At 55.4% G+C, this 68267-nt stretch overlaps 4 protein-coding genes, 1 long non-coding RNA gene and 1 pseudogene across 27 annotated transcripts; 2 read left to right on the top strand and 4 right to left on the bottom strand.

Annotated features, from left to right (window-relative positions):
• Window positions 1-3081: 3081 nt before the first annotated feature.
• Window positions 3082-4975, bottom strand: LOC147344600 (uncharacterized). The gene is made up of 2 exons (XR_015155820.1): window positions 4750-4975; window positions 3082-3937 (listed from the first exon to the last, which is right to left on the bottom strand). It is a non-coding gene; the product is annotated as an uncharacterized LOC147344600 (long non-coding RNA).
• A 9180-nt stretch (window positions 4976-14155) lies between these two features.
• Window positions 14156-16034, bottom strand: LOC147344599 (olfactory receptor 287-like; annotated as a pseudogene). The gene is made up of 2 exons (XR_015155442.1): window positions 16014-16034; window positions 14156-15874 (listed from the first exon to the last, which is right to left on the bottom strand). The product of XR_015155442.1 is annotated as an olfactory receptor 287-like (transcript).
• A 14980-nt stretch (window positions 16035-31014) lies between these two features.
• Window positions 31015-32221, top strand: LOC147344598 (olfactory receptor 226-like). Its single transcript, XM_086377120.1, has one exon. The coding sequence runs from the start codon at window positions 31041-31043 to the stop codon at window positions 32085-32087; it is 1047 nt and encodes a 348-aa protein (XP_086233246.1). The 5' UTR covers window positions 31015-31040; the 3' UTR covers window positions 32088-32221.
• Window positions 32222-37963: 5742 nt separating this feature from the next.
• On the top strand, window positions 37964-50496 carry SPRN (shadow of prion protein). 2 transcript variants are annotated; one of them, XR_015155814.1, is made up of 3 exons: window positions 37964-38410; window positions 39136-41155; window positions 50203-50496. XR_015155814.1 is itself a non-coding variant. In XM_086379124.1 (2 exons), exons 1-2 carry the CDS (start codon window positions 38076-38078, stop codon window positions 39581-39583), a joined length of 783 nt encoding a protein of 260 aa, XP_086235250.1. In that variant the 5' UTR covers window positions 37964-38075; the 3' UTR covers window positions 39584-41599. The 2 variants fall into 2 exon arrangements, 1 of the variants encoding a protein (XP_086235250.1); XM_086379124.1 differs by lacking the exon at window positions 50203-50496 and having other exon boundaries at window positions 39136-41599.
• MTG1 (mitochondrial ribosome associated GTPase 1) lies at window positions 41946-56170 on the bottom strand. Of its 12 annotated transcripts, none has more exons than XR_015155807.1 (12): window positions 55986-56170; window positions 55470-55586; window positions 53001-53065; window positions 50026-50130; window positions 48319-48399; window positions 47788-47844; window positions 47504-47594; window positions 46303-46364; window positions 45949-46045; window positions 45644-45725; window positions 42675-45535; window positions 41946-42409 (listed from the first exon to the last, which is right to left on the bottom strand). XR_015155807.1 is itself a non-coding variant. In XM_086379109.1 (12 exons), exons 1-12 carry the CDS (start codon window positions 56146-56148, stop codon window positions 42276-42278), a joined length of 1167 nt encoding a protein of 388 aa, XP_086235235.1. In that variant the 5' UTR covers window positions 56149-56170; the 3' UTR covers window positions 41946-42275. The 12 variants fall into 12 exon arrangements, 9 of the variants coding, with proteins under 9 accessions (XP_086235235.1, XP_086235241.1, XP_086235236.1 ...); XM_086379109.1 differs by having other exon boundaries at window positions 42675-42787; XR_015155808.1 differs by lacking the exons at window positions 55470-55586; window positions 55986-56170 and adding an exon at window positions 53905-54070.
• PAOX (polyamine oxidase) lies at window positions 56166-64628 on the bottom strand. Of its 10 annotated transcripts, none has more exons than XM_086379094.1 (7): window positions 64365-64628; window positions 63362-63848; window positions 62518-62717; window positions 60230-60482; window positions 59471-59586; window positions 58865-59022; window positions 56166-56544 (listed from the first exon to the last, which is right to left on the bottom strand). In XM_086379094.1, the coding sequence occupies exons 1-7, from the start codon at window positions 64546-64548 to the stop codon at window positions 56401-56403; spliced, it is 1542 nt and encodes a 513-aa protein (XP_086235220.1). In that variant the 5' UTR covers window positions 64549-64628; the 3' UTR covers window positions 56166-56400. The 10 variants fall into 10 exon arrangements, with proteins under 10 accessions (XP_086235220.1, XP_086235219.1, XP_086235221.1 ...); XM_086379093.1 differs by having other exon boundaries at window positions 56166-58393; window positions 59471-59583; XM_086379095.1 differs by having other exon boundaries at window positions 59471-59583.
• Between the last annotated feature and the right edge of the window lie 3639 nt (window positions 64629-68267).

Here is a 68267-nt window from a genome sequence, read left to right as displayed (position 1 = left end):
AAAGATCAGAACAGAAATCAGTGAAATAAAACATGGGAGGGAAGGGAGAGAGAAAGAAAGTCAATGAAACCAAAAGCTGCTTCTTTGAGGGCATCGATAAAACTGATATATCTCTACTCAAGCTGATCAGGAAAAATAAGACACGAATTAAAAATATCAAGATTGAGAGTGGTGACATCACTACATAGTCTTCAAAGTGTAAGAAAACATTATAAACAACTTTGTGCCAATAAATTTAACAGCTTAGATTAAATAAATAGCTTGAAAAACACAAAGTACCAATGCACTAAGAAGAAACAGGGAACCTAAGTAGCCCATTATCAGTTAAATTTGCAAATAAAAACTTCTCCATACCCCCAAAAAACTTCAGGAGAGATGGCTTCACTGGTGAATTCCCCAAAGCATTTAAAGAAAAAAAATGCACAAAATTCTCCAGAAAATTGAAGAGAAGGGAATACTTCCCAGCTCATTCTATAAGGCCAATGTTACCTTGATTCAGAGGCAAAAGAGATATTACCCAAAAAAAACAAAAGCTACGGGACATATTTCTCCTGAATATACACACAGCCTTTCTAAACAAATTTAACCCATAGAATCCAACCATGTACACAAGGCATAATACATCAGGCCCAAGTGTGGTTGGTCTTAACATTTGAAAATCAATTAATGTGACTGATTACAGATCTTAAAATAACAACAGACTTTAAAACATCAACAATATAACGACATATTTTAAAAGACAAACCATATAATCATCTCAACAGATGCAGAAAGACGTGACAAAATTCATTCCTGAAAACCTTCATCCCTGGAAAAAACTCTCAGCAAACTACTGATGGCTTATGATGAATGTGATCAGTGCTGCCAGATTCGTGGTTCCAAAGGAGAAGATTTAACTCCGGGACCAAAGCCAGTCTCAGTCACTCAGAACTTTGTGTCGACTTTATTTAAAGTGGAAGTGACAGAAAGCGCTTCTGACACAGACCTCAGAAGGGGGCAGGAGAGTACCTGCCTCACTAGTGTAAGCGGGGTTTTGTATACTTCTCAACCAGCCGCTGAGAATAGATAGAAATACCTCAAGGCTGGAGCATTTTGCCCAGACCCCTTCCCATAACATACATCCCGGGATGACATCAGCACAAGAAGGAAGGTTAACCCAGAGCTCAAGGCTGTGGGAGTTTTACCAAGGCCTTCTTCCATAACATTCATCCAAAGTTCAAAAAGAGGCATGTCCTTGAACGAGAGATACTGGTGCCTGCAAGGCCTACATGTCTAAGGCAAAAGAATGAAATAGAAAGAATGTTTAGGGCCTCTTTAAAGGGGCCTTAGGCTTGGACTCCTTATCAACCTGCCTAAGTTAGCTCTCTCACCACCAACACGAGAACCTCTCCAGTCTGACAAGGCACATCTGCAGAGCACCTGCCTCAGCACCAAGAACAAGACGGGGGTCTGCGCTCACTGCCCCAGTCCACACTACTGGAGGGTCTCGCCAACCCAGCACTGTAGGAGAGAAATACAAGGAGTCCAGGCAGAAAAGGAACAAGCTGTTCACAGCTGACACATCCAGCAGAAGGGACAAGGTAATGGAATCCATAAAAAAGTGAGTAATAAGGTTGCAGATACAAGATCAATATTCAAAATCAACTCTATTTCTATATACTAGTAACAAGCAATAGGAAACTGAAATACTTTTCAAATATTTCAAAATAGGTAAGTGTAAATCTTACCAAAGATGAGAGCCATGCACTGAAAACCACAAAATGATATGGAGAAGATTAAAAACCCATAGTGATGGAGATGTAAACCACATTGTCTCTCTGAAAGACTCAATATTGTTAAGACAACAACCCCCTCAAACTCTTCTGTGGATTCAGTGTTATGTCAGCCAAAATGTAAGCAGGCTTATCTAGACACTACCAAGCTGATTCTAAAATTTAAAGCAAAGGCCCTAGGATAGTCAAAATAACTTTGCAAAAGAGCAACAAAGTTGGAAAAATACAGCCAGATTTCAGATCTTATTATAAGGTCACAGAGAGCAAGACAGTGTGGTGTCAGCATCGAGACAGAATAGCAGGTCGTGGAACCGAGCAGAAAGAGGGTGCGTGTGTGCGACCCCTGGCTGTACCCGCCAGGCTCCTCTGTGCACGGGATTCTCCAGGCAAGAATCCTGGAGCAGGGTGCCATTTCCTACTCCCGAGGATCTTCCTGACCCAGGCAGCAAGCCCACTACATTGGCAGGTGGATTCTTTACCACTGCCCTACCTGGGGAGCCTGTCTGTTACAGGAGAGAGAGGCTAGAAACAGACAAATGATTTTTGGCAAAGACGCAAAGGAGAAAGAAGAGTCTTTACAATAAACATTGCTGGATTCCTCAAAATGGGCTTTAATGACTCACACAATATAAAAATAAACTGAAATAGATCACAGACTTAAATATAAAACCTGAAACTTCTAGAAAAATAACTTGAAGAAAAATCTTGTTTACTCTGGGTTAAGCAAAAATTTCTTTGCTAAAAAGTAAAACCAAAATCCATTTTTAAAAAAATGTATCATTGGATTTCATCAAAATTAAAATCTGCTGTTCAAGAGGCACAGTTAAAAGCCAGCCTGACAGAGAAAATGGTTTACAACCTCAGACCCTTTACCTCAGCAACTTGTATCTGAAGCCCAAGAATAACACAAAGACCTCAGCCGTTAACGGGCAAACGGTCTGAACAGACTCCTTAGGAAGAGCAGACAGGCAGACCAGAAGGCACCGGGAAGACGGCGGCCCCCGCTCTTGGCGGAACTCGTCTCTGCTCGACCGTGGGGCTGAGGCCCATCTCCCTCCCGGCTGCTCCAGGAGGCCCCCACACGAGCCCCTCAGACGGCAGCAGGTTGGCCCAGAAAGCGTCCGTCGCTCTGCGTGGCTGAGGCTGGGACAGCCCCCGTCGTCGCTGCTCTCAGGGCCTCCCGTCGTCCTCCCAACATCAGCAAAGATGAGCTGGAGAGAAGCCAGGCGCTGGGCAGCCCGCAGCTCCTCCGCCCAGACGGCGCTGGCCGATGGCGCACCCTACCCCTCCCCTCTTACCTTGTAAAATGTGCTTTTAAAAGGATCTTTATTCAAATTACAGAAGAAGGGACTGTAAGGTGAATTCTAACAAAAGTAAACCTTGTTTACTGATAATAATGAAACCAGTGTTATCAGGAAGAAATTCCATGTCAGTGCAAGGTATAATGTTTTGCTTTAAAACATTGTCTTTAAAGAGAGTTTCTTGTAATACTGGCAACTGAGCCCAGGTTTTACTTGTGACCGTGGAGCAACTCCTGAGAAATGCCCGCACTGCGCGCTTCAGGTGGACAGGGGCTGTGTCTCCCACTCCCGTGTCAGCACCTAGCACGGCGTGCCTAGGACAGAGCCAGGTGCACTCGCCCAGGACCTGGCCGGGGACCTGGCCCTGGGTGCGCGGGGCGCGGGGAGGTTCCTGCCCTCCCTCAGGAAGCGCGCGGTTTGGGAGCAGGGGCCAGCCCAGGCCACATCACCACCTCGTTCTCCCCTTCTTTTTTTTTTTTTTTGAACAACAACAACATGCCTTTTTATATAAATTTGGATATTAACTTATCTGTATAAGTTCTCCCCTCGTTCTCCCCTTCTTGAAAAGGCAGGTGCAGTGTTGCTGACCATGAGCACGGTGTGTACGCGGGGCTCCAGCATCACTCACTTGCACAACAGAACTTTACAGCCGTTGACACAGACGCCTCTTCGCTCCCCAGCTCCTGGCACCTCCACTCTGCTCTGCTGCTGTGAGTTAGCCTCCTGCTGACGCCTCACGTGAGTGCAACCAGGCACCATCTGTCCTCTGCGTCCAGCTTATTTCACTGAGCACGATGTCCTCCAGGTTCATCCGTGTTGTCACATACAGCAGGATTTAGTTCTTTTTTAAGGATGAATAATAGTCTATTGAATGCACAGCAAAGAAAACCATCAAGTAAATGGAAAGACAACCTACAGAAATATTCTGCTAAATGACATCCACTGGGAAAAAGTATTGCATTTCCTCAAAAAATTAAACATAAAACTACCATGTGATCCAGAAACTCCACTCCTCAGTACATATCCAAAACAAAAACAGATACACGCACCCCAGTGTCCACACCAGCACTCTTCACAGTAGCCGAGACACGGAGACAACCCAAAGGTCCACTGACGAGACTGGGTAAGGACGACGTGGCTCATGCGCACAGTGGACACTGCCTGGCCACAAAGATGAAAGAACGCCACTTGCAGCAACATGGATGCCCGGGACCATCCCACTAAGTGAGCTAAGCCACACAGAGACAGGCGGCATCACATGATGTGACCCACATGTGGAGTCTAAAACATGACACAAAGAATGTATTTATAAAACAGAAACAGCCCCACAGACACGGAGGGGAAGCAGGGCTGAGAGATAAGTGAAGTTTGGGGTAACATACACTCCTTCTATAAATGAAACAAACAAGGTGGGCCTGCTGTGTGGCAGGGAACCACGTCTGATGTCTCGTGATGACCTGTGATGGGAAGCACCTGAGGAAGAGCGCGCGTGTGCGCACACACACGCGCACGCACACACACGCGCGCGCACACACACACGCACGCACACACACGCGCGCGCACACACACACGCACGTATAACTGAGCGCCTTTATTGTCCACCTGAGGTGTGAATCAACTATACTTGAATTAAAAATTAACTAATTTTTAAAAAGGAAAAAACAACACGTGTCTACCCGTTGCGCTGCCCCTTCCGGCCCGGCTGCCTCCCCGTGGCGGGACCGCGTCCTCTCATTCCCGAGCGAGGAAGCGGTGGACAGAGGCTCAGACTGGGCTCGGTGCTGTGCTCGTGATGCAGCCGCGAGCCTCCCCTGCAGAGGCTCTACCCCTGCTTCATCCTGCAAGACGTCAGCACGCCAAGCGCACTGTGCTGCGGGGCGGCCTGGTCACGCCCACATCGGGACTGAGCGCAGGGTCACGGGGCGTGTGGGAGGCGGAGCAAGACCCCGCCCCAGCTCCTGGCAACGGCGGTGTTGCCTCAGGTGGTCCCGCGAGCAGTGACTGCGTAAGCCATCACCTGCTCACGGCAACACTATGGCTGCACAGACTCATCTGTTTTGAAGCGAGCTTGTTAGCCAAGCACATGCATTTCAGATGGAGAGGCTGGGGCGCATATTGAGGACATGGCTGGTCCACGGTCTCCAAGGCGACCCTCAGACCAGGTCAATGCTGAACATCAGCAGGACCACCCCAGTTCCATCCTTTGGGCCACTGGAATGAACAGAAAGCTGCATTCTGCTCTCCTGAACCCAAGATCAAGGGAGGTCTGACTTATATCCTAATGGCAAACAAGCAAGAAGACAGACCCACTTCCTTAGTCATCAGTTCAGTTCAGTTCAGTTGCTTAGTCGTGTCCGACTTTTTGCGACACCATGAATCGCAGCACGCCAGGCCTCCCTGTCAATCACCAACTCCCGGAGTTCACTCAGACTCATGTCCATCGAGTCAGTGATGCCATCCAGCCATCTCATCCTCTTTCGTCCCCTTCTCCTCTTGCCCCCAATCCCTCCCAGCATCAAACTCTTTTCCAATGAGTCAACTCTTCCCATGAGGTGGCCAAAGGACTGGAGTTTCAGCTTTATCATCATTCCTTCCAAAGAAATCCCAGGGCTGATCTCCTTCAGAATGGACTGGTTGGATCTCCTTGCAGTCCAAGGGACTCTCAAGAGTCTTCTCCAACACCACAGTTCAAAAGCATCGATTCTTCAGCACTCAGCCTTCTTCACAGTCCAACTCTCATATCGCATACATGACCACAGGAAAAACCATAGCCTTGACTAGAGGAACCTTTGTTGGCAAAGTAATGTCTCTGCTTTTGAATATGCTATCTAGGTTGGTCATAACTTTCCTTCCAAGGAGTAAGCACCTTTTAATTTCAGGGCTGCAATCTCCATCTGCAGTGATTTTGGAGCCCCCAAAAATAAAGTCTGACACTGTTTCCACCGTTTTCCCATCTATTTGCCATGAAGTGATGGGACCAGATGCCATGATCTTAGTTTTCTGAATGTTGAGCTTTAAGCCAACTTTTTCACTCTCCTCTTTCACTTTGATCAAGAGGCTTTTGAGTTCCTCTTCACTTTCTGCCATAAGGGTGGTGTCACCTGCATACCTGAAGTTATTGATTTTCTCCTGGCAATCTTGATTCCAGCTTGTGCTTCTTCCAGCCCAGCGTTTCTCATAATGTACTCAGCGTATAAGTTAAATAAGCACAGTATGATACACACACTCCACGATGGTCAAAATGAAGACAGACGGTACTACGTGTCAGCGAGGATGCGGGACACGACTACAGCCCTGAAGGGACTGGAAAGTGCAGCACTCGCCGGGGAAGACAGTGATCTGTAAAGGCGGACACACACTGACCTGGGACCCAGCAGCTTCAGTCCTGCATATACACCCAACAGAACTGCACGAGTGTTCTCCCCAAAGACATTATTATCAAAGCAACATACTTTATAATAACCTAAAGACAGAGACAACCTCAACGACGGAGCAGGTGAACCGTGGTCTGTGCGGTGGAGGACAACCAGCAGTGAGGACTAGCGAACAACAGCCACACACACGTGACATCAAGCGAAAACGGCACAAAAGACCACATTCTGTGTGATCCCACTTATATAAAAATGAAAAAAAAAAGGCAAAATGAATCTGCTAGGTGGTTGAGATTGTGGCTGCCCTTGGGGACCCCCAGGGGAAGGAGGCGCTGGGATCGGGGGCTCCAGCCCCATCAGGTTCTCGGTCCGGTGTATACAGGCAGAAGAAGGGTGACCTGCACACACTGAGGCCGGCTGGTCTTCCTCCCGGGTGTGCCCCGGGGCCGCCAGCAGACCCGCCAGAAGGACTCCACAGGGAGACTCCACGGGGACTGGGAGAGCAGGCGGCCGCCAAGGCCTGGACACTCTCCACGCCCCAGCCCTGTGGCCTGGGAAGTGGGAGGAGGAAACGGTCTAGGTCTCACTCACCTTCCCCTCCCACGGCCCTGCCTCCCAGCAGACACCCCCCGCTCTCAGGAGGGGCATCGCCTGCCTGGGAGAAATTGCTTGTTTAAAATTAATTGTCTCCTCCGAGCTGAACCCCAGAAGGATGCGATGTCATTGTTAATTGGGAAGGTCCTCACCGTCCTCAGCGTGACATCCTGGCATGTCGCCCGGGCCTAATGAGCCAGAACAGCCCCCACCTGCTGACCTTGGGCCTTCACCTGCATTCTTTTTAATGATGCCCCAGGGCAGGCAGCCCCTCAGCGCGTAGCTCCAAAAACTTTTCCCATTATTCTAGACCAGAATGCTCATCAACTGTGAGTTGATTGGGCACCAAGGGGATTCTGAAGGATTCCCCAGCTGCCTGAGGAACACAAACTTTTCTCAGAAACAGAACTCAGCAGACATTCCCTCGGGTGCAGCAGGTCAGGGAAGAGGCAACTGATGAGCAGCCGCCCCAGACTCCACTGTACAGGCTGCTGAGATGGGCAGGGACAGCCTGCCCTCAGCTCTTGGCCCTTGAGCAGGACACCTGCTGCCCAGAGAAGCCTGTGGGGCCAGACACCCTGGACACACGTCTGTCTGCAGGAAGATGGGAAACAAGGCCTGAAAACCCAAAACAGGCAAAAACCCAGACACCGTCAGGGCCTGCTGCCAGCAAGGAGCTGGCACCTCCCGGCCCAGCAGGTGTCCCCCAGCAGGTGTCTCCTGGCTCAGCAGACGTGTCCTGGCCAGTACCTACCTGGGAGAAAGCTGCAGCTGAGTTCAAGTGTGTGCGCTTGAAGCTGCTCATTCCAAGTCCCTCTGAGGGTGGGCACAGGAATTCCATGTCTGTAGGTTTTTCCTAGGCCCTGGGGGAATTACTGCAATTGTCCAGAACTCTCACACATCTCTCTCAGCCTGGTGCAGGGACTCCCACTCTCCTTCTCACAAGCCCCAGCCCCAGCACCTCACCAAACCACTCTGTCTCAGCCATGTGAGCCCCACCGCCTCAGCCAGGCTGAGCAGAGGCAGAGCTGTTGCAGGGAGCACCTCCCCTCTCAGCCCTGTCCAACCCCTCCCTGGGACCACTCCTCCCAAGCTGCTATTGCCTCACAGTCCCAACCTCTTAGCATCAGGGGCCCAGGCCACTCATCCAAGGTCTCTCTCCTCCGTACCCTTCTGTGGGGTCTCAGTCAGTCCTGTGGTTTTCTCTGTGACATTCTCCAATGCCCCTGAAGACCAGAACCGTGTCCAGCTGCTCCATCACCATCTCCACTTGGATTATTCGGACATCTGCTGACCTCATGGACCTGATGTGTCCATGTGTGTGCTCAGTCGTGTCTGACTCTTGTGACCCCATAGACTGCAGCCCACCAGGCTCCTCTGTCCATGGGATTCTCTAGGCAAGAATACTGGAGTGGATAGCCATTTCCTTCTCCAGGGGATCTTCCTGACCCAGGAATCAAACCTGGGTCTCCTGCATTGCAGGCAGATTCTTTAGCGACTGAGCTATGACGGCATGGAACTCCTGAAATGCCCCAAACCTGCTCTATCCCCAGCTGTCTCCTCCTCTATAAATGGAGTCCATCCCTCTAGCTGCTCAGAATCCACATCACCCTTGGCTCTTGGTTCTGTCTCATATCCCACCGTCAGCCAGCAGCAGTCCCGGCGGGTCTACTTTCGGAGCATTCGGCGCCCTGCGGCTTCTCCCCCGTCACTGCTATCCTGCCCCATCATCATTGCTGCTTATTTGAATTTTCACCACGGCTGCCGCCATTCAAGTGTCTTCTCAGTGTAGCTGCCAGAGGGAGCCTTACCAGCACAGATAGATCGCATCACCCCTCCACTCACTTTGGAAGCCACCAAAGTCTCCCAGCCCAGTCAGAGCACAGCTAAGGCCTCATCACAGCCTGCAAGATCCCACATAACCTGAGTCCCCTCTGACTTCACCTCCTCCTGCTGGACCCCTGAGTCACCTCGTTTCAGACAGAGACTTCACAGCTACTGCTGTTCCTCACACATTCTGGAAATACTCCTGCCCTGTGTGGAGGGGAAAGAGGAGAGGGTAAGGCACGGGAAATAAATAGAAAGAAGAGGAGGAGAGAATGAATGCCTGGGTGGACGGATGGACAGATGGATGAACAGTGGATGGTGGATGGATGGATGGATGGTAGATGGATGGACAGATAGATTAGAGGATGGATGGAGGGATGGATAAATGGTAGATGGACGAAGAGACAGATTAGTGGATGGATGGATGGATGGTAGATGGATGGACAGATACATTAGTGGAAGGATGGATGGATGGATGGATGGGTGAATGGTGGATGGGTGGACACACAGAACAGTGGATGCATGGATGGATGGACGATAAAGAGTGGACAGGTGGACGGATGGATGGACGGGTGGGTGACTGGGCCTGTGGGGGGTGGACGACAGTGCTGAGTGTGGGACATGGATGAATGCCACTGACTCCTGCCCTCAAGAGACTCACAGTCTGGGGAAATTGACACTTGCCAGGAAGACCCTGTGTGTTGCTTCCCATCCCATAGGTGACCTAGGATAGAGTCAGGAGTCACCCAACACAGCTTAGGGGATGGAGGGCCCTATTCACAGTCTCAGAGACACCCTCAGACCAGATGGTCCAAACAGAAACCAAGGCCAGACACAGCCACGTCCACAAAAGCCACAGAGCCCAAGTGAAGACCTGGGGCACCAACCTGCACTCAGGGGAGAGTGTCAGGCAGGCGTGTCCAGCTCTCTGTGACCCCATGGACTGTAGCCTGCCAGGCCCCTCTGTCCATGGAATTCTCCAGACAAGAATACTGGAGTGGGTTGCTATTCCCTTCTGCAGGGGATCTTTCCAACCCAGGGATCAAACCCTGGTCTCCTGAATTGCAGGCAGATTCTTTACTGTTTAAGAAACCAGGGAAGCCCATTTTAGGACGAAGGTGTGCCTCAAAGGCCAGTGGAGTCCTTCAGTCACAGGCTATCCACTGGGGAGGCAGTGGGCAGGTCATGAGCATGACTGACCCTGTGGCTCTGCAGGGGCTTCAGTTGCCCCAAGAATGGATGTGGGGCCCCTGGGAGCACAGGGTGGAGGAGGAAAGCCAAGAACTGAGGTTTAAGAAAGAACGTGGTGTCAGTAGAAGAGGGAAGGATGCTCCCAAGAGTGGGGCCAGACTGCAGTCAGCTGCATCATGGTACGAGTGTGTCCTGATGTGGCCAAGGTGATGAGATACTCGAGGCTCCACCATCCCCTAGACAGCAACCAGAGAGTGTCCCACCCTCCGCTCCTCACCCCATATCTGGGTGTCACCACCCTCAGGTCTCCTCCCCACCTTTGCAGCCACCATCTCATCATGTCCCTGTTGCTTCTTACCTCAGTCTACAAGGCCAGCATCACCCTAACACCAAAACCAGACAAAGACATCATGAGAAAGCAAAACTGTAGATCAGTCTCACTCATGATCATAGATGCAAATATCATAAACAAAATATTAGCAAATCAAACCCAACAATGCCTTTTAAAAAATTTATACCACAACCAAGTGAAATTTATTCTAGGTTGGACATCTGAAAATCAACTAATGTAATCTATCATATAAAGTCTAAAGATGAAAAATCATCTGATTATACCACTAGATGGAAAAAAAGAGCATTTGACAAAATCCAATAACCATTCAAATTTTGTTCTACAAATGCTCAGCAAACTAGGAATGGAAGAGAACCTCCTCAACTTGATAAACAACATCTGCAAAAAAAGTCATGTTTTACTGTGAAACCTAAATACCCTCCACCCTGAGACTGGAAAAAGGCAAAAATGTGCCACCTCAGCAATTCTAATCAGTGTCGTATGGGAAGTCCCAGCTAGTGTAATAAGACAAGAAAAGGAAATAAAAGGATATCAACTGAAAAGAAAGAAACAAAATTCTTTTCCAAATAAAATTTAGAAAAGCAAGTTTAAAGATGTATGTAACTAATAATTACAGCAAGGTTGCAGGATACAAGGTTAATATATAATATCCATTGCTTTTATATATGCCTATATAACAGCAATAAGCAATCAGAATGTGAAACTGAAAACAATACCATTTACATAAACATGAACAACTGAAATACTCAGGTATAAATCTAACATGATGTGTACAAGACCTATATGAGAGGAAACTAGAAAACTCTGATGAATAAAATCAAAGAAAATCGAAATAAATGGAGAGATAGTCTATGTTCATGGATAAAAGACTCAAGTTGTTAAGATGCCAGTTCTTCTCAGTCTTATTTATAAATTCTGTGTAGTTCTAATCAGAACTCTAGCAAGTTAATTTGTAGATATCAACAAACTGGTTCTGCGGTTCAGCATCACCACAGCAAAGGCAGCAAAGGGGGAGGATTGACACTAGCCAACTTCAGGGTGTGTTATAAGGCTTCGGAAATCAAGACGGTGTGGATTTTGGTAAAGAGGAGACAAGTAGATCGATGGAACAGAAATACAGAGCCTAGAAGCAGACCCACACGAATGTAGTCACCTGCTCTTTGACGCAGGGGCAAAGGAAACACAGTGAAGTAAAGACAGTCTCTTCACAGACGGCCCTGGAACAATAGGGGATCCACATACAAAAAGGAAAAGAAAGAATCTAGACAGTGGCTTTACACATTCCAACCAAAAAGTTAATTCAGAATAGATCTCAGAACTAAATTTAAAATGCAAAACTATGAAACTTCCAGATGGTAACAAGAGAAAATCAAGGTGACCTTGGGTTTGGTGGTAACTTTCTAAGATACATCAAGCCATGAAATAAAGCCATGAAATAAAAAATTGATACGTCAAACATTATGAAAAATAAATATTTCTTCCCTGCAAAATACACAGCCAAGAGAGGGGAAAAGACAAGCTACAGGCTAGAAAATGTTTTCAAAAGATATCTGACGAAGGGCTTGTATCCAAAATATACAAACTTCAACAATAAGAAAACAACTCAGTTTTAAAATGTGCAAGAAAAAAAAAAAGAGAAAAAAAAAATGTGCAAGAGATCTGAATGACACCCCACCAAAGATGTTATGTAGAAGGCAAATAAGCATGTGAAAAGATGCTTATTAAGGACTATCAATTAAAGCAACCAGGAGATACCACTAAACACTCAGCAGAATGTCTAAAATCCAAAACATTGCCAATGTGGTGTGACCACCACCCCACATGCAGGCAGGAGGGGCTGGGGAGGGAGGCAGTTCCCAGAGAGGCCAGCCCAGGGCCCCGCTCCCTGGTCCCCAGACCACACTCCCCAGGGAGGGGAATCTCTAAAGTGTCTCCCACTCCCAGACTTTGTGACAGCAAAGGCGTGGCTCTCAGCATGCCTTTAGGCTTTCAAATACCACCTAATTCCCAAACCTGAGAAGGCGCCCAGGATGGCGCCTCCAGGACGCGCAGTCCTCCCCAGGGACTCACGGCCCTTGGGATAAAAGCAGCCAAGGGCTTCGCCTGGCCCCTCCCCTCCTCTGCCCAGGAACGGCCTCAGGGCCTGGGAGCATCTGGAGGCTGGCTCAGATCGGGCCTTCATAGGCAAGGACCTCTGCCTTCCCCCAGGCGGGAAGATAGAGGCAGCAGTCCACGTTCTGACCTGCACCAGGAGGGCCGGAGCCCACGGCCCTGAGCACAGAAATCCTCCACGACTGGCTGAGAATGAGGGCCAAAGGGCAGGGATGGGGCAGAGGGCGGGGCTGTGGGCTGGAGACGAGGAGGGCAGGAGCAGAACGGATCTCGCAGGGAAGGGTGCCAATCTAACTTGGGGTGTTCCGAACTTATCCCATCAGCTTAACAAACATGGGAACCGATTACATTACAGTTCAGTCGCTCAGTCGTGTCCGACTCTTTGCAACCCCAAGAATCGCAGCACACTTTAATTCATTATTTGTAAAATAACTTCACAAAGCACAAAGACTACAGAAGCATCATTACCCACAGATGACAGACAAATGTGTCCTTCTGCTCTGGCCTCCAGGGAAGGGGCCTCCAGGAACCCTGACTTCTCTTCTGCAGTGAGAGAGGTTCTTCAGCTGGGCAGACGCCACCCACTCCTGCAGGGACCCTCCTGCTGTGGGCCTGGGTCACAGCAAGGAGAAGCCATCGGAGCCCTCCCCCCCACCACCTGCACTTCCTTCTAGGGGGAGACCAGATGGTGAACAAGTAAAGAGGGGCAGGGGCACCGATTGGCACCCTCAGGTGAGGTGAGTGGCCAGGAGCAGTTTTAAGTGGGTGGAGGGTCTTCAATGAGCTCCAGAGGTCATGCTCCAGCGGAGGCTGAGGGGTCAGAAGACCCACCAGAAAGCCCAGGCCCGGTGCGCTCCAGCTGCGGGGGCTCCAGCACCCCCAGAGGCCCCCGAGCACACCAGCAGCACCAGGCAGGCCTGGGGTGCCCTGCACAGTGGCCCTGGGCCCATGCCCATCCCTGAGGGACAGCTGTGCAGCCCTTGGCCCTGGGCAGCTCAGGGCTGGGGCTCCCTCACTCTCCACCCAGCTGGCAGGAATCCAGCCCTCTCGGGGGCCCTGAGGCTGGATGACCAGGGTGGACACTGGTGGAGGGCACCAGTGCATCATGTGTGTGTGTGTGTGAGTGTGTGTGTAAGTGTGTGTGTGTGAGAGAGTGTGTGTGTGTCTGTGTGTGAGTTTGAGTGTGTGAGAGTGTGTGTGTGTGAGTGTGTGTTGTCACTTCAGTTGTGTCCAACTCTGTGACCCCATGGGCTGCAGCCCACCAGGCTCCTCTGCCCATAGGATTTCCCAGGCATGAATACTGGAGTGGGTTGCCATTTTCTTCTGCAGGGGATCTTCCCAACCCAGGGATCTAACCCGCGTCTCTTACGTCTCCCACATTGCCAGCCAGGTCCTTTACCACTAGAGCCACCTGGGGAGCCCAGTCCATCACGCTGCCTGAATGAAAAGAAACAATAGCCTCCCTGTCAGGCCCTATTTTCAGCACTGGAGACACACCAACTCCTTTAGTACTCAAAGGGCTCCATGGGATCACACTCTCACAATCCCCACATAGTGATGAAGACACAGAGGTTCAGAGTGGCCACATGACCTGCATAAGTCACTCTGACAGACAGTTGCATCCAGACTCCCAGCTTCAGAGTCAGCTTTAATTCCACGCATGCTCCCAGGATACATCCTGATGAGCTGCCAGGCCAGACCAGGCCCCTCACTGAGCCTCTGGGCCCCGGAGGATCTTGTGCAGCTTATCCACTCAGAGGCCTCACCAAGCCCCCTCCGTCTGAGGCCCGCAGTTTCCACCACCTGGCCCCCAGGAGGGTGTGAGACCTGGTGGTGCGCGCTGAGGCTCCCCAAAGTGAGGCACACCCGCACACTGACCCAAACAGCCCCTACAGGCTGCCAGGCTTCCGCAGAGATTTGCACCCTGTTTCTCTGGGTTCTCCCCTTCCTGGACAACCTCCCCAGCCTCCACTGAGGGACAGCTCACCGGCTGCAGGCATTAGCAGCAGAGAGAAATCCAAAGTGCGAGACGGCCCGCTCCTTCCTGACAAGGGCCGTCAGCCCCAAGGCCCAGACCAAGCAGGGGCTCAAGCCCCAGAGGAGCTCCTGAGGCCGGGGTGGGCGCTGCCTCCCTGGCCTGCCCAAGGGCCCTACACACGGTGAGATCGGGGTGCCATTTCCAGGGCAGAGAGGCCCCAGGGCCTCATGTCCGCCACACCCCCTTCCGCAGAGCCTCCTTGACATCCTCGTTCCTCAAGGTGTAGATGAAGGGGTTCAGCACCGGGGTGACGGTGGTGCTGAGCACGGTGACAGCCTTGGTCAGGTCCAGCGAGCTCTCCACCAAGGTCCTCACGTGCAGGAAGACAGTTGGGCCATACCAGATGAGGACCACCGCGAGGTGGGAGGAGCAGGCGGAGAAGGCCCGGGGCCGGCCCTGCAGCGAGGGCGTCCTGACGACGGCGACCACGATGTGGGCGTAGGAGACCAGCGTGATGACGCCCAGCGTGATGACATGACAGACCAGCGTGATGACGCCCAGCGTGGTGACGTCGTAGACCAGCGTGATGACGCGAAAGCCCAGGATGACGCAGAAGGCAGCACGATCCAGGGCGGGATGTCCCAGAAGTGGTTGAGGACCCGTGAGCCACAGAAGAAAAGGTGGCTGATGAGGGCCGTGGGCACGATGATGGCCGAGAAGCCGCAGAGCCAGGAGCCCAGGGCCAGGTGGCCAGAGAACCCGGGCGTCATGAAGCTGCCGTAGCGCAGCGGCAGGCAGACGGCTAGGTAGCAGTCATAGGCCATGGCGGCCAGCAGGAAGTCCTCGGTGCAGCCCAGAGAGAAGATGAAGTGCATCTGCACAGCGCAGCCTGAGAAGGAGATGGCTCCGCTGCGTGAGGTAAAGACGGCCAGCGTCTTGGGCATGCAGGCCGTGGTGAACCAGATCTCCAGGAAGGAGAGGTTGCAGAGGAAAAAGTACATGGGCGTCTGCAGGCGCCGGTGTGCCCCGACCAGCGAGAGGATGGCCAGGTTCCCGGCCACCGTGAGCACGTACGTGAGCAGGAAGAGCTCCACGTGGAGGCCCCGGGCCCCGGGAAGCCCAGCAAGATGAACGGGCCCCCAGCGGACAGGTTCTAGCTGCGGCCCCAGGCCATGACACCCATCAGGACACAGGCCCCGTGAGGCCAGCAAGAGGGACCGGCAGCCAGAAGCCCTCCGGGGGGCTTTGGAGAAGAGGCCCCCTCCCCGCTCTCTGGCTCTCCTCACATTGCCCTCTAACCCCAGGGCCCCAGACTGGCCTGGGACAGTGGACGGGAAGCACCCGCTGCAGCGGAGCAGCCCAGAGCGCTGCGTGGACTCGGGTCCGGCCGTTTGTCACCTGCTGGCCGAGGAGGATCCTGGTCTAGATCCCTTCCTTGGGGCTGTCCTTATTCTAGACTCCTCGTGGGGGTGGGGGGTATTTCCTTATTCTAGAGCTTTTCACAAATGAAATTACGTATGGCCCAATTTGGGACATTTTTATCCAACAAAGCGGATTATTCCTAGTAAAGCATTCCTATCGCGATGTGCCATGAAACCGCCCCGGTCCCCGAGGATGACCACCTCAGAGGCACCCCGGGGGAGCTGCTCTACCCACCAGAGGGGGAAAGCCAGGAGGCAGATGGCTGCCACCAGCGCTGCTCTGGCCGCAGCCGAGGTCGCTGGGTGGGGCAGGAGACCCACTGGAGAAGCTCTCAGTCCCTCGGTGCCGCCCACCACTTCTCGGAACCCTTGGTGGGCTTCGACCCCACCGACAAGAGCCCAGAGTCCAGAACCGGCGGCCACCGCACGGCAGGCAGGGCGGGGCAGGTTGAGGTCTACGCGTCCACGTGCTGGACCACTGGGCACGGGGCTCCCGAGGTGGTGCCCACCGTCCTTGCCCCTGCACGTCACACACTTGCCCCACACACACGTGGGCACCACGTACTCTCAGAAGCCTGGTCCTGGACCAGCTTTCTGCTCCTGGAGCACTGGAGTTCCTGGAGCACTAGTCCCGTTCCTGATGGACTTGGGGTCCCTTGGTGTTTCACAGTGACTGCCCTGCTCACACCAGAGTCTGGGCATAGATCAGGAACCGGTCTAGGAGTCCTGCCCAAGTCCCCTTTTAATAACCTTTAAATAACCCCTTGGAGTTGAGCAGGGAAAGGGCGTCCACCCCAGCCACCTTATAAATAGCAGGTTCTGGCTCCCTGCTCTCTGTCTACTGTCACTGGTGACCTGGGCAGGAAGGCGCTCACTGCCTCTGTTCTGGGATCTGAGAGCAAGAAACCCTGTGCCACAGCCCTGACACGCTTGGCTGTGACCCACTCCCAGCCCCACAGTGAAGCCAGGGCAGCTGACCTTAATCAGAGCCCAGCAAGATGGCCCACATTCCAGACACATCCAGAGATATGCCCTAGAGCCCTGTGGTGGTGTCCAGACAAAAGCAAACCTCAGAGGCTCTGCATCTGTGTGGACGAGGCCGGCACACCCACCAGGTCCCAGGAGGGGACCCCTTGGGCCATGTCCTGGCAAGACAGCGACCCCATCCCAGACGCCAACTCCTGGGGGCCAGAGTGCTCCTTGCGGCTGTCTGCTGGACCCCTGGGTGGGCACAGACCCCTGTGGGCTGCAGCAGGGCCTGTACCCCCTGCACTGCTCACAAGCCCAGGCCCCGCAACCCGCAGGGAGCACAGAACTGCACAGAATTGGCAAGCCTGCCCTGCCTGGAGCTCTAAGAATCCTCCAGCCTGAATTTCTGAATGTCCCATGACTTGTGGGTGGCTACTGCTGTGCCCTGGAGGTGAAGACACAGGGCTGCTCTCCCGTGTGTGCACATGCGCACATGCGTGTGTGTGTGTGCCTGGGAGTGTGCGTGCACACGGTGAGGACACCCAGAGCCTTCAGAGTCCGCCTCGTTTCAAGGGTCTCCTGAAGCTGAGAAGGTGGGACTAAATGAGAGTCTCACTCTGAGTCCACCACAGGGGAGGGGGACTAAATGGGGGCTGCACTATGAGCCCACCATGGGGAAGGGGGGCGTCTCCCTGCAGATCAGCTCATGGGGACATGGCATGATGAGGGGTCACTCACCTGGGGTCTGAGCAGGCTCCAGGACACATCCCCCTGAAGCCACCTGGAGACCAGAAGGCTAAGCATGGGCCCCCGAGAACTTTCCAGGTGGGGCCATGCCCACGGGGGCTGCCTCTTGCTGGCTGAAGACCCCCTGTTGGCTGAGCCACCTGCCTCTGCTGCCCACCTCCTCTGTAGATGTGGCCAGAGGAATGGGGTCACAGGCTACTCTGGGCCCCCAGGGAGCAGCCAAACCATTCATGCTGCCCCAGCAGGTTCACGGCAGTGGCCAGAAGGAGATCTCAGGTGCTAGGGAAGGTGCCCTGGCCTGCCACCCACACTGGACGCTCACACCCCTGACTCTGGTCACTCAGGGTGGCCAGCACTGGCTCAGCCTTGGGGGAAGGAAGCAGAGGCGCCCCTGCCATCATGCTGCTCCTCAGGCTGCCGGACTCGACTCATCGCAGCCGCAGGCACCTGCCGCCCCAGCTCTTCCAGGGCAGCATCTCCCCTGCACCCCGCTGGGCATCAGCAGGGCCGCTGGTACTCTGGCACACGGCCCAGGAAGCGGAGGCACCCGGGTGAGAAGGGTGTCCTCCATGGCGCCCTGGCTGCCACCACCAGCAGGGAGAGCCAAGCCCAGAGGCAGCCCTCTCGCTCTCAGATGCTTCTGCCCTCCCTCTGGCCTCCCTGGGGCTCAGGCCTGCAAGGACCCTCTTGCCAATTACTCAGGAGCAAGATCCTGGCCCCGGGCGCTGGGGCGGCCTGGGAGTGGTCCGCGGGGCTCTGGGGGGGCCTGGGGGTGGTCCCCGGTGGCACCCAGCGTCCTGAGGGGCCTCCTGCCCTTGGGGTCCTCCCGGGAGCCGCTTCCTGCCTGGAGCCCCACCGTGTCTGCTGCAGGGCCAGCACCCTGAGGGGCACAGTAGACCCTGGTGCTCTTGGCAGATGCTCGGTATCTCAGTTTCCTCTCTGGAAATGGGTGAGGACACCCCACAGTTTGATAGGCAACCCACAGGCAGCCCCACCTCCACCACTGCCCAAGCCTTCCAGGAAGAGCCGCTCCAACAAGACCCCAGCTGGAGACTGCTTCATGCTCCCCGAGGCAGGGACCCCAGCCCAGCGAGGACAGGAGGAAGCTGTGGCTGGAAGGAGGAACCGCCGTGGACCAGGCGGGAGAGCCCACCCTGGGGCTCTGTGAGCACGTGCGGGGTGCACCTGGGGTGTGTGGGGTCGGCCACAGGCAGGCTGTGTGCTGTTAGTCACCAGGGGCCTGAGCCCCAGAGGCGGGGACACTGCTTCCAGGGGCAGTGTGCTCCCACCCCCAGTATGCCCCCCTGCCGTCGGCACCTGGCAGGTGGGCAGCAGCCAGAGGGGCTCTGATGGGACCACTGACCTCAGCCACCCATGCTCAGCCTCAAGTGTCATCCGCCCTGGGGACTCCAGCAGCACCATGTCTGTCACAAAGATGTCTGTCTGTCCCTAATTGGAAGCTCATTAAAAGCTGGCAGCAGGCTCCCCGGGTGGGAGCGTGGCCTCGTCAACTGGCACCACGCAGGGCTGCCACCTTGTCTAACAGAACAAGAGGGCCACTTTCCGTTTGCTTCAATAAACCAAACTTTCCCCAAGCCTACCCAACTCGAGGAGTTTGGAAGGTGCAGAAGAAAGGCTTCTCAAAGCACAGGTGAGTGTGAAGATGAGGTGTGTCACGCGTGCCCACCCTTGTGTTTTTGTTTTCCCCCGTCCACTTTCAGGGCTCATGTTAGAGAAACACTGCTGAATTCTCATTCTTTCTTTTTTTTTTATTTTTTAAATTGAGGTATATGATTGACAAACAAAGCAGCCATACATGTGTGACGGACACATCTTGATGAGTCTGGAGATGACCGTCCACCTGTGAAACATTCCCCATTGCCTCTAAAAGTCCCCGCGCTGTTTGTGTGATGAAACATTCGACATAAGATGCACCTCCTGCGTCACAACTTACACCACACACGGCCCACGTTTCGCGAGCTCACTGCCCTCTCTTCCCTCAACTACTCCAGGTCCGAAGATCGGACTTCCCATTCCTCTTATTGTAACTAAAGCCCTTGGAAACACACGTCGACCAGAAGTATTTGCCTATATTTCTGAATAACTTCCTTATGATGAAGAAGTGTACTTCAAATCCATAATCTCCACTGACAAGACCACTCAAGAGGTGACAAGGCCCAGCAGGATTATCTCCAGAAAGGCCGCCCCTGATGCTGGGCTGGGTGCCCCCAGGTCCTCTGCAGGTCTGGCCCCCACTGTGGTCTGGTGACCAGCGCCGCCTTCTCCATGATGGGGCCCTGGTCTGGCCCAGCCGCCCCTGCACTGGGAGTGAATGTGAGGCGGTGCGGAAGAAGCTGAGGGCCCGTGAGCGTGGCTCATCCTAGTGGCCTGTAATAATGAAGCATGTCCTGCAGCAGCGTGTTTAGAAGAAGAAAAGTGAGAGCGCTGACTGAGGGTTAGAATGGGGCTTGTCCTGACCGCGTTCCGCTGCGTCGCTGACGTGACGGCAACCGGACGCCACGCGGGCACCGGGAGACACGCGGCCTCTCACGGTGTCAGGGCTTGTCCTGACCGCATCCGCTGTGTCGCTGACGTGATGACAATCGGACGCCACGCGGGCACCGGAAGACACGCGGGTCTCTCACGGTGTCAGAGCCCGGTCTGGGGTCTGGACCTCTCACCCAGTGAGGGTGGAGGGGGTGGCCATGGTTAGTAAAGAGCCGAGAGAGGAGGAGTTTGTGCAGACACTCTGCTTTTGTGGGGGGAGGGGTCTGCCAGTCTGGTTGGAACTCTGGAGTGGGGGGCAGGGAGAGCCTTGGAGCAGGGAGCTGGGGGGAGGAGTGGCCTCGAGTTCACCAGGGAAGGGGGGTGGCAGCTCTTCTGGGCTGATGTACCCCCGGAGGGCACCAGAACCCCCAAGAAGACACCCCAGGACATCCTGGGGACGCATCAGGGTCCATAGAGGAGCCTGGGAAGACCAGGAAGGGGCCCAAGGGCCCCAACCCACTGCCAGACCCAAAAGCAGCACAAAGCTGGCTCCCAGGTGCCCCCGCAACATGTCCCCACCCCTCACTGCACCCTGAACTGAGGAAGAAGAAATCAGGTCATGCGTGAGGTTCCTGTGGCTGCTGCAAAAAACTGCCACTGAGCGTGGTCTAGAGGCGGAGCAGCGGCAAAGAGACCGCCTGCCCGTGCGGGAGGTGCAGGAGACGTGCGCTCCATCCCCAGGTCCGGAAGAGCCCTGCAGGAGGGCACGGCGACCCACGCCAGTATTCTTGCCTGGAGAGTCCCATGGACAGAGGAGCCTGGAGGGCTACAGTCCATGGGGTCGCAAAGAGTCAGACACGCTGAAGTGACTTAGCACACGTATACCCGCAAGTGGACGAGAACAACACAAATTTGTTTTCTTACGCTCTACACCTTAGACGTTCCAGGCAGGTCTCTCTGGGCTAAATTCCAGGGACCAGAATATCTGGTTCCTTCTGGAGGCTCTGGGGGAGAGTGCTTTCCTCACCTCTTCCCTGAAGGCTGCTGCATTCCTGGGCTTGTGGCCCCTCCTCCTTTCCAAAGCCAGTCCGTCAGCATCTCACTGACACTCTCCTATGGTCGTGTCTCCCCCAGCCCCCTTCCACCTTTAAGGGCCCTGTGATGACACAGAGCCCACTCGGGCCGTCCAGGGACTCGCGGCTCCAGCTGCCCTCGTCCGAGTGCCGCAGCACTCTCACAGGTTCCGGGAGGATGATGTGGACGCTGTCGGGGAGGGGGTGCGCTTCTGTGCTGACCACAGAACGCCCACCTGCCCCACACCCCCCGTGGCTGTCCTGTCCAGACAGTCTGCCTCCCAGGACAGTCTGCTCTGCAGCCCAAAGTGACAGGAGGCCGCCCCTTACCTGACAGTCGTCTGCAAAGTCAGCGATTTGGAAACGTCTCCGTCTGAATGCATTTTAAGGAACAGTTGGAGACAAAGGACAGCCATGTTTTACTTGTGACAGGCAGTTGTAATGAAAATCTTTAAGCAGTCATCCAAAAAATAATTCTGCATCATAATTGCTATTACGTGTTTCCACATTACTGTATGATCATTGGTTTTATTTTTCAAAGTGATACATAAGTTTATGCTTTTTAGGGAATTTTAACTGCAAAGAAGTATATACAGAGTCTAAGTCCCACTGTACCCCCAGACGTCACTGCTTAAGATAGTCTCGTGAGGAACTCGCCTGACATTCTTCATGGATGTTTTGTTTTATCACGATGTGCTCACACCGCCTAGGACATGCTTCCAGGCCCTGCTCGTGACTTGCCTCTGTCTGCATCCCTGCCCAGGCAAGCGCCCTCCACCTGGATCCCATCATCGGGTGTGGGGGCTGCTTCCAATTTGTCTGATTGCAAACGTGAAGTCCTGTGTGTGTCTCCTTGTAAAGTCATGTAAGACATGGACTCCCGGGTCAAAAATAATGATGCCACCACCTGCCCTTTTAAAGATTCTGCAGCACAGCATTTCTTTCCAATGCTGACATCCTGGTAAAGTTGATGGATAAACCACATTTCAGTCAAGCCCCTGTTCTGTCAGACTCATTCTCCTTCTCTAAGAGGAGTCACTGCTGAGTGCGCAGTGTGAGAGCAAAGCGCGACTCAGTGGGAGGGGCAACGGGGCGGGGGAGGTGGCGGTCGCCTGTGACAGGTGTGCCCACCCCTGGAGGTGCTGGAAAGTAGATAAAACTGGAAAGTGGCTGTTAAAAAGATGCCAGAAATAATGTCACTCACCAGACACATGAACTTTAGATAGAACTTCCTCCATGGAAATGGAAAGTCCCTGAATGTGCCCTGAAGAGGCAAAATGTGAAAACACACAATAGAAGTTTTAAACTCAAAGGTGCTGAAACCATATGTAACTTGTGATAATATTGCTTTTAACTGTGTCTTTTAGGTTATTAATCATTGGGAATATTGATCACTAGAGTAACTGGTATGAATCTAGTGTGGGCAGATATCATCCACGTGAGTATGTTTATGTATGTGCTTCAGCTTTAGTTTAGTTTGGGGGAAATTCATTTTAAGTGAAGTAATTTATGGTGCATCGGGGCAGACCTGCACGTGTGTGAGACGGTCCATCCGTAACCGTGTCTGGTCCAGCCCACCCCGACTGCAGACGGTGTGCGTGTGTCATGACTGCCCCCACACGGCGCTTGAGTCACAGGTGTGAGTGTCTGTGTGTGGCAGTGCGTGTGCACATCTCACAGCATCAGTCGTCGGGATCTGCCCTCTCCCTGGCCACTCAGGGCCCCGCCAGGAAAACCCTCTCAGCAGGCAGAGTGACGCTGTCCGTGGTGCTGGCCACTCTGCTAACCAGCGCTGACCGAGCACCTCCCAGCCACCTTCGAGGCCCCACGGCCCCCTCAGGGCCCAGGACAACCAGGCTTCCATCTCGCCTCAGGGTACACCTGGGCTCCTGTGGGTTGGCTCACACCTGGGAACCCACATATGGTTGTCCCACACCCAGATTCCTCCTCAGTTTCTGAGCCTGGTTCTGACAGAACCAAACTCTGGTCCAGCCCCATCTTACTCTGCTGATCTTCTGCCTGAAAACCTCAAAAAATATGAACCTCATTCTGTGACCTCCAGCTGCCTAAAGCCAGACGTCTCCCTCAAGATGCTGTGTGGCTTAGCAAGCAATGGCCAGGGGTGAGGAGGCTGGGTTTCTTCCAGACTGGGTGGTCCTGGGCCTCCCCTCCCTGAGCCCAGCCTCTCCCCTGGGACTTCCAGGTAGGGATGGGGAGGAAGGGACAGAGGGAGAAGGACAGGAGGGAGGCCCATTGCCTTTATGGACAGCAGTGTATTAAAGACAAAATCTGGGGTCAGGCAGGCTCCAGCTGTGGAGAAGATGGGGCCTGGAAACTGCAAGTTTTACAAAGAAGTGAAAGACTCGAAACAGAAACTGACTAGACTCAGCACAAAAGATGTGCCCGGGCATAGAGGGTGTCCACGCCTTAACTACCTGGGCATGGAGGGCGTCACACCTCAGCTACCTGGGCATGGAGGGCGTCCGCGCCTCAGCTACCTGGGCATGGAGGGCGTCCGTGCCTCAGCTACCTGGGCATGGAGGGCGTCCGCGCCTCAGCTACCTGGGCATGGAGGGCGTCCGTGCCTTAACTACTCATTCACAAGTATGATTCAAACACAGAACCTGAGAAACACAGTCAGGCATTCAGAGAATGTTACGTAGAACAGAGGCAGCTGCGCAGATAACAGGGAACAGAAAGCACTCTTCAAATACTAGAAAACTGATGTGGGATGAGTGCCTACCTCCAACCATGCCCAACGATAAAGTCCAGATACAAAATTTTGTGAAAGATGGAAATCTTTGAAAATGAAAACACAGCATGCCAGTTTATGGGATGTACAGAAGCAGTGTGCCTAAAGGGAAGTACACAGGAGTGAACACCTACATTTTTAACAGAAGAAAAATCTCAAACCAATAAAATTAAAACACTAAGGAACCAGAAAAAGAAGAGCAAACCTAACTCAAAGTCAGTGGAAAGGAGAAAATAACGAACCTCAAGGTGGTAAGTGAAACAGAGAGCAGAGAACAACAGAGAGAATCGATAAAACCAGAAGTCAGTTCTCAAAATCAGCAAAGTCAACAAACCTTTAAACCTTTCCCTAAGGTTTAAACTCAATAAGAAATGGGTGTGGCGACATCACTGCTGACTCCACAGAGCAAACAGGAAGCAGGGGGCACTGAGCAGTGCTGTGCCAGGGGGCAGAGGACCTAGAAGACAGGGGCAGGTTCCTGGACACACAGATGCCAACCCCGACTCAAAAAGAAATACAAAAGTTGAACAGACCTACACTAGGCACAGAAATTGAATCGGTAACTCCTCCTCCTAACAGAGGAAAGCCCGGGACTAGGTAGATGGCTTCACCAAGTCTACCAGATGGCTACCGAAGAGTCAACACCAGCCCTTCTCAAAATTCTCCAAAAAGCAGAAAGGGGGGACACTTCCTAATGTGTTCTGGGAGGCCAGCATGACCATGATAAGACGGTCAGACAAAAACACCACAGGAAAACTCCACACCAATACCTACAAATACAGATGCAAAATCCTCAACTCAATACAAGAAAACCAAATCCAATGGCATATTAAAAGGTTACCACTGTGACCAGCGGGATTTGACCTTGCATCCCAGGAATGCAAGAATGATTCAATATAAAAATCAATATTTATACCACATTAATAGAATGAAGGGGTAAGGACACATAATCAACTCAATGCAGGAAAATATTTGACAAGATTCAACATCTTTTCATGATAAAAATACTCAGAAAACCAGTGATAGGAAAGACCTTCATCAACATGATAAAGGACACTTACACCCACGGCTGACATCAGCACTGCCAGGAGACGCTGCGAGGGCCAAGGGGTGAGACAGCAGCGCTCCCCCCAGAGCAACGGGGCAAGTAGACAGAGAGAGGCGCCCGACCCGGAAGGAGGAGCTGACAGTACCCTTGTCTCCAGACAGCCAGACTCGTTATTAGAAAATCCCAGAGTCTATACCCCAACACTTACCACGATTAATAAAGAAATTCAGCAAAGTTTCAGAGTGAAAAATCAACATGCAGAATCGGCTGTGTTCCTGAAACAGCAATGAACAATTCAAAGTGGAAATTAGGAAAACAATTCCATTTGTAACAGCACCCAAAAGAATAAAATATCTAGAAATAAATTTAACCAGGGAGGGAAAGGCTCACTGAAGACTGCAAAACACTGTGGGAAAACTAACGGAAACCTGAATAAATGGAAAAACAGCCTATGTTCACGGGTTAAGTGACTTAATATTGTTAACATAGCAACACTGCATCAGGTGAGCTATAGACTCAGTGAAACACCTATCAAAATCTTAACGGCCTTTCTTTCAAAATTGGAAAAACTGATTCTAAATTAATATGGAATAGCAAGGGGCCCCAAAAGCCAAGACAACCTTGAAAAAGAACAAAATTACATGACTCACTTTCTGATTTCAAAACTTACAAAGCTATTACCCAAAACTCTGGGATTCACATAAGACAGACTATAGACCAATAGAATAGGCTTGATAGTTGAGAAGTAAACCCATACATCTATGGTCAATTGATTTTTGACAAGGGTACCAAGACCACTCAATGAGGAAAGAGTAGCCTCTCAACAAATCTCCATCTGCAGGAGAATGCAGTCCAACTCCCACCTCTCACAAGATACAAAAATGAACTCAAAATGGATCAAGAATGAAAATAGGAGAGTTAAAACTATAAAACCCTCAAAAGAAAACATACAAGTAAATCTTTAGGACCTTGGATTTGGCAAAGGATTCTTAGATAAAACACGAAAAGCAAGAACAACAAAAGAAAAGACAGATGAACTGGAATTCATAAAGATCAAGAGCTTTGTGCACCAAAGAACACTATCAAGAAAGCAAAACATACAAAATGGGATAAACATTGCAAATCATATATCTAATAGGGGCCTTGTATGTAAACTACATAAAAAACTCTTACAACTCAAAAACTAAAAGACAAACAATCCAATCCAAAATGAGCCAGGACTTGAATAGACATTTCTCCAAAGAAGATGTACAGAGGGCCAACGTGGAAAGATGTTTCGTGTCATCAGTCATCAAGGAAATGCAAATAAAAACCACAATGAGATACCACTTCACACCCACTAGGGTAGCTATATATTTTTTAAAAACAGAAAATATCAAGTGTTGGTGAGAATGTAGAGAAATTGGAATGCTTGTACCTTTCTGATAAGAACATAAAATGGCGCAGCCTCTATGGACAATAATTCGGCGTTTCTCAAAAAGTTAAACATAAAATTCTCACGTGACCCAGCCATCCCACTCGTAGATATATGTCCAAGAGAACTGAAGACTGGTACTCAAGCAAGTGTTTGTCCACAAGCGTCCACAGCAGCACTGTTTACAACAGCCGGAAGGTACAAATAACCCTAAGAGGTGTACCGAGAAGGAGAAGGCGGCACACACTTACAACAGCATATGATTCAGCCACAAAAAGGAGTGAAGCACTGATTCGGGCCACAGTGTGGATGACCCTGAGAACATCAGGCTAGACGAAAGAAGCCAGACTCAAAACGCTACCTATCATATTTCAAGCAACAGATAATCAGAATAGTATCAGAGTATAAACCAAAATATGAAACAAATGCCCGTGAGTCTATACTGATATAAACGAATGATTGGATAAAGAAAGAAAAGGGTAGAAAAGACAAATTTTCCATGCAGAAGAACTGCAAGTCATTTACCTCTGTATCTGTCTCAAGGAGGGAGAGTATGACCCTTAAATGTGGGCTGATGTGACGGCCTCCTTCCAGAGAGGACACTGTGCATGCAGGAGGGCGCCGTGGCAGGAAAGGACTCGCGGCCTGAGCCCCGTGCTCAGGGTCAACAGCAGTGACGGCCCTGCTGATGCTGGGGGTCTAGACACAACATGATGAGAAGGGCACTTTATCTCCACAGTCTTCCTCCCAAAGACCCATAACCTCGGTTTAATCATGAGAACAACATGAGACAAGCCCCAGTTTGTGGACATCCTATCAAATAGATTACCAAACTCCTCAAAATTGTCAAAAAAAAAAAGTATGCGAAGCCCACAGCCAAGCGGAACTAAGGGAACATGACAACTGAATGCGATGCGATCCTGGACGGGAGCCGGGCACGGAAAGAAAGACATGGGCGCAAACTCAGGAGAGCCGAGTAAGGTGCGCACTGTAGGTGACAATAATGTGTCACATTGGTTCGTAAATTGTAACAAATGCACCCCCACACTAATGTAAGACCTCAGCGTCAGGAGAAGCTCTGCGTGGGATGTATGGGAACTGTCTTACTATCTTTGCAACTTTTCTATAAATCTAAACTGTTCTAAAATAATTTTGAAAAACCAAGGACTTCTGTTCATCAAAAGTCATCTTAAAGAAACGAGAAAAGACATAAACTGGGAAAAATATGTTTGCAAAACATCATAAAAATGATAACATACTGATGAAAGGAATCAAAGATGAACCAAGAAATGAAGAGATAGACCACATTCATGGATTGGAAGACTCGATATTGTAAAGATGTTAATTTCCCCAAACTGATCTAGATTATGGTCAACTCCAATAAAAATCACAACAGAACACTGCATAAAATCAACCAGCTGAATCTAAAATTTACGGAAAGGCTAAGGAACTGAAAGAGGAAAAATTATTTTGAAAAGCAAGAGTAGTCCGAGCATCCACACCAGCTGGTTTCAAACCTACAAAGCTGTCGCAATTGAGGCAGTGCAGAATCAGAGAGACGACAAACCCAGAGACAAACGGAGCGAAGCAGAACCCAGAAACAGACCCGTGAACCCAGGTCCCTCACCAACACGGGCCCATGTTCTCGAGTGTAACAGGAATCTCACACTCACAGGGTTCAGATTCATGCCAAGTGTGCTCTCGTTAAAGTAAATCAATAACAAAAATACGTCCAGAAAATCTCCAAACATTTGAAAATATTAAAACACTCTTCCAGATAACCATGTTCTACCCGTATACTGGAACACACATCCTCAAAACATGCTGACAGAAGCCAGACAGAGAGGGGGTACTGGATGGTTCCGTTCTGTCACAGTCTAGAAAATAAGTAATCCACGAAGAAAAGACTCAGAGCAGCGTTGCCTCGAAGTGGGGGGTGAAGGGTTGACTGGGAAGGAGCGTGCAGGGTGCTTCTAAGCTGAAGGAAGTTTGTATCTTGATGAGGTGCAGGTTCACACATCTGTGCATTCATCAAAATTCACCAAACTTAGCATCTAAGATCTGTGCACTTCACTGTGTAAATTAAACCTCAATAAAGAAATTTAGAAAAGAGTGTATAAAGAACTCCTGCAAATCAATAAGTAAAATGTGGAGAGAAATGGGCAAAAGACACACACTCACAGGCATCTCACAGAAGCAGAAACCCTCATTGACACTAACCATGCCAAGTGCAGCAGAGAGAGGCAATTCATAGTGCAACACTATTTTTACCCTCTACGTTGGCAGAGATTAGGAAATCCACCACACCATCTGTTGGAAAGGATGTGGTTCAATTGTAGGAGTGTAAGTCACACAGCCACTCTGAGGAGAGAACTTGGCATTTTCTCGTCACCTTGCATGTGAAGTTCACCCCCAGCGCTCCCGCTCGTCCGTGTAGCTCCAAGAGAAATCCTGGTGCGTGGCGCTCAGGGGCTGTGCCCAAAGGTCGAGGTCACCAACTGTGACGCAGGCGGACATGGCAGAACGTTACTGCTCAGGTGTCAGAATGAATGCAGAACAGCTACCAAGAAGAGAAAGGCTCTTCGTACAAAAAAGCAAGACCCAGAAGACAGCAGGCAGCATGAGACCCTTTGTCATAGCGTTTGCACACAAGCAAAACTAAGCGATATCTATAATTAAAATGCTTCAGGCAGCAGGGGAACCCCACGAGTGGTCCCTGGAGAGTGGGGGGAAGCTGGGGCCACTTAGTAGCCACTTCCTAGGTCTCGAGTTGAGAATAGGTTTACAAGAGTTCCATTATTTTACAACTAAATGAATAGATAAATGCCAAGTGTGGGAAGGAAATAAAATGAATGCTACTGGGTAGCATCCACTCCCCTTTGAACCTCAGGAAAGGGCCTTGAGGCTGAGAGTCTCAGGATGGGCCTCACCAGGGCCAGGGCACCTGGAAGGCAGGCAGCAGGCCAGACTGTTTGTCCCGAGGGGAAGGCGGGAAGCCCCCACCCTTTACTTCATATTCCCTTCTTACATTCCCCCTGGGGACCCTGCAGATTGCTCTGAGAGTCCCACAGGGGTGAGAAATCTCAATTAAAGTCCTCCAGGAAGCCAGGGGGGTGGCAAGGCCACTAATGAGCACCATAAAAGCCACCTGGCCACAAGGCAAGCGGGGGAGACTCGGCATGCTTCTCCAGGCCCTGGCTGGAGACCTGCAGAGACGTGGAGGTGCACCTTCAGCGAGGAGAGGGGAAGGGAGGCTGGTCTCAAAGCAAAGGGCTTGGGGGTGCTAGAGGGGCAGGCTTTCCGAGTTCCCCTGACACACACCACCAAACCGCTCGGCCCAGAGAGGAGGCCTCCTGGAGCCCCAGCTCTGATGCCCTGGGTCCAGACTGGCACCAACCCAGGTTCTGCAGACCCTTTGCAGGCTCAGCCTCTTCTGCCACGTCGCTGATGGTCTCATATCCCCAGAGACTGGGGCACCCTCCATTCTCTCTGCTCCCCCCCCTGCACCCCCAGGGCCTTCCTACAGCCCCTCCCCACAGGGCTGAGCACCACTGCTGTCAGTGGGGGTCCCCGAGCCCCTTCGAGGTGAGACAGGAGCACCACGGTTCAGCCTCTGTGCAGGACAGGTAAACATAGGAGGAAGAGGCTGAGCGTCGCCCAAGAATTCCACCTGCCCCGGGAATCCCCTCCACCTCCCACGGGGCTCCCTGGTCCTGCCGGTGAGGGGAGGGGCTGAGGAGGCGTGGAAGCCCCGGAGGCCGGGCCTGCTGGCCGGGAACCAGCTCTGCCCCAGCCTGCCGCCTCCCTGCTGCCTACCCATCCTTCAGACACCCAGCTCCTGGATGTCCTGGCCTAAAAGTCCCAAACCACCCGGCCCCTGAAAGGCTCTGAGTGGACCACTTCCACCGTCTCCGAAAGGCCACTTTCAAGCTCAGAAAACACAGGATACAGACCTCAGGCCAGCTCAAGACAGGTCCACGTGGGGAAACCAAATGTGGGGATGAACCCTCCCCCCACCCCCAGCCCCAGGCCCACAAATCTGAGGCCCAGATTTTGCTCAGACCTGGAGATCCCACTGGCCTTCTGATGGAAGTGGTGTCCTTCCTGAGGATGAGCAGCCCTGGCCAGAGAACAGTGAGGAGAAGCAGTGCTCTGGGGCCCACATGGAGAAGGCCAGGGAGCCCGGGGACACACAGCTAGGACAGCACTCCAAGCACACAGAGCGGGCCTCCTCCCCTGCAGTGTGCACACGCGGGCCTGTGTGTGTGCGTGTACATGGGTGTGTGTGTGAATCTGAATGTGTGCGTGTGCATGCGCCTGGGGGTGTGTGCAGGAGTGCACCTGGGTGTGTGCATGTGTGCGTTGTGCCTGGGTGTGTGTGCACCGGCATGCACTTAGGTGTGTGTGTGTGCGTGTGGGCATGCACACTCCCACATGTGGCTGTGTGCACAGTGCTGGGACAGGCAGCAGTGCACACCTGAGAGCTTCCACGTGAGAGTGGATGTGAGAGGTATGCTTGTGCTCACTTGTGTGCAGGTGGGGCCCCCCTGCCAGCGGTTTGCTCAGGGTGAAGTGTGTGTTGGGTTAAGGATGGGGGGTGGTCAGTGCTGCAGCAACTTTGAGAAGGGGTTATGGTGCCCCCACCCAGCTCTCAGGACCCAGTCCCCTGCCCAGCACACATCACACCTGCCTCTCTCCACTGTTCCAAGGCGCTCAGAAGTGACCTCCCTGCCAAGAAGGCTATGAGCAATTCCACGGAGACGTCAGTGACAGAGTTCATCCTGCTGGGCTTCCCAGAGCTGTGCCACGTGCGGGGGCTGCTATTCGGGTCATTCCTCACCATCTACATGGTGACCATCCTGGAGAACCTGGTCGTTATGGTGACCATCAGAGCCAGCTGTCGACTGCACACACCCATGTACTTCTTCCTGGCCAATCTGTCAGTGCCGGAGACCCTCTACACCTCAGTCACCATCCCCAAGCTGCTGGCTGGCCTCTCGGCCTCAGCAAGGACGATCTCCTTCTCAGGCTGCCTCACCCAACTCTTCCTCTTCCTCTCCCTTGGCTCCTCCGAGTGCTTCCTCCTGGCCACCATGGCCTGTGACCGGTACCTGGCCATCTGTCACCCCCTGCACTACCCAGCCATCATGGACTCGAGGCTCTGCCTGCACCTGGCCCTCGGTGCCTGGCTGGGTGGCTTCCTAGCCTCCTGCATGTCCACGGCTCTCATCTCCCGCCTCAGGTTCTGCGGCCCCAACGTCCTCAACCACTTTTTCTGTGACATCTCACCCCTGCTGCAGCTCTCCTGCTCTGACACCGCCACCATCGAGGTGCTGGACTTCGTGGCAGCCCTCGCTGTGCTCGCCACCTCCCTGCTGGCGACTGTGATCTCCTACACCCACATCGTGGCCACGGTTCTGAGGATCCCAGGAGCGGCTGGCCGCCAGAAGGCCTTCTCCACCTGTGCTTCCCACCTGATGCTGGTGGCCCTCTTCTGCACCACCACCATCTTCATGAACGCCCGGCCTCACGCCATCAGCTCCTTTGACCTCAACAAACTGGTATCTGTGGTCTACTCCATTGTGACCCCACTGCTCAACCCCATCATCTACTGCCTCCGGAACCATGACATCCATGAGGCCCTGGCCAAACTCCACTGGGCTCCCGGCCCCTCCTAGCACCAGCGGCAGGAGGAGGAACTTCAAACCCTCCCACCCTGTCATCTGCTCACCGCCACCAGCCCACGCACCAGGTGGGCCACAGCTCTCTCCCACCAGCACAGCCAGCGAGCTCCTCTCCTCCTCCCTCATCCTGAGACACAGTAGCAGCAGCCAAACTTCAAAGGTGCCAGCTGCCACTTTCAGGGAACTTCAGCACCAGAGCAGGGGACAGCTCCTCAGCCCCGGATGAGCCGGGCTCGGCTCTCTGATGTACTTTAGTTTTAGAATTTCTATCTGGTTCTTCTCACAGTCTCCCTTTTCTCTATCAAATTCCCAGTCTTGTTTCTTTCCTGTGCACATGTACAAGCTCCTGCGTTCTGTCCCTGACAACCTGCTTTCTGTACTGGTCTGTCTTCTGTCTAGATTGCTTTGTCACCATGGTGTCTGCAAGTTCTTAATATCTGGCGTGGTGAATCCCTCTTCTTTGAACTGCTTTTTCAAAATTTGTTTAAATTTGACTTTTATCTTTTTGTATGAGCCCCTGAGTTCCTTAGTTTGCTTGGGCTGCCATAACAGAGTACCACAGGGACGTCTCTGGCAGTACAGTGGTTAGGTTCTGTGCTTCAGTCCTTGGCTGGGGATCTAAGATCCCACAAGCTATAAGGCACAGGGAAAAAACAGTACCACGGACAGGCTGGCTTATACACCAGAAATTCATTTTCTCACAATTCTGGAGCCTGGAATCTGAGATAAGGTATCAGCAGCACTGGTTTCGGAGAAGGCAATGGCACCCCACTCCAGTACTCTTGCCTGGAAAATCCCATGGATGGAGGAGCCTGGTGGGCTGCAGTCCATGGGGTCGCTAAGAGTCAGACATGACTGAGCAACTTCACTTTCACTTTTCACTTTCCTGCATTGGAGAAGGAAATGGCAACCCACTCCAGTGTTCTTGCCTGGAGAATCCCAGGGACGGGGGAGCCTGGTGGGCTGCCGTCTATGGGGTCGCAGAGTCAGACACGACTGAAGCGACTTAGCAGCAGCAGCGTTGGTTTCCTCTGAGGCCCATACCCATGGCTTGTAACCAGCCACCCTCATGTGGTCATCCCTGGGTGGGTGTCTGTGACCCAATCTCCTCTTATCCCCTCTTATAAGGACACTAGTCATATTGGGTCAGGACCACGCTGATGACTTCAACTTTTTTAACCTCTGTAAAGACCCATCTCCAAATATAATCACATTCTTAGGTGCTGGGGACAGGATTTCAAAATATGAATGGTGAGGCCACAATTCAGTCAACAGTAGGTTCCTTTAAGAACTCTGCTGAGATTCTTACTGGAATCGCACACTCACCTAGGGCTGAGTCTGAAGGAGGCCCAGGCGGGTGCCCAGCTGCGCTGCCTCTGTTTCTCCCATTTATGCGGGTCTTCCTTTATGTTCCTTAATGATCTGTTTATTTTTGCCATAAAGATCCTTTGCATTCTGGGAGGTTTTTTATAGAGTCCATTGTTACTGTGAATGGCATTTTATCTTCTACTATTTCTTGTTTTGGTAGAGACCTTCTACCATAAGTTTTATCTGCCATAAGACACTCATGCAGCTGCAGTCACAAAATATGCAGGTAGCAATCTCTTGCACCAACGGGGACAAGCAGTCAGGCTGTGGGCAGTGCACGGCAAACGGAGCAGCCCCACTGAGCACCTTGGACCCAGAACGCCCCTCCCCACCTTCCACCCACCCTCTGGCCTACGTGTCCAGCCTACAGTCCTCAGAGGGCGGCAGCAGCTCCCAGCACCGAGGCCGCAGTCCTCAGCGGAGGAAGGGGAGGGGAGATGTGCGGGCTCTGCGGCCCCTCCTTGGGGAACAGAGCCCTGCCCAGCACCCTCAGAGCACACTCTGCTTCCCCCGCTCTGCAGAGGCGAGGGCTCCCCAGTTCCGGGCGTTGGGGGTGAATGGTCAACCACAGAGTCCACAGCTTCTCCAGGGCACGGCTGTCTCCTGGGCTCAGGCCTGTGATCAACAGAAGTGGTGAAAGTAGGAAGCGTTCCTTGCTCATAATTTTTGACAAAACATATTTAAAGGCTCTCCACTAAATATGATATCTGCTGAGGGTTTATCTGAAATATAGCTTTAATCAAGTTTAAAAAGTCATTTCTATGACTAGCTTTCTTGGCATTTTCCCCCACAAATGAATGTTGATGGAAATCAAATCAAATCACATAACAATATGTAAGTGTATCAGATCAACATGGTGGACATCTTAAATTTACAAAATGTTATGTGTCAGTTCAGTTCAGTTCAGCCACTCAGTCATGTCCGACTCTTTGCGACCCCATGAATTGCAGCACGCCAGGCCTCCCTGTCCATCACCAACTGCCCGAGTCTACCCAAACTCATGTCCATTGAGTCAGTGATGACATCCAACCATCTCATCCTCTGTCGTCCCCTTCTCCTCCTGCCCTCAATCTTTCCCAGCATCAGGGTCTTTTCAAATGGGTTAGTTCTTCGCATAAGGTGGCCAAAGTATTGGAGCTTCAGCTTCAACATCAGTCCTTCCAATGAACACCCAGGACTGGTCTCTTTTTGGATGGACTGGTTGGATCTCCTTGCAGTCCAAGGGACTCTCAAGAGTCTTCTCCAACACCACAGTTCAAAAGCATCAATTCTTCAGCACTCAGCTTTCTTTATAGTCTAACACTCACATCCATACATGACTACTGGAAAAACCATAGCCTTGACTAGACGGACCTTTGTTGGCAAAGTAATGTCTCTGCTTTTTAATATGCTGTCTAAGTTGATCATAACTTTCCTTCCAAGGAGTAAGCGTCTTTTAATTTCATGGCTGCAGTCACCATCTGCAGTGATTTTGGAGCCCCCCAAAATAAAGTCTGCCACTGTTTCCACTGTTCCCCCATCTATTTCCCATGAAGTGATGGGACCAGATGCCATGGTCTTCATGGTTTTCTGAATGTTGAGCTTTAAGCCAACGTTTCCCCTCTCCCCTCTCACTCTCACCAGGAGGCTCTTTAAGCCGTTTCCCCTCTCCCCTCTCACTCTCACCAGGAGGCTCTTTAGGCCGTTTCCCCTCTCCCCTCTCACTCTCACCAGGAGGCTCTTTAGGCCGTTTCCCCTCTCCCCTCTCACTCTCACCAGGAGGCTCTTTAGGCCGTTTCCCCTCTCCCCCTCACTCTCACCAGGAGGCTCTTTAGGCCGTTTCCCCTCTCCCCTCTCACTCTCACCAGGAGGCTCTTTAGGCCGTTTCCCCTCTCCCCTCTCACTCTCACCAGGAGGCTCTTTAGGCCGTTTCCCCTCCCCTCTCACTCTCACCAGGAGGCTCTTTAAGCCGTTTCCTCTCCCCTCTCACTCTCACCAGGAGGCTCTTTAGGCCGTCTCCCCTCTCCCCTCTCACTCTCACTCTCCCCTCTCACTCTCACTCTCCCCTCTCACTCTCACTCTCCCCTCTCACTCTCACCAGGAGGCTCTTTAGTTCCTCTTCACTTTTTTACGTGTCAAATATATTTCAATTAAAAAAAACTTTAAAAAAAGACATTTAAAAATTAAGAAATGGCTCGTTTTTGCTCAGGCCTGTGGACTGTGGCACATCTTCATCCTGCCGGGAAGCTCCATGGCCACCGATGAGACCAGTAGATGCAAAGAACTGACTCATTGGAAAAGACCATGATGCTGGGAAAGACTGACGGCAGGAGGAGAAGGGGGCGACAGAGGATGAGATGGCTGGATAGCACCACTGACTCAGTGGACGTGGGTTTGAACGAGTTCTGGTGATGGTGAAGGCCAGGGAGGCCTGGAGTGCTGCGGCCCGTGGTGGGGCAGTCAGACACGACCAAGCGACTGAACAGCAAACATGAAGGGAAGAAGGAGGACCAGGGTCGTGTGTTGGGAGTGAAGGCACAACAGGAATACATTTTCATAATCAAAAAAACTGAAAAACAAACAAAAAAAGAAATGAAATGTGCCGTCTTCTTTTTCTGAGAAAATCATGAGTGTTTTTCTCCCTTTGTGCAGCAATGAGTAAAGTGTGTCCACAGACTTGAAACCACCTGGACCTGAGAGTGACGACCTGCTTTTAATGTACTGTTGGGCTCAATGGCTAATATTTGTTTTTATGTTTTGGTTTTTTGGGCATGAGGCATGTGGGATCCCAGGTCCCCAACTAAGGGTCGAAACTTCACCCCTGCATTGAAATGCAACGTCTTCCCACTAGGGAAGTCCCAGTGGCTAGTATTTCATTTGAATTTTTCATGTTAATATTTAAACATAAAATAGTCTAAATTGTTTCCTGTGCTTCCCTCACATTTCAACAGATAAGGCTTAGCTCCTCATGAAAGGGATCATTAGCCTCCCTCCATGGCTCCTCTCGCGGAGTGCCCTTGACCCTCTGCCTTTGAAGGGGGACTCCATCAGACTCAGTCCAAAACCACGCCCTTTCTCTTATATCTGCCGTCTTGTTTCTGTTCACCTAAAAAAATGTCCTTCACTTTGTAATTCAGTTCTGTTGGCTTTTTGCAACCTTGTTTTCAGAAGTTCTTACTTAGTCTGGACCTCTGTCCTAGCCTCCTGTTCTTATACAAACACAGTATCTCCCCCAGTCTTTCTGAGCCTATGGATTATTTTTGCTTTTTTAGGTTTTTCTCTAATTCCTCAAACTTCTTGAGCCTTTTCCCCCTTTTCTTTGCTGTGGTCTTTATTGTGCTACAGACTTTCCTCAAACGTCTGATAAATGCCGGCTGCTATTGACACTTTAACAGGAAGCCTGTCTGGGAGCCGTCAGGCAGGACCCTTGAGAACAAGGGAGCAGGCATGTCCCTGGGCTGGGGGCCCTCTGAGCGCAGGTGACAGGGAAGGTGCCCGGTGTCAGCTGTGGCACTGCCCGACCGGGAGGCCGAGGGGGCACGCCCCTCACTGCCCCTGGCCTGCCCGCCCGCTCCGGCTCTGGGCTCTGTGCAGTGGAGCCACATGTGAGACTGTTCCCGACTCTCAGTGCCCCAGGAGAGGGCCCAGGCCCGGCCCTGCCCTGGGAAGCAGGTCCGTGCGGCCAGGAAGGCGTGCCACATCCCCTCCCAGGGCCAGGGAGGGGGCAGTCACAGTCAGACCCCATGGGCAAAAATAAGAGAAGGTGGGCTCCCAGGGGACACACTGGAGCAGGGGAACGGTGCTGAGAGGCCACAGTGGTGACCTCCCCGCAGGCCCCACGCGGCATCCTGATCTCCTCAGAGAAGTGCCCTTGTTTCCTGGAGGTGAGCAACTCACTGGGGCTGTTCTGTGCGTGGGACCAGGGAGTCCACCAGAGGATGCAAGCCTTGGACGAGCCCCGCCTCTCCCATCCCGCATAGCCACAGCAGCCCGAGGCCCAGGGCCAGCAGGTGCCTCAGGCGAGGCCCCTGGCCCAGGACAGCGTGGGACGACGCGGCGGCGCTGAGCCTTCAGGGACCACAGGATCGAACAGATGCGGAGAGAGACGGTGTCACAGAGGCCTCTGCGGCACCGTGCACTCCTGACACCGTGAGAGCCGGTGTCCCCAGGGGGAGCGGCTCAGGCGAGGCCTAGAGTCTGGGGTTGGGAGGGGGCCGGGAGGAGACTCGAGGACAGACAAACCTTGGAAAGCAAGACAGAGCCAGGCCCAGGGGTCCAATCCAGCGGGGACCTGGAGGCCCGCTAGCTGGAGCAGTCGGGTTACAGATGGTGGGGCCGCCTGCAGGGCCCTGGAGGAACCTGAGCGGCAGCCCTGGAGGTGGGAAGAGGGGTCCCGGCTCCCCTTTCCCAGGCCTGGAAGGGGGCCTGCTAGGGCTGGTGCTGCTCTGGGTCTGGGACGCCCTGGAGAGCCATCCTCTCCTCTCTGGGCCCTGCGGTCAGGGGCCCGTGTGGACACACCCCCGGGAAATGGAGGGAAAGAGGAACTGGAGAGGATGTGAGGGAGATAGGGCTTGGGGTCAGGCCGGAGGGTGGGGGGGTGAGGGGACGGAGTGTGCGAAGTTGGGGTGAGGACGGATGCGGTGGAGCTGGGGGTGCGAGGTGCTGAAGACCGTGGGGCTGACTGGTATCGGGGGACCAGTCAGGGTTGGGGTGCGCAAGGGATGGAGGACCGGGCGGCGAGTGGGGGGGTGCTGGGCAGAGGGGGGCTGCGCCTGCGAAGGCCCGCCCCTGTCCCCTCCCTCCCGTCCCGGGGATGAGCCTCCGCGTCTGCCCGCCCCACGCCAAGGGCGGAGGCCGCACGCACATCCCCGCTCCGCTCGGCAGCGCCGGCCAGGTCTCCGCCACAGCCCCCCTTCCGCTCGGGCCGCGGTCCTCGGAGCCGCCGCGGTTCTGCCCGAGGCCCGCGGCTGGTAAGACCGGGCGGTGGGGGGGCGCGTCTGGGGCCGGGAGGCGGGTGGAGCCGCCGCCCAGGGGTCGCCTCTGGTCCCCGGCCCAGCTGCGAGCCAGGCGGTAGCGGGAGGGGCGGAGCGCGAGGCGGAGCGCGCGGGAGGGGGCGCCAGGCTGGACCCTGCCCGGGGTGGGGCTGCGGCCCCGGAGCCCGGGGAGGGGCCTGGGAAAGCGACCGAGGCTCCCTGCTGGCCCCTCTTCCAGACCCTCACCCGCTTCCTTTGGGCCCTCGGACCTGGAGACGCAGCCTCACCCCACGGTGGCCGGTGGGCCTGCAAGCCCTGGAGCGGCCCACACATGGAGCCCCCTCCGCAGGCCTGAGCGCCCTCAACCGCAGGGGGCTCGCAAGCCCCTTCCTCTGCCCACACTCCACGCTCCACACAGAATAACCCCACTGCAGAACCCTCACCCCCACCAGCCCCTTCCCGGCTACTGAACAAGACCCCCATCCCCGCCCAAGGCCCCAGGCCCTAATCCTCAGGCAGGCCTGCCCCCAGCCCGCCCCAGCCCACTCCCCACTCCTCCAGCAGGCGAGGCCCCGTGTACCACCCAATGCCCAGCCCGCCCCTGACCGCTGAGCTCCCTGTGCCCGGGCCCCGAGCACCTCCCTACCTCCCCAAGTCCTCTGTTCCCAGCTCCTGAGTGCCCCGTCCTCACGGAAGCTGAGATCTCCTTCTCCGTCCTGCAGGTTCTGCTCCAGGAACATGAATTGGGCGGCCGCCGTGTGCTGGGCTCTGCTGCTAGCGGCCACCTTCCTCTGCGACGGCAGTGCAGCCAAGGGTGGCCGCGGTGGGGCCCGTGGCAGCGCCCGTGGCGGGCGCGGCGCCGCGAGGGTGCGTGTGAGGCCAGCGCCCCGCTACGCCGGCTCCTCAATGCGCGTGGCCGCGGGGGCGGCGGCGGGGGCCGCGGCGGGGGCAGCCGCAGGCCTGGCTGCGGGCTCGAGCTGGAGGAGGGCCGCGGGGCCGGCGGAGCTTGGCCCGGAGGATGCAGAGGACGGAGCGCCCGGCAGCAACGGAACGGGGAGAGGCGTCTACAGCTACTGGGCGTGGACCTCAGGCACGGGGCCCACAGGCCACAGGCACCTCTGCCCACTGCTGGGCGGGGCCCTGGGCGCCCTGCGGCTGCTGCGGCCCTAGGCTGGGCCGGGCGCATCAGGGCCAGAGCCGCCCCCAGCCTGTGCCCTCCTCCCAGGCCCCGCGGCCCGATCGCCCCTCCCCTCCCCTGCCCACAGCCAGGAGCCTAGAGCAGTGTGGGCAGCTCTGGCCCCTCGGCCTGAAGCTGTGACACCTCCCGTCGGAGCCCCTCCCCATCTCACATCCTCCCAGGGGGCCAGCGGCCCAGCAGCCCCAGGATACCCTGCCTCCTGCTGGGGTTAGTCCCCCCAAGCCAGAACGGCAGGGGTCCTGCGGTTCCCGCACTGGTCCACGCTGGCCGGGCGCCTACCACTCCACAGGCTATTCAGGCCACCCCAGCTCCTCTGAGCCCACCCTGGACACTTGAGTGCTGAGGACGGTGCTGACCACCTGGCAGGGAGGCGGGCCCTCAGGCTGGGCTGGTTCTGCCACAGCCCAGAGGACATGGTGCCCCCCGCCCCCCACAGAGGCAGCCCCAGGGACTGAAGGACTCGAGGAAAAGCGCTGGTCACCCATCCAGCAAGAAGGGGGGTGCGTCTGTGGATCTGTGAGCCCAGCATGGCCCCATGCTCTCTGGACACTCCCAGAACACCCTCACCCAGGGCCTGACCGGAGCCTTGCCCTGCCTGTGGACCCAGGGCCGCAGCCCTCTCTGGGCAGATGCTGCGAGGCCCACTGCTGGGGGAACCGGGGGACACAGCCCAGAGCAGCCCCCGAAGACTCAAGGTTTGCCCCTGGCTCCCGACGCCCAGAGTGAGGCAGCCCTGCCTCTCAGGTGCTTTTCCCTCCAGCTGCTGACCTGCCCCACGGGCGTGAGCCAGCCTGGGCCCAGGCTCGCCGGCGCGCCCTCTGGCTGGAGGAGCCCCAGGACCCTGCAGGACAGCTGCGGCCCGGCTCCTGGTCGGCCGGACTCTGCCTCCAGAACCCGCCCTTGCCTGCCCCGCGCCGCAAGGCCTGTGGACTTAGCTGACAGATTCGTGTCCAGACCAGCATCTCCAGGAGCCCTGCCGACTCTGCATTCCCAGCTGGCCCTCGGCTCTGGTTGCAGTCAGGGTCTCAAATTATCCACGGGGCCTGGACCAAGCATTTCTGTCCAAAGGCCCAGGCGCCAAACTGCAGGACACAGCTCCCTGGAGCCTCCTGTGTCCACACTGCCAGATGCCCTCCATCCTCCCAGACTGAGCTCCGGGCTCCACAAGACCAGCGGGAGGTGGCCAAGCCCAAGCCAGGGCCTCAGAAGTAACATCTGAAAGTCTTAAACAGGAGGTCCCATCAGGGCAGCTCCTTGGCGACTCAGCCCTCCCTGACGGGCCTGGCCGAGCTGTGCTCAGCCTCAGATGCCCACGAGGACACGGACTATGGCTGGTCCAGACCCTCGCGCGCCTCTGCGGCGTGCAGCGCCAGCACACCGCTCGTGCCGGCAACACCGCTCCTGTCAGGTGACTCCACTCAACAACCCGGCTTCAGGAGACCTTGGCGTCTGCAGCCACACATCCCTGAATGCTTCCCACCCCACGGGGCAGGGTTCCGGCAGGAAGCAGGCGGCGCTCAGGGTGGGCAGCCTCAGGCGAACTGGTGAGTGTGCTGGGCGGGGGGGCGCAGCAGGACCTAGAGGGCCGCCTACAGGAAGAGGGGCCCTGGCGGAGTGCCCGGGAAGGTCGCAACACCACTGGCCACAGAAGAGCCGGAGCTGTAACCAAATGCAGCGCCCAGGCCCACCGCCCTTCCCTCCCCGCCCGCTTCCAGAATGTGCAGGCTGTGGTGGTGGCCTTCCTGCCCCTCAGGTGTGAGCCCAGCGACGCTGGGCGCCGACTCATTAGCTGGAAGGTGCTCGGAGGCGGCAGGAAGGCCTGGGGTCTCCACTGACCGCCCTGGCTTGTGCACAAGCCGGGCTGTGAGCAGAGCGGCCCTGGGCACCAAGGGGACGGGGCCGCTGGATTCTGCCACGGCTCCTCAGGACCTCCTGTGTGTGTGTGTGTGTGCACGCTTCAGTGGTGAAATAAACTCTGCTGCCAACCAGACCGCTCCTTATTGCAGGACCAGGACACTCAGGAACCTGACACACGAGCCCTGGGTGCTGAGCGTTCGTGTTGTTTTTCTTGGCAAGGGGCCCGCGGGGCTGCACAGTGAGAGGGCCAACCCCGGAGCCTCTTGTGTCCACACTGCCAGCTTTCTTGGGTACGGCGCCCAGATACCCTCATCCTCCCAGACTGAGCTCCGGGCTCCGCAAGACCAGAGCGAGGTGGCCGAGCCCGAGCCAGGGCCGCAGAGGCAACGTGGCCGTTTGAAAGTCTTAAACAGGAGGTCCCAGCGGGGCAGCTCCTTGGCGGCTCAGTTCTCCCTGATGGGCCCAGCCAAGCTGTGCTCAGAGATAGGCCTTTTAATTTAAAATTTTAAAATTACAGATGATGGTTTCAACTCCTGAGAAAATGCCAGCTTCTCCTTAGGAAAGGAGCTGAGAGACACTGAACACCAGAGAGTGTCCCCCCACCCCGGGCCTGGCACACGGGATGCCCACCGCCCTGACGCTCACACCCAGGCCTGTCTGCTGGGACCAGGGGCCAGCTGTGGGGCAGGACGACTCGGCCTCCTTCCTGGAACAGAGACCCAGTGCGGTGAGCAGCGTGGGGACTCTGGGAATCCAACCCCAGCTGCAGAGCTGAGGGCAGGGGCCAGGCCCTCCCGCCAGACCAGCTCACGGCTCCTCTGCAGAGCGGCCCTGCAGAAAGTCTCGGTCCAGCATCACGGGGCCCAGCAGCCCGCTGCGGAAGGCCCGCAGGAAGTCTCGGGCGGCTGCAGGGTAGTCGGGCTGGATGACGTTCACGTTCCCTGGGAAGGCAGGAGGCTCAGGTGAGGAGGGAGCCGCACGTGGGGCCCAGTCCAACCCCCTCAGGCCCACGCAGGTAGGCGTCTGCACAGCACATTCGGGAAAAACACCCGAATTCACAAGAGTGAGGGCATCATGGCCTGGAGCTTCCAGAGGAGGTGTGGCCCACCCTGCAGGCCCGGCCCCTCCCCTGCAGCCAAGGCAGACACCCCTCCCCCGACTGCCCTGGGCCCAACCCCCGCCCAGCCCCGGGGCTGCCCATCTCACCCGTGCCTGTCAGCACCTTCACCTTCTGGGTCTTCCTCAGCTTCACGGCCACCCGCTTCAGCACGCTGGCGATGTCGTCACAGGCCTCACCCAGGCCGTAGTGCTGCACATACCTGTGGGAGGGCGGCAGTCACCGGCTCTCCAGTGACCCCTTCGTGGGTGCCAGTGACCTCCTTGCAGAGCTGAGGACCTCACCGACACCCACCTTCCACGTGGCCACAGGCAGCTGCCCCGAGACCCAGCCCCACACCGGGACCCTGGGTACAGCTGCCAGGACAGCTGACCGTTCGAGGGGGTCTCCCTGCAGACCCTAAGCAAAAGGACCGGAGTGTTCCCGATGACAGTCCCAGGGCAGGAATACCAAGACACCTGCCACCCGAAGGTCAGGGGCAAGAGCTGCCAGGCACACGCAGCGGGAAAACAGACCCGTCGGGGGAGAAAACCGGTCAGCTGGAACCGCCCCAGACACTGGAATCCACAGAGACCCTGAATCAGTTATTAGAACTGCATTCCCTGTGGTTACAAAGCAAAGAACCCACACAGAAGACAATAAAAAGAAATAATCCGAATCTAACATCTGGAAGAAAACACTATGAAACACACGCTGAGGGAATTAGAGCAGCTCGAACTCTGCAGGGGAGAGGGCGAGGGAGCTGGGGACCCAGCGGCGCTGAGCCAGCGCTCCTGGAGCCAGAGCGGGGGATGGAGCCCTGCACCCACCGTCAGAGCCTGGTGACAGCCCTGCGTGGACGAGGACAGTGGCCGGGGTCACCCACACGTGCGTGACGCAGGCTGCACAGTCTGGGGGTGAGAGCCAAGGGCTGGGGACAAGCACAAGAAACAAGGAAACCGTGCCGGCGCGCAGTGTCATAAACTGCCCGAACGCTTGACGAGGAGAAACCGTCACAGCAGCCAGAGCGTCGTACGTACGGAACAGAGGAACAGAGGGCAGACTCTCATCAGAAACCGCTCCTCTGCGGACAGTCCGTCCACCGAGAACTCTGCCCACAGGGCAAACTCCCTTCAAAACAGAAGGTGAAATGAACACATCCTCCAACAGCAGCTGCACGGCCACTGGCGTCACAGGGAATCCTGGGCAGGGAGACGGCCCCACAGGGCGGGGCCCAGAGCAGACGGGGCGAGTCTTCACTTTACATCCATGTTTCAAGAAAGCACAGCAGCATGTCTGCCGCAGAGAGCAACACGTGTCACAACTCTGCCCAGAGGCGAGCTCCGCAGACGGGAGAGGCCCGGGCCTCACGGCACTCAGGCCACTGCGATGCCCTGCGAACCCCAGAGCCACCTCCGCCCAGGTTCTGGGTAACAAGCTGACAAAAGGGAATCGTGAAAAGCGCCTGAGGGACTTCCCTGGTGGTCCAGGGGCTGAGGCGCCGCGCTCCCAGCGCAGGGGGCCGGGGTCAGTCCCTGAGCAGGGACCAGATCCCGCAAGAGTCCGTGTGCTGTGACTAAAGATCCTGCAAGCTGCAACTGAGACGCGGTGCAGCCAAGCGAGCTAAAGAGAAGGCATCTGACTGATCTAGAAAAGGTCAAAGAGAGAGAAAAGAAAAGGTGCACAGAACAGCTGTGACAAAGGCAAGATTGAAGATGTAACCCTAACGTCAGTGACCAGTCAGACATGAGTGGCCTAAACACCTAAACTAAAAGCAGAAACGGCCAGACGGGTGAAAAGCAAGGGCCAACTACATGCAGCAATAAACATTTTAAATGTAAAGACACGCCAGCTCAAAGTAAAGAGACAGGGGACAGGGACACACGAGGGAGATTTCAGAGCAGAGACTATCCTGTCCAGGATACAGGAGGTCACGTCCTCAAGTCACCAGAACACCACGACCTCCCCACGACACGGAGGCTGGAGACGTGAGCAGGACCGGCGGTGAGGGGCGAGCCCACCTCCTGCCCACAGCAGTAACAGGAAGACAGTCAGCAACGCGGAAACAAGGGAGGAACGCGGACCGGACAGCAACCACCAGAACAAAAACCAGAGGTCAGAAAGTGGGGACCAGAAGCTGGTTCTGTGGGGAAAACCAAATGCCTGACCTGACGTCCTCAGGGTCCTCAGGGACATCTCTGGGGGCCTGCAGGACACAGGCACTCTCACCATCCTCACTGGTGAGGGCAAACCGACTGGACCTCTGCACAGCGACCGCCTGCACTGCCCAGTGTGAGAACACGGATGAACCCAGGGATGAACGCCCGGCCAGGCGGGCACTGCCAGCAGGGAGGCTGCACACAGGGCTCCCCCTGTGAGGCTCCAGAAGGTGCAGGAAGCAGGTGGGCAGGGAGAGGGCCACATGGCAGCACAAGAAACGGGGTTTCCTGGACGTGTAACGGCGTCACATGACTTTGCCAACAAAGGTCCATCTAGTCAAGGCTGTGGTTTTTCCAGTGGTCATGTATGGATGTGAGCTGGACTATAAAGAAAGCTGAGCACCAAAGAACTGATGCTTTTGAACTGTGATGTTGGAGAAGACTCTTGAGAGTCCCTTGGACTGCAAGGAGATCCAACCAGTCCATCCTAAAGGAGATCAGTCCTGAATGTTCATTGCAAGGACTGACACTGAAGCTGAAGCTCCAATACTTTGTCCACCTGATTCGAAGAACTGGCTCATTTGAAAAGACCCTGATGCTGGGAAAGATTGAAGGTGGGAGGAGAAGGGGACGACAGAGGATGAGATGGTTGGATGGCATCACTGACTCGATGGACGTGAGTCTGGGTGGACTCCGGCAGTGGGTGATGGACAGGGAGGCCTGGCGTGCTGCGGTTCATGGGGTCGAGAAGAGTCGGACACGACTGAGCGACTGAACTGAACGGCTTCACAGGTGCACCCACATGTCACAACCTGTCAGACTGTACATTAATGACCACAGACTGTCCACGGCACCTCACGGTGCTGGTTTTCAGTTATGCTTAGTGAGGCCGGGGGAGAGGGCCTGCCCCCTGCACTCACCCCAAGAGCTGGTGCCTGTTGAGGGTGTAGAGAAGGAAGTCAGCCAGGGTCTCCTCGCCCACGAGGTGGTCCAGCACGGTTCCTGGGAACAGGCGGCGGAGGGGGAGGGCTTCAGCTCGCGCCCTGCCCTCCCCACCCCCGCAGTCAAGGGGGAGGAGGGCGCCCCCTCCAGGGTGGGCCAGGATGCCCGACGGGCTGAGGGTGCCAGGGGTGTCAGCTGTGAGCAGCCAGGCCAAGCACAGGCCACCCAGCCTGGGAGCCTGGGGGCCTGGGAGCCTGCTGTGGGTGGTGGGGGTCGGGCTCACCGCACAGGGCCAGTTTCAGGCCCGTCTCCACGCTTGGAATCCGAGGAGCCAGCACCCCAGGGGTGTCGAGCAGAAACATCAGCGGCCGCTCACACACCTGGGGGCAGAGCGTGGTCAGCTGGCCTTCTGCCTGAGGCTAGAGAAGACCCTGGAACCTGCCCCCCAGAGTCACTGCCACCAAGCTCTCAGCATCCCCACAGGATGCCACTGCTGAGTGACGTGGAGAAGGAATAAGGGCAGGAACCCAGCAGCCACCTTGCCCCAGGAGGACAGGCTCTGCCCTGACCCTGCATGCCCCTGGGATGGAAGACACCTGAGCCCTGGCCCAGGTATGGTATGAGGACAAGGCCCTACCTGAATCCTGGACATCACAGCTCTGGTGATCCCAGGCTCGCCGCCCACCCTGGTGGCTTTTCCTGCAGGATGAAAGGGAGACGTCAGTCTGTCAAGCGCCCAGGCAGATACGCTGGATGAGCAGCGATGCACATGGGAGCCTAGCGGGGCCCAGCGAGGGCTCTGCAGGGAGAGGACCGCCTCCCAGGCGCCACGACCCGCTGAGGCACGGCCGTGACAGCTGGCCAGGGCTGCCTGTTGGCATCGCCTTCCTCCCTGCAAGGCCGGCACCGCCCCAGGACCGCCCACAATGGCCCACCCGTGGGGGCGGCTCCTGACACTGGCCGCTGCGGTCCCAGCTCAGGGCGTGTCCCAGGCAGACCCTCCCCCTGTGCTGGAGCAACACTCGCATCCATCAGCGCGCGGACAGGTAAACAAAACGTGCTTCGTCCACACAAAGGAGTGTTATCAGCCTCAGAAGGAGGGAGATCATGGCGCACGCGGCAGCGCGGGTGGACCCTGGGGACTCGGGCTCCGTGAAGCGGGCCCCGCGCGGCGCAGACCCTGTGAGCCAGGATGAGGCGCCCGAGGACCCAATTCACACGACAGAACGCACACCAGAGGCTCCGGGGCTCCGGAGGGCAGGCCCACTTGCGTCTGGAGGCTGACAGTGTGAGGCTTGCACAGCACTTAATGTACTAACACCAATGATGTCTTTAAAGCCACAATTACAGGAAAGTAAGCAACAGCTGACTGTAACCGTGCTCCAGCTGGCAGCAGAAACAGCCTGAGGTGACGGTCCGGCACAGGTCTGTCTCAGGGAGGTTCCCAAAGGACACACTCATGCAGAACACGAGTCAACACGGACTTGGCGTCAAACGCCAGCAGGCATGAGACACAGGCCCGGAGAGCCCTCTCCGGGTCCCGGCCTGACGTCTCACCCACGTTTCCCACACGCCCTGAGCAAGCGGGACAAAGAGACAGAGTAACGGGAGGACAAAATCGCCCACGTTTAGAAACTGCACATATTAAACATTTAAAGACAGAAAGCGGATGAAGTATAAAATGTATTAGGGAATGACTGTCTCACCAGCTGACTGTACACCAAGCTGTCAGCTGGGCCTCCTGGTGCCAACAGCCCCCTCAGTGAGCTGGGGTCTCAGGCTCTGGAGGGTCGTCCCAGCACGAGAACCAGTGCCTGCCCCCCCAACTGCAGAAGTACCTTTCCTGAGGTGCTGCCTCCGCAGGGAGTTGATAAGCGAGGACTTGCCCACGTTGGGGACCCCGATCACCATGATGCAGTACTCCACGTGCTGGAAACGCAAGGGCAGGGGGTGGGCACCACCCAGCCCCGCACCCCCATACCCCCGGGGCACCAGCGTGCCCACCTGGGGCCGCCCCACCCCACCTGCCGAGACCCGAGGGGGGTCCCCAGGCTGGGCTCAGCAGTGGGCCCGGGTTTCCCAGCAGAAGGGGCAGGCCCTCGGCCGGTCCTGGCCCACCAACCTCTCCTCGGTGATAGCGGTAGCTGCTCCCAACCAGCTCCGTGACCGTCGGGATGACCTGCAACCAACAACCACCAGGCACCTTCCGGGGGGAGCCCGGATGCCCTCGGCCCCCGGAGGCGGCACTCCCACCGGCATCCCACCACCGGCCGGCGTGGTTCCACACACGTCAGACGCAGGCTGTGCTCTGCGGAGCGGTGGGGGTGGCCGGGGCCCTGCCCTGTCCTTCCGCAGGAAAGAGGAGAGCCCGAGGGGAACAGCGGGCACTGCCACGCCTTCCAAAGACGCATGACAGCCGCAGAATTCTCCAACTTGACCAGGAAAACAGACACAGACCGTCCATGGCCTCCACTTGGGACTAGAGGCATCTCTCGGCCCGACCCTGCTGTTCCCACCCCCAGTCTGCCCGGCCCAGGAGGTGACTGTGCCCCAAACCCAACAACACTCTGCTTCCTGCAGAAGCACAGTAATCTGTGGTGTTTCTTTAACATTTTAAGCAGAAGCCTCAGAGCACAAAACAGAAGACACCCACCTGCTTGACATTTTCATCCTTCACACAGTTGGTAAAAACAACATGTTTTATGCCTTCTCTTTCTAAGTGTCGTATAATTTTCTAAAAGAGACAAGACGTTTCCAATTCAAACACCAAAGGAAGACATGGGCGGCGTCATAAGCTAGAGTCTGAGGATCTGCTCAAGGGCTGGGGACTCGAACGGAGGCTGGGCCACCGGGGCAGGCGGCCTGAGGGCACGTCAGGGGACGGCAGGCCAGCCCCGGGGCGCCCCTGCCGCGGGCTCTGTGGGAGGACACAGGACGGGGCCACACCAGGTCATCCGAAACCACCTGCAGCCCCGGAGACGCTTGGCGCTGGTCTCCACTCAGTCACATCATCGCTCCCCGCCTCCCAACCAGCTTCCACAAAACAAGCCCCACTTACACTAAGGTTTGAACCCAGCTACAGAATACGTGGAATACTTTAAAAGCCCCAAAGTAAACTGACACTAACATGAACTTACTGGCCTAAATGTGAAGCGAAATCACCGTATGACTCTTATTTTTACAACCAGTACTGCACTGTTTGAGAACCCCTTGGACTGCAAGGAGATCCAACCAGGCCATCCTAAAGGAGAGCAGTCCTGAATATTCACTGGAAGGACTGATGCTGAAGCTGAAGCTCCAACACTTTGTCCACCTGATTCGAAGCACTGACTCATTGGAAAAGACCCTGATGCTGGGGAAGATTGAAGGTAGGAGGAGAAGGGGACAGCAGAGGATGAGATGGTTGGATGGCATCACCAACTCAATGGGCATGAGTTTGAGTAAGCTCCGGGAGTTGGTGATGGGCAGGGAGGCCTGGCGTGCTGCAGTCCATGGGGTCGCAGAGTCAGATACGATTGAGCGACTGAACTGAACTACATTGTTTGATCAGCTACTGATTTACTTAAAGGAATAAAAAAGCCATTCATTGATTCAGTTAGTTTTGCTGATTTATTGTTTGCTATGATGATGCAGATGAAGGTCAGGCCCACAAAGACTTCGTGAAGTCACATTGCAGGCTGCGTACAAATCTGCATGGGACTCCCCCTCCCAACCTGCATAGGCAGACACGGGGGTGGAGTTTAAAGAACTCAGTGTACCACAGCCAACTAAGAAACCAGAACGCGTTCCTGCTGCTGCAAAAGGAAAAGCTACACACACACAAAAGCTGGCTCGATTTCAAGATTCTGACACCTACTCTCTCTGTTTCTCTTACTCAGGGACAATAGGAGACATCACCCCTGGACACTGTGTCCCCATCCAGCAGGGCTCGGGGACACCCCCAGTTGCTTTGGGTCTCACACCTTCCAGATCACTCAGGGGGCAGCAGGCAGCCCAGAGCTCAGACCAGAGGTCTGGGAGGACACAGGGAGCCAACGCTGCTGCACCAAGAGGCCTCTGGGTCGGAGAGCAGGGTGATGGCCACTCGCCCCAGGAGGCAACTGAAACGCGAGTGAGTGAAAGTTAAACAAGAGACAGGCATCCGTACCACAGCTGCAGCCACATGCCGCGTGCTCACAGCCTCGAGGGCCCTGCAGCCACTCTGTGGGAGCGCGGCTCCTCCCCTCGCCCATGGCTGGACCCCCGCTGAAGGATACAAACTCTTTGGTCACCTGAATGACAGGTTAGTCTAAGGCTAGTTTGCTAAAGCACGCAGGCCTGGGCAGACCAGACCAGAGATCCGGTCAGATTTGAGCCGTACCTGCTGCTCCTTCAGATCTGCCAGGTCCATTTTGTTGAGGACGAGCAAGTGAGGCTTAAGCCCAAGGGTTTCCTGAAACAGAGGGTTTCGGCCCGACAGTGGGATGTGGCAAAATTAAGGCAAGATTCCATCAATTTGACCACCAATTGACATACTTTCCCTTGTCTTGTTATGCAGACTGGACCGCCTACAACAGGACACCCTCGGAAGGAAAGGACAGTGCAGAAGCCTGTCTGGAAGCAGGCGCGCTCCAGCCAGCCCATCCACGAGACCGAGCCGACCCCAAGTCCTGCACTCACCGCCTGAGGGCCACCGAGCCTCTGCAGGCCCCCCAGCGCCTCCTGCGGACAAGAGGCAGGGCAGCGCCCTCTCGTGGTTCCTCAAACAGGAATGATGGCGGCAAAAACAAACAGAGCTCAACGGAAGGTTTTGTGACTAGACCATTGTTTAGCTGCCAAAAGATCTGGTCACTCAGGACAAGTGCCTCCCACGAGTCCTAATCAATGTATCTCATGCCACCGCCGCCACCCCTGGGCATCTGCATGGAGACCTCCAGCGAGCCCACCTCCTCAACGCCAGGGGCAGCCCCTTCCTATCTCCGCCAGGGGCCCCCGGCGCTCACTGTGACACCAGCACATCAGGAGGGGAGGTCTGTGTCTGCATGTTGGGGGTGCTCAGCCCTTCCCTGGTGCCTGTCCCCAGGAGTCCCGAAGCCTCAGCATGCCCAGGTTCCAGGCCCCCAGTTAAGCCGCTGTGTCCCCACCACACCACACAGGGACAACAAAAACAACAACTTACTTTCTCCATAAGCAGCGCTCTGCCCTCAGAGGTTAACCAAGCCTGAGCTCCCTCAAGGGCCGTCCTGGAGAAGTCAGGACACCCAGCGAGCAGAGGAGGGCGGGGCGGAGGCGGCCCCCCTTAGCACACGGGCAGCAACCGCAGGCTTCCTCGTCCAGAAATCAGACATGCAACCGCCACCACACCCTTCTGACTGGCATGAGATATTGTACGAACTGAAACATTTAACCTACGGTAGAGAAACTGGAGAGTTTTCTCAGAAATTCCAAGTACAGATGGTGATGACTTTCAAACCAACACCTGTGTCTTCTAGAGAGCCTCTAAACACAGCTCAGGTAAATACAGCAAAAACAGGGTGTGCAAAGCACGCTCATTACTGAGGGAGATCATTCCCTCTTCTGGTGCATCCTTTAGTACAGGAAGGAAGCCTGGTTGGCAGCTACTTTCTAATGGAGGTGTCATATCCCACCTGGAGCCTGCTACTGCTGCAGTGAGTTGGAAGGCACGGGTGTGCCAGGCGGAAACCTGAGACGAACGAGCTACCCTGTGTCAGAGGGAGCTTCTGGGCCCCGCACCAGGGATCCTGACTCACTGGCCTGGAAAGTGGCCTGCTGCTGCTGCTGCTAAGTCGCTTCAGTTGTGTCCAACTGTGCGACCCCATAGATGGCAGCCCACCAGGCTCCGATGTCCCTGGGATTTTCCAGGCAAGAGTACTGGAGTGGGGTGCCACTGCCTTCTCCAGGAAAGTGGCCTAGATATTAGTATTTTCAAGAGCCTCCCGGGGGAATTCTAATATGTAACAAGGATTGAGAACCACTGCTTTAAATGTCAGTAATTTGGGGTCGCAAAGAGTCGGACACGATGGAGTGACTGAACTGAACTAGGACAGGTGACCCTGTTGGTCACTGAGGTGCTGACTGGACCAGAGCAGGGACCAGAGAAGGCAGATGGGAACAAGGTAACAGCCAGGAACACTTCTCCAGTCGTGTGCACTGCCTGACTCTGGAAGGTCTCCCCTGCACTACAGCTCCGCACCCAATCCCAGTGGGGTTGGGGGAGGGCTCCCCTCACCAAGAAGTTCTCACCACCAGCTGGGGTCCTTCTGTTCAGCACAACTCTGACTCCATGAACCCGGAGATGGCATCAGACCCCATGGTCTGGGCTCAGGAATGCCACCGCCCCTCACGTCAAAGAGCAACTGCAGTTGAGGTCTGACAGAAAACAGCAAAATTCTGTAAAGCAATTATCCTTCAATAAAAAATAATTTAAAAAAAATAGCAACTCCAAGTCCAGGTTGTCACCTGTCACTTCTGACCAACAGGCCTGAATCAGGGGTTCCCAAGACCCTTCCCTGGGTTCTAGCAAAACTAGTCTGGACAGTGGCTCAAGAAATTGAGAGAAACATTTTATTTATTGGATTAGACTTATAATCTGGCTTCCCTAGGGGCTCAGAGGTAAAAAAAAAAAAAAAAAAAAATCGGCCTGCAATGTAGGAGATGTGTGCAGGACACACAGGTTCAGTCTCTAGGTGGGGAAGATCCCTTGGAGAAGGAAATGAAAGCCACTCCAGTGTTCTTGCCTGGAAAATCCCATGGACAGAAGCCTGGCGGGCTACCATCCATGAGGTCACAAAGAGTCGGACACAACTTAATGACTAAACAACAAAAAGGACACAACTCTGGAGCAGCCAGATGGAAGACATGTCCAGGGCGAAGGCTGGGAAAAGACGTGGAGCCTCCCCCTCTGCGGGTGCCTCTGCCTGCATCTCCACCCTCTCAGCAACCAGGAAGCTCTCCCCACCCCACCCCCCAATAGTCTGGGGTTTTCTAGCAGCTTCATTACACAGGCGGACAGAGTGAAACGCTGGCCTTTGGTGAGTGAACTCAACCTCCAGGGCCTAAGGCGGGGGGGGGGGGGGGGGGGGGGGGGGGGGGGGGGGGGCAGGGGTGGGACTGAAAGCTCTAACCCTCCCATAGCAAGGCTGGCGCCCCCAGCAAGCAGCTCCCCTGTAAGGGACCAAGGTCTTTTCCAAAACCACCTCATTAACAAGAGACACCTTATCACACCCCTCACGATGGAAACTCCAAGACTTTCAGGAGCTCTGTGCCAGAACCAGGACAAAGACCAAATAGGTACTGCTTATTCTAAGAGACCACTTCACCACCACTGAAGGATATCCGGGCGTCATGGACCTCGATGATGCAGTCCACCAGCTTCAGGCTGCTCTGCATCTTCTTCAGCCCTGGAAAACAGAAGAGGGACGCCTCAGGGGAGGACGGGTTCCGAGCTTTTAATAAAGTAATACTGAAGCACAGTTAGTTGCTTTACGACGTTGTGTTCAGTTTCTCCGGTACATTAAAGTGAAACGGCTATACAGAAACACTGCCCCTCAGCGTCCCCTCACTCAGCCAAGCCCAGTCTTTCGGGCACACCCACAAACATTCCTTGTGGCTGGATCCCTTGCGGTTCAGACAGTAAAGTCTGCCCGCAATGCGGGAGACCCAGGTTCGATCCCTGGGTCGGGAAGATCCCCTGGAGAAGGGAATGGCAACCCCCTCCATTCTCATCTGGAGAATTTCATGGACAGAGGAGCCTGGCGGGCTCCAGTGCATAGAGTTTCAAAGAGTCGGACAGGACTGAGCGACTTCATTTTCTTTCTTTTCAAACATCTCGCCTCCACCGCCTGCTTCTCGCCCGCGGTCGCCCCGTCCCACTGATGGAGGGGCGGCGCGGGCCGAGGGCCGCCACCCTCACACCGGGCGGCGCTGGGTCTGCAGGCGCTCTCGGAGCCAAACTCTGAGAAAAGTAAGAACCTCAGAGGGTGCAGGCGAGAGACCGCCAGCTCGATCTACGCCTCAAGGTGCTCAGGTAATTAAACAGCCGACTTCAACCTGGAAAGTGCTTTCCTAGCCCTGCCTCATTCCGTCCCCAAATAACGTCCAGGAAATTGTGTCCTTTTCCAAGCAGGTGGGCACACGGGCTTCGAGCCGAGGAACAGGGCCTGCCGGGGTCAGCTCACGAGCCCGCCCCGCGGTGGACCCGCGAGGAGCCGGGGAAGCAGCGCGCCCCGCCGCGCCTCACCCTTGGCCATGTGGCCCGGAAACCAGCGCGCCACGTCGCGACCTTCCAGAGGGAAGCTCTCCCGCCAGGCCGCCCGCACGGCGGCGCAGAGACTCCGCGGAGACAGCCTCATGGGTCCGCGTCCCAGGCTCCGCGCAGCACTACGGACCGCTCCACCCACGGACCTGTCCGCCGGGCCCGTGCGACCCCGCACAAAGGTTCCGGGGCTCCACGCGGCCGGCGCGGCCCGCGCATGCGCACGACGCTGCCTCGGCCCGCAGGAGGCGCTTAGCGGCCAGTGCTGGGGCTGGGCCGGGGACCGGGGGTGGGGACGGGGCTAGGGACCAGGGACGGAGCAGGGGACGCGGCTGGGGGCCGGGCTGGGTCCCTCGGGCGGGCTTCAGGGAGGGCTACGAGCCAGGGCCGCACCCGCGCAGTTCCGGGAGTTCTCAGGGGTCCAGTCTTCATTAAATTAAAAAATCCTGGTTCTTCCTTAACCATATTCTGAGTGACAAAATTTAGTAGTCCGCTGTCAATTTGGTCCTTTTTACAAACTTGGTTATATTTTTTCAGATATTTTAAATTTAACTGACAAGTATAAGATCCTCTTTTTCAAGTACTCTGGGTTTAATGTACAAACTCTTTGCAAACGCTGCAGTTCTGCTAAATTAAATCCTGAATGCAATAAGCCTGAAATTCTTTATTGCAGCAATACTCAGTGTAAGTACAGTCGGATTTTAACTTTTTTTCTTTCTTTCTTTTTTCCGCTGTGCCGCAGGGCTTGCAGGAGCTATTTCGTAACCAGGGATTGAACCCAGACCATGGCAGTGAAAACCCAGAATCTTAACCACTAGGCCACAGGGAAGTCCCCAGATTTTAACTTTAAATCAGAAGCCTGGGCTACTGCTCACTGCACTTTGTTGTAAGAGTATGAAGCTAATGGAATTTTTTAAACAAGCTCCTAAAACTCCAAATATGCTCAGATTCTCAGCTCAAAGATACCATTACTGTCATCTTGATGGCCCTAAGCCTAATACTCAGGGCAAGCTGTTCCTAGGGCTGAGACAGGCCCTCCCGTGGCAGAGTGAGACCACCTGGGCCCCCTGCACAAGCTCCCAGATCTTCCTCACTGAGCTGCCCTCTGCACCCAGACAGCCTCAGTCCTGCACACGGACTCAAAAAACCTGAGACAACAACAGAGAGCTGTGTGCCTGACAGACGCTGCCCTTCCACAGCCCTAGGACCAAAGAACCAAAATAAAATCCTGCCAAATCCCAGATTTCTCTTCAGCTGTCTTACTGGCAGGTGCCCCAAGCAAAGCAACTCCAGGGACACAAGGGAGCGGATACACAGACAGACCTTTGTGGGCAGAGATCCCCGGAGGGCGATTTGACCTAAGATGAGAAGGTGATGAGAAGGTGCTGGGCTGAGGGCATGGCCAGCACCACGGCTGACAGTCTGGCCACTTGGAGCTGGAAAGGAGCCGGTGGCAATTCTTTAGGCATGCACACACTCCTCCAGGGCCCACACGCGAAGCAGGACACACCATGCAGCCCGAGGTCCGAGGAGGATCAGGAGCCACTGACCTCGAGGTGGGCACCAGGCCAGGGGGCCCCATGCCTGCTGTGTGGAGTCCCAGCCTCTGCAGCTCCCTGCTTCCCTCTGCAGGCCAGCCTTCAGCTGTACTGCCTCCGGGGACAGTCCTGGAAAGATGCCCACACTCTGCCGTGGCAGCTGTGAGACTGGCCATTGCCAACCCCACCTGAGGCCTCTGACCTTTCCTTGGCTGTGAGATGGGGGCCATGCAGCCGCTTCCCTGGGACACTTCAAGGAGGCAGTGAAATGAGATGGGGGCAGCTGAGCACAGCACCAGGCCCCCCAAGGGCTCCCCACATTTATGCCAACACTTCCCAGGGCACCCTGTTCCTCTGTACCCTTCAGGCCTCACTGTTCACTTCCTCCAGAAAACCCTGAGCCCGCAGATCAGAACAGGGTGCCCCGTGCCCTGTGAACTCCCGTCTCCCACTTGCTGACCTTCACCCGGCCCACAGGGCAGCCAGTACCTGGTGAAGGGCCTGTGGACTCACACCAGGGGCACCTACCAGCTCTGCTGCCACTGCGATGAGAACTCGGGGACCCGGGAACACACCCAGGGTCCCGGGTATCCGAGGGAGGCAGGCCACGTGCTGGGGGCACAGAGCCCTGCAGTGACCAGGGCTGGGGCAAGACGAGAACAGAGCGGCCCAGGCTGCAGCTCGGAGGCATAAGTATGACTCGACACAGACGGTTTTACACACTTTATGTGCCATCAATGGCGGCGGCGGCAGCATCCCATGTCTCCGTCCTCCAGGAAGACTGCACTGAGCTCAAGCTCAGCCCTGACCGGAATCCAGCAACTTGAGACATGAGGGAGCTGACCCCCGGTGACAACATCCCAAGCCCGCCTGAACCTCATCCATCACAGGACAGGATAGGGCCAGCCTCCTCAACCCTAGTACTGGGAGCGCAGAGCCAGGCTCAAAGCCTGGGCTCGGGCCACTGGGCCTGGGGGTCCCACAGCGTCATGAGCCGGTCAGCCTCCCTCCAGCCAGACAGCAGAGCCCCGTGTGTGGTGGAATAAAACGTCCGGTGTGTGGCTTCCCCTGCGAACAGTACCTGGAGCTGGAAAGAAGGGGGCGGTCAGCTGGGTGCCAGGCCTCGGCCACCAGCCCCACACCTGTTGCCTGGGCTGCAGAAGTGATGGCAAATGTGGTGCTTTGCTGCTGCCTTAACCCAGCACCCTGATGCAGTTGGGCAACAAGGACCGGCACCCAGCCGCTGCCACGGGAAGGAGCAGCAACAGCGAGGACCCCTCAGAGCCAGCACACCCGGAACCAAGCACAGTCACAGGGTGGAAGACCCGTCAGGCGGCTCTGGAGAAAATCTGAACATCGCCCAAAACACAGAGCAAAACACCAGAGAGGGAAATTAGCAGGGAAAAGATAAGAAAATTCTAGGGCCAGCTCAGAAGTACACCATCGAACTAGAAATCCGGAAAAAGGGGAAGAAAAAAAACCATGATGAGATAGTTCAGGAGAATCCCAGATGACTGAATACACGCCGGAGGGCAGTGCAGCTAGGCTCTGAGGCCCTGAGTGCGGGACCTCTTCTCCTTCCAGCTTCACTGGAGCGAGGCAGCTGCCCTCACAGAAGACCCTCACGAGCGCCCCAGGCAACCACAGGGCAGCGTGACCATGCCAAGGCCACCACACTGTGAGGAAGCCCAAGCCGCTCAGAGAGGCCTCAGGCAGGCGCTCCGGCCAACGTGCCAGCTGTGCTCAAGGCAGACGTGTGAGAGAAGCAGCCTCGCGTGACCCAGCCCAGCCCTGAGTCACCCCCAGCTGAGGCCCTGGACATCATGGGCAGAAACAGCTGTCCCATGGTGCCCACCCTCAGAATTCAGCAGCCCAAGGAGGTGGCTGCTTCCACCACGAAAAAGAAGGCGCCTCGAAGCTCAGGTGTGGACAGTGCCCACAGCAAACAAGGTGTGTGCGGACAGCCCTCTTAACAAACTACTTCAACAGGGGCCTGGGAGGGCGGGGAGAGGCCTGAGGGCTGGGCGCACAGAGGCAGAAGAAAGCTAAAACTTTATGTGCTGTGGTCAGAATCCCATCAGCAATTCCTGAAAGTGAAGCATCAAGAAGCAACGTTAGCAAAACGCACTTAGAAGGAATTCCCTGGTGGCAGAGTGGTTAAGACTGTGCTTCCAGTGCAGGGGGCCCGGGTTCCATTCCTGGTCTGGGAACTAAGATCCCACATGCTGTGAGGCATGGGAGGGAGTCAGTTCAGTCGCTCAGTCGTGTCTGACTCTGCGACCCCATGAACCACAGCACGCCAGGCCTCCCTGTCCATCACCAACTCCTGGAGTTTACTTGTGATGCCCTCCAACCATCTCATCCTCTGTCGCCCCCTTCTCCTCCTGCCCTCAATCCTTCCCAGCATCAGGGTCTTTTCCAGTGAGTCAGCTCTCCGCGTGAGGTGGCCATGGGAGGGAGAGGCACACAGACAACTGAAGGGGGAATGCTGGATGACGTGTGAACTCTGAGGGTGGTAACAGTGCTGCAGTTACGCGTTTTAAGACATGACCTCGATCTTTTGCAGATGCACACTGAAACCTGCAAGTGAAACGTCACCTGTGGGGCGTGCTCACCAGCAGGTGAGTCAGGAGGGCAGGGAGATGCCAGGAGCAGACAGGAACCCAACGGCTCTGCCAACCTTTATAGGCCTCAAAGTTTTCCACATTCAGTGCTTTGTAAAAAGTGCAAGTGTCAGTCACTCAGTCGTGTCTGACTCTTTGTGACCCCACGGACTGTAATCCACCAGGCTCCTCTGTCCATGGGATTCTCCAGGCAAGAATACTGGAGTTCGTAGCTATTTCCTTCTCCAGGGGATCTTCCTGACCCAGGGACTGAGCCCGTGTCTCCTGCATTGCAGGCAGATTCTCTACCACTGAGCCACCAGGGAAGCCCCTCTGTAAACAGTAGTAGAACCATAATGAGAAAGAACCTGAGAAAGAACGCATACATACGCATACATGGCTGAATCGCCTCGCTGGACACTCGAAACTAACACAGCACTGTAAATCAACTAAACGTCGATTCCAGAAAGCACTTTTAACAAGGCGGCAGCTTAATGTGTTATTTGGCAATCAGAACCAGCCTGAAGTGCAGCTTGGGAAGGGTCAGCGGTGTGCCCCCCCACCAGAAGGCTATATTTTGTTTTTATTCTATTTTGTTAGCCATCACTATAGAATGCTCTGACACTTCAGGCTACAGGTATGTATAATTCTGATTAAAATAACACGTTTCAAAAAGAAAGTGGACTCTGAGTCACAGGGTCCCAGCCCGTTGACTGCAGCGGCAGCCCCAGCCTTCGCAGGGCCTATCCTGTCCCCAGGCCCTCCGTGGGACTCCGGTGCCCTCGCCCGGCGGCTTCCTCCTACCTGTGCCCCCTTGCCGTCTGAAGGGAGGGGCTGGGCCAGCCGGTCCATGTCGTCCCCAGAGCTGCCCACGGCCACGTAGCTGTATGAGCCCCGGGTGTACGGGGCGCTGTGCCAGCAGGACCTCAGCATACTCCTGGGTGCGGGGAGCTGGGGGTTCCCTGGGCCAAGAGACGCACACATTAGCCAGCAGCCCGCCCACCCATCCACAAGGAGCCTCCCACCGTAAAGACCGAGCAGTTAAAAGCGAGACCACTGCTGGGCAGCCAAGCCCAGGGGGTGTGAGCGCAGGGCTCCCCTCCGGAGGTCCCTGAAGCAGCGTCCCGACACACACTGCTGCCTTTCCTGAGCCTCGGCGTCCCGTCTGTAAAGCTCTGATTGTGGACATTCATATCCATCTTGGTGGCAGATTTTTAGGAAAGAGAAGTGGGAAGTGCTTGCAAAGCCATTTCAGTCCCCCAGAGAGGAGAACTCTTCGTGCCAGCTGACATGGGCAGGACTGTCCCGAGACTCAGGGCCGAACCCAGTTCCTCTCTGGGGGAGGTTTGGTTCCTGTCACAGACCAGCCGCTCGGGTGGGAGGCAGCAGCGTGGCCCCTGTGGTCAGTACCTGTCACCCTGCGGAGCACCTGCGTCAGAGACCTGAGCACGTCCTCGTCCGACAGTGTCTCCATGAACTCGGACTCGAGCCCCGCGATAAAGCCACAGAGCACGTGGCTGGCCCTGCTGGAGAGAAGCAGAGCTGGACCAGGCCCGCCACACCCAGACCGGCTCTGCCGTGACCAGTGGCTGCACCAGTGTGGGCTCAAAGCCCCGGGGTCCCTCGACACGGGGTCTGCAAGGTCAGAGCTCTCAGGGCACCAAGATGGTTCCTGCTGACTCCACTGTCAAAGGCTGGTGGGGACAGCTGTCCCTAGCACAGTCGGGGACTCTGTATCAAGTCCTGACCCTTCTACTCCTCTTTATAAAACCCTGCACGGAAAAAAAAAAAAAAAAAACCCACATGATGGGCCGGAGGGGACCAGGTGACCATGTGGACCCTGGCTTGGCTGCTGGGGTGAGTACCCCTGGGTCCTCGGCAAACACGTCTCAGAAGTGAGCAAAGTGTGTCTCTTACGAGGAAAGCAACTGCAAGTATTTACTGCACATTGCAGGTCCCGAGAGATGCTGACGAGCTGCACGCACTGGGCCTCTGTCTGCTCCTGCAGGGAGTGGGCTCGGGGGGTCTGTCTCACCACTTTAGGGTGCCCCTTGTGTCCCCCCTCGTGTAAACCCTCCAGAAACGCCTCGAGGAGAATCAACACAGTGCCGGACCCCCCAGACAGCTCACACCCAGGCCTCCTCGGAGAAACCTGGAAAGAACACATACTGGAAGGGAGGCAGGACCCAGAAGCCAATCAGCTTCTTGAACCAGGCATCCTGCAGCTCGGGGGCGGTGTCCTCCAGGGGCGACGTGTCCTCCCACACCACCTGGATGTGCTGGCAGTCTGGGTCCCAGAAGGGCTCCTCAAACTCCAAGAAGATTTTATTGTTCGTCCCAAAGCCTATTTTCCTGATCGCTTCCACCTTTTCAGTGGGCAGTGGTGGCTCAAAGAAGGTGTCCAGATGCTTCTTAAAAAAACCTGAAATTCAAAATTGGACGCCTTACTCCATGTCAGTCTCTTAATGGGAATTGACAGCCACAGGAATGGCCCTGAGCCCGTCAGAGGGTCAGAGAAAGGTCAGAGGGTCAGAGAAAGGCGTCTGGGAGCCACGCAGGCTCCCTGCAGGCCGGAGCCCCGACAGCCAGCATTCAGTGGAAGGACAGGCAGGCCCCGAGAACGCCTGCCACGCGGGATCAGGTGGCCCAGCCCCGGACCGCTCTGCGGGACAGGCCCGAGCCTGCTGCCTCTCGGGCTGCCCAGGGTTAGTTTGCAGGAACAATGAAACACACAGGCTTCACCCAGAAGCCACAGGAAAAGTGATCAGTGTTTAGCCCGAAGTCACACCACAAGGAGAGGAAACATTCACAGCACAAGCCAACCTCGCCAGTTCACGGGAGAAAGACCAACAGTGTGACAGGAAACAAGGCTTGGCCGTGAACACTGCAGAGGGGACCGTCTCCCCACAGCCACCCGCTCGCCGCAGAGCTTCAGCCCATCAGTTCCTGCAGGACTGGACTTGGTCCTACACACATGTATCCAAACACACACGCGTACAGCACTGTGCAACAGAACAGTGAAAAGTAACTTTGTGTCAGTATTCATTAGCGGCGCCTGCTGCTCCCGCTGCTGCTGCTGCTGCTGCTGCTAAGTCGCTTCAGTCGTGTCCAACTCTGTGCGACCCCATAGACGGCAGCCCAGCAGGCTCCTCCATCCCTGGGACTCTCCAGGCAAGAACACTGGAGCGGGTTGCCATTTCCTTCTCTAGCGCAGGCGTGCATGCTAAGTCGTTTCAGTCATGTCTGATTCTATGCGATCCTATGGACAGCAGCCCACCGGGCCCCTCTGTCCACAGGATTCTCTAGGCAAGATCACTGGAGCAGGTTGCCATTTCCTTCTCCAAATTAACGGTACCTACACATGAGAAAATATGGTGTAGCTATCAAGAACAAACTGGGCAGGTGCCTGGCCCCCTGTGAGCCGTAATGATGCACCTGCTGGCTGCAGCAGCTCAGTGAGCCCACACCACAACTGTGCGTGAACCAGGCCATCCGTGTAAAAGAACAAAGACTGTGACAACCTGTCTGTGCTGGTTTGGAAACGGAGGAGCAGCAGAACACTGTGCTAATAACGCGCAGCAGAGTCCACCATGGGAGAAGGAGCCGGCCCTGAGCAAGCCAATCCACACCCAGCCCTCCCCTAGGGGGCAGGAGAATCCGCGGACACGGCCCATGGGTGGGGTCGGGGCAGGGGAGACTCCTGCCCTTCACCTTCCAGCCATGCTGGCACCTGTTAGCTTTGTGAACTTGGGCAGTTAAGTGACTTCTCTGTGTTATCATTTATCAAATAGGGGGTGGGGCAGAGATTTCCCAAGCTGCCAGAGAAGCAGGTGAGATAAACCCGGCACAAACTTGCTTTCAGTTATCTCCACCTTTTACCAGATTGCCAGCTCCTACTGCTAGATCTTCCCTGGTGGCTCAGAGGTTAACGCATCTGCCTCCAATGCGGGAGACCTGGGTTCGATCCCTGGGTTGGGAAAATCCCCTGGAGAAGGAAATGGCAATCCACTCCAATATTCTTGCCTGGAGAATCCCATGGACGGAGGAGCCCGGACACGACTGAGCGACTTCACCTTCACCTTCACTGCTAGATCTAAAGCATCAGATCTGGAATTAAATAGGATTATGCTCACAACTCCTTCCTCGATCACCACCAGGACCGAAACGTAAGACCTGGCTTTCCGCCCCCTGAAAGCAGTGTGGTGAGCCTCAAGAGGCCGTCCCAACCTCCCAAAGGAGCAGCACACCTGCTGACCTGTGACCTCTCTTCCTGTGAAACCTTCTTTCAAAGCGAACAATTGCTACAAAGCACAGTAGAGTAGCTCTATCCCAAACTCAGAATGAAAACATGAGCTCAGCAGCCAACGAGTGCCCCGGAGTGAATGAGGCTGGAGAAAACCAGAGGCCAGGGCACCTGAACGAGAACTGGAGGAACCGACCAGAACAGAGGGCTTTACCTAAGGGCACGGTGACGACCACGTGATGGGCTGGGAAGCAGTCTCCATCCTCACATTCCACCAGCACGGGAAATGTCTCCCCAGGAGCCGAAGCTTCCCGGAAGGACCCATTCCAGTGAATGGTCATCACGGGTTTGTCAAAAACCATCACGTCCTTGGGCAAGGAGGCCATGATGCAGTCTGTGAGTCCTTGGTAGCCCCTGGGGGAAACAGAGGTGTCCCTGGAGGCGAGGCTCTACAACAAGCCCTCCGAGCTCACGCCAGATCAGGGAGCTGCAGGGGGCTCTGGTCCCAGCTCAGCCAGGGAGGAGGGCAGGGAGGGAGGGGGCCTCACGGGAGGATGACAGGAGCAGAGCTCCCCAGGTTTTCGTGGCGAGCAGGTCCCTCCTCACCCGGCCCAGGGCTCCCATTCTGGGCCTCTTCCCCATCACAGCACCCTCCCTGTGCAGGGCAGTCCTGGAGGGTCTCATGAGGGCCCCATGAGAGGACAGCCACCCCAACACAGAGCAGGCCTGTCTGCCCATCTCTGAGGTCCAACCCCCAACAGTGCTTACAGGCAGGAGGCCTCCTAAACCTGGCAGGGAGCAAGGCATTACAAGATGCATTTCCTTCTTTTAATCACTTTTTCTTGAGAAGAATTCTTTTCTTTTCATAAGTGGTCAAAACTATGGAAGTAAATGACCAATCTCCCTAACACAGGAAGACAAACAGCCCCTGTCCCTCTCACCCGTCCCCTGCCTCCCAAAGCTTGGCCTGAGGTACAGGTAGGGACCCCCGAGGGAGCATGAAGGGGGTCTGGGGAAGCACAGAGGGGTCTGTCTGGGTGGGTGGGGCAGGCACATACTCAGGAAAGGTGCAGTCCAGCCCTGGCAGCACAGTGTACTCCCCGAAAGGCGCGAGGGCAACCAGGTCCATGCTGTGGGTACCGCTCACACAGCACTCCACGTTGAACAAGTTCTTCAGGATGGCCAGTTTGAGCTTCTTGGTCTCCTCATCCTCTGTCCAGCCAGCCATGTGCTGACGGATCTTCTCCTTGAGGTACTCCCCGACACTGGGTGGGGTGGTCTCAGCCGCCTGCAGGAACTCCCTGGTCTGGTCTATGAGACTGTAGAACAGACTGGCCATCTCCGCCACGAGCTCAAGGCTCACACTTACCCCAGAGCTGGCGTAAGACACAGATGGCAGGCCCACGTGACCTCCGGTCTCGATCAGCTGGTTCTCCTCGGACAGGGCCTTCTCCCCAAGCAGCCCGTATTTGGCAGCCAGCTGGAAGACGGGGTTGCCCTGGGAGGGCCCATGGATCCAGTGAGCACCTACCTCCACCACGCCACCTGGGAGCGGTAGGAGAGGCCACCTTGAGGCTCCCTGCCCTGAGTCCCTCCCCTTGCCACACTCAGCCCTGCCCTTCCAGAGGCCCACATCATTCCAGAGGACCAGAGGCTCTGGCGCCAGGGCCCGTCAGACCTGACTTAGGGGAACACCCCCTGAGGGGTGCTGGCCTGCGCGTGCCTGGGAAGGATACTTGGAGGCAGGCCTGGGGGCAGAGGAGGCACCAAGGAGCAAGGAGGCTGGAGGTGGTGGTGTGGGGGCTCCCTGCGGCGGTCAGAACCAGGGCCACTGTGTGGTCAAGGGTTCCCCTCCGCCGCAGCCGCGGACCCCGCTCACTGCGGGCAGCTGAGTTTCGGGGAGCAGTGAACATCGGTAATTATGTGGGGCGGAGCGGGGATTCGCTCAAGGGGCCAGATAAGGGTTCCAGGACGCCTAACCCTGGACGTAGGCCGAGCCAGGAGCAGGGCTCCAGAGGCACCGGCTGGGCTCCGGGAAGGGGTTCCGGGAAAGGCTGTTACCGAAGCTGTGCTCCGAGCGGATGCGGCCACCGGCGCGGGCCGTGGCCTCCAGAACCCGAAGGTGTGAGAAGGCCGGGTGGCGGCAGAGCCTCTGCGCCGCCCCCAGCCCCGCGATGCCGCCGCCCACCACCAGCACCCGCGGGCCGCGGCCCGGGGCTTCCGCCTGACGACCACCCGACTGCATCGCCGCCGTCCCGGGCGGTTCCGGAGAGTCCCCCGCCGCTAGGAGGTTTCGTGGAGCCGGGAAGAGACCAGAGCAGGGGCGGGGATTCGGGGCGGGACAAGGGGCGGGGCAGGGCCGGAGGAGGAAGGGCGAGGGGCGGGGCCGGAGGAAGAAGGGGGCGAGGGGCGGGGCCAGAGGAAAGGGGCGAGGGGCGGGGCCAGAGGTGAAAGGGGCGAGGGGCGGGGTGAGGGCGAGGAGAGGGGCGGGGCGAGGTGGGCAAGGAGTTCCGTTCCGGCCCGGCCCGCCCCCGATGTGGGCCTGGCTCAGCTGCGCGCGCGCCTGGTGGCTTGGGACGAGAGGTCTGGCCTACCGCGCGGGAAGGTGGCGGAGGGTCGCTCGGGAGTGCGAGGGCCAGCGCGGAGGGGTCGGTGTATTATCCATCGGTGTCGGCGTTGTAGGCGACCGCCCCCACCGAGGGAGAGTGCGGGCGGCCGACTGGCCTGTTCGGGTCGTGTCCTGGTCCTCAGGAGACGTGGGAACGGGGCCAGGAGGCGGAGGAGGAGCCTCTTTTCTGCCTCCGATGCGCGAGCGAGCGCCTTCACTTCCAGAGCCCGTGGACCGCGGTGCCGAGGTGTCAGGTCGGATGGGGAGAGACGACGACCCTGGTGTGAGTGTGTCCACAGTTACGTGTCTACATGCACAGAGTACAACACACGTGAAGTACAAAGTGCAAGATAAACTGAGTGGAGAACGAGTCCCACCCCCTCCCCGCCCCCGCCCACATATCTGACCCCAGGAGCGGGAAACAAGTTCTAGCCTGCAGGCATTTCTGGAGACTTATTCTGGTTCGGGCTAGTCTCCCTTACAGCCTTGCAGCGATTAGAAAGCTCCTGCTTTCTGCTAAAAGGGCCATCGGGCTGCTCTGTAAGCACATCATCCTTCCACCCCTGGTCATGCGGCTCCCACCGCTGCCCGCGGTGCCGCCGTGAGTGGGGGTGGGCCGGGAGGGAACTTAGCTCCAGTCTGGGCAGGTGGTCCTTCTGTCTGGCGTCTTCGTGCATCTCCAAGGACCCCCTTCTCTCTCCCTGTGTTGCCCTCCTCAGTCATATGGTCTTGTTCTTCTTGCATTCACTCTCTTGTTTTGGTGAAGCCCAGAAGAGGTGTCTGGAAGATCATTCTTTAAAGGACATTGCAAAGCTGAAAATATCTTCACTTTGCCCTCACACTTGATCTGTAGTTTGCCTGGGCATAGAATTCTAGGTCTGAAGCCTCTTCCTTCGGACTCTGAAGGCACTGCTCCCTTTCTCCTCCCTCCTAGGAGTGCTGTGAAGAAATCCATGCCATTCTAATTTCTAATCTTTTACAAGCAACGGGGGTGTTTTCCTCCCTGGAAGTTTTTAAGATGTTAGGAAAGTTATGACCAACCTAGATAGCATATTCAAAAGCAGAGACATTACTTTGCCAACAAAGGTCTGTCTAGTCAAGGCTATGGTTTTTCCAGTAGTCATGTATGGATGTGAGACTTGGACTGTGAAGAAAGCTGAGCACGAAAAAATTGATGCTTTTGAACTGTGGTGTTGGAGAAGACTCTTGAGAGTCCCTTGGACTGCAAGGAGATCCAACCAGTCCATTCTGAAGGAGATCAGCCCTGGGATTTCTTTGGAAGGAATGATGCTAAAGCTGAAACTCCAGTACTTTGGCCACCTCATGCGAAGAGTTGACTCATTGGAAAAGACTGATGCTGGGAGGGATTGGGGGCAAGAGGAGAAGGGGACGGCAGAGGATGAGATGGCTGGATGGCATCACTGACTCAATGGACGTGAGTCTGAGTTAACTCCAGGAGTTGGTGATGGACAGGGAGGCCTGACATGCTGCAATACATGGGGTCACAAAGAGTCGGACACGACTGAGCGACTGATCTGATCTCATCTGATCTGGGGATATCCCTGGTGGTCCAGTGGTGAAGAATCCGCCTGCCAATGCAGGGAACACAGGTTTGATCCCTGGTCCGGGAAGATCTCACGTGCCATGGAGCAACAAAGCTCATGGGCCACTACTGAGCCCTAGTGCTACAGCTACTGAAGCCCAGGCACCCTAGAGCTGTTCTCAACAGCAAGAGAACCCACCACACTGAAAATCCCACACACCGTAACGAAGAGTAGACCCTGTTGGCTGCAACTAGGAAAAGCCCGTGTGCAGCAACGAAGACCCAGCACAGTCAAAAATAATTAATTAACCAAAAAAGACTCCAAAACAGTGTCCAGTGCAGGGTGCACGGGCTCAGTCCCTGGTTGGGGAACTAAGATTCCATGTGCTGTGCTTCGTGGCCAAAAAAGTTAAAACTTTAATAAAAATTAAGATCTGAAGTTTCACAATGTGGTGCTTCCATGTTCCTTTGTTTTTATTGATTGTGTGTATTGTGTCCCACACTCAGAAGGCCCTCAATCTGGAAATTCCTGTACTTCAGTCCTAGCAAAAGATGTCATTATTTCACCAGTCGTTTCTGCTGATGACTTGTCCCTGAGCAAACTCCCTACTGGTTTGCTCTTGCTGCTGCTGCTGCTAAGTCACTTCAGTCATGTCCGACTCTGTGCGACCCCATAGACACCAGCCCACCAGGCTCCCCCGTCCCTGGGATTCTCCAGGCAAGAACACTGGAGTGGGTTGCCATTTCCTTCTCCAATGCATGAAAAGTGAAAATGAAGTCGCTCAGCCGTGTCCGACTCTTAGCGACCCCGTGGACTGCAGCCTACCAGGCTCCTCCATCCATGGGATTTTCCAGGCAAGAGTACTGGAGTGGGGTGCCATTGCCTTCTCTTGGCTCTTTCTAAAGTCCTCAATTTAGGCTGTCAGAGGTTGAGCCTGGCCCTTGAATGCTCACATGTCCTCTTTCCCATCTTCACTGCTCTGCTTCTGTGGTATTTGAGGCTTTCATTTCTGCTACCATAGTGCTCGTTTCCAGGAGCACTTTCTTCTTGTACAGATGTTCCTTTCTAGAGAACAGAAGGGTCTCCTCATGCTTCATCTTCTTGGGAGACTGGGGATGTGAGTGCTGTGTCCTGCTCAGTCGCTGTGCTTTGGGTCCTTCTTCCTGTTTCTTTTGGCTTTCTGAGGTGTCAGGTGATGTTTGTCTGTCTCCTGGAGACAGAAACGATAGACCAGATGGCTGTTTGTGAGTAGGGCTTGTCAAACTTGAGCTTGACACTGGGGCTCCTTGGGAGGGGCTTTCGCGGGGGAACCCCATCACCCATGTCTCCAAGTCCTTCCTTTGCGGTTGGTCAGGCCCTGGGGAGGGCCTTCCAGTCTTCTGCCTGGAGCATGTAAGCCTTGCTGCCACTATTACAGGAGCCAAAGAGGAAAACTCTCCAAGCCAGGCTTCAGCAGTACATGAACCATGAACTTCTAAACGTTCAAGCTGGTTTTAGAAAAGGCAGAGGAACCAGAGATCAAATTGCCAACATCCGCTGGATCATCGAAAAAGCAAGAGAGTTCCAGAAAAACATCTATGTCTGCTTTATTGACTATGCCAAAGCCTTTGACTGTGTGGATCACAGCAAACTGTGGAAAATTCTGAAAGAGATGGGAATACCAGACCACCTCACCTGCCTCTTGAGAAACCTGGATGCAGGTCAGGAAGCAACACTTCGAACTGGACATGGAACAACAGACTGGTTCCAAATAGGAAAAGGAGTACGTCGAGGCTGTATATTGTCACCCTGCTTATTTAACTTCTATGCAGA

The sequence above is a fragment of the Bos grunniens genome, chromosome 26, assembly GCF_055505025.1.
Source record: "Bos grunniens cultivar Pamir isolate PY7600 chromosome 26, Bosgru_T2T1.0, whole genome shotgun sequence".
NCBI lineage: Eukaryota > Metazoa > Chordata > Mammalia > Artiodactyla > Bovidae > Bos > Bos grunniens.
The sequence above is the reverse complement of the archived record's forward strand: the minus strand, read 5'-3'. Positions and strand labels throughout refer to the sequence as shown.

Excerpts from the sequence above, each read along its gene's own strand:
- PAOX (XM_086379103.1), bottom strand. The coding sequence starts at position 64,548 with ATGCAGTCGGGTGGTCGTCAGGCGGAAGCCCCGGGCCGCGGCCCGCGG. Across the intron at positions 63,849-64,364 it reads CCGCTCGGAGCACAGCTTCG|GTGGCGTGGTGGAGGTAGGT; the intron begins GTAACAGCCTTT and ends TACCGCTCCCAG. Across the intron at positions 60,483-62,517 it reads GGTCGTCACCGTGCCCTTAG|GTTTTTTTAAGAAGCATCTG; the intron begins GTAAAGCCCTCT and ends TTTGAATTTCAG.
- MTG1 (XM_086379109.1), bottom strand. The coding sequence starts at position 56,148 with ATGCCTCCGAGCTGCAGCCTGGGCCGCTCTGTTCTCGTCTTGCCCCAG. Across the intron at positions 47,595-47,787 it reads ACCGCTATCACCGAGGAGAG|CACGTGGAGTACTGCATCAT; the intron begins GTTGGTGGGCCA and ends TTGCGTTTCCAG. Across the intron at positions 46,046-46,302 it reads CTGTGATGTCCAGGATTCAG|GTGTGTGAGCGGCCGCTGAT; the intron begins GTAGGGCCTTGT and ends CTCTGCCCCCAG.
- SPRN (XM_086379124.1), top strand. The coding sequence starts at position 38,076 with ATGCGGTGGAGCTGGGGGTGCGAGGTGCTGAAGACCGTGGGGCTGACT. Across the intron at positions 38,411-39,135 it reads CTGCCCGAGGCCCGCGGCTG|GTTCTGCTCCAGGAACATGA; the intron begins GTAAGACCGGGC and ends TCCGTCCTGCAG.
- LOC147344598 (XM_086377120.1), top strand. The coding sequence starts at position 31,041 with ATGGTGCCCCCACCCAGCTCTCAGGACCCAGTCCCCTGCCCAGCACAC.